This window comes from Coregonus lavaretus, assembly GCF_964263955.1.
Source record: "Coregonus lavaretus genome assembly, chromosome: 5".
NCBI lineage: Eukaryota > Metazoa > Chordata > Actinopteri > Salmoniformes > Salmonidae > Coregonus > Coregonus lavaretus.
Genome location: NC_139992.1, coordinates 36,081,657 through 36,151,384, shown reverse-complemented (window position 1 = coordinate 36,151,384; position 69,728 = coordinate 36,081,657). Strand labels below are relative to the sequence as shown.

At 46.4% G+C, this 69,728-nt stretch overlaps 5 protein-coding genes across 10 annotated transcripts in view; 4 read left to right on the top strand and 1 right to left on the bottom strand.

The window, feature by feature from the left end:
* The window catches only part of LOC311130149 (SLIT-ROBO Rho GTPase-activating protein 1-like), a gene marked incomplete at both ends in the record, with an annotated part of 32,449 nt that extends 7,935 nt beyond the window's left edge, over positions 1–24,514 (top strand). The window contains 21 exons of the mRNA XM_084162836.1: positions 666–720; positions 855–962; positions 3,895–3,957; positions 4,597–4,773; positions 4,963–5,091; positions 5,247–5,468; positions 5,613–5,714; positions 9,541–9,738; positions 12,663–12,747; positions 13,058–13,085; positions 13,222–13,255; positions 13,344–13,404; positions 19,557–19,634; positions 19,718–19,852; positions 20,656–20,761; positions 21,440–21,664; positions 21,872–21,945; positions 22,444–22,624; positions 23,014–23,127; positions 23,634–23,955; positions 24,092–24,514. Of these exons, the coding sequence (XP_084018962.1) occupies positions 666–720; positions 855–962; positions 3,895–3,957; positions 4,597–4,773; positions 4,963–5,091; positions 5,247–5,468; positions 5,613–5,714; positions 9,541–9,738; positions 12,663–12,747; positions 13,058–13,085; positions 13,222–13,255; positions 13,344–13,404; positions 19,557–19,634; positions 19,718–19,852; positions 20,656–20,761; positions 21,440–21,664; positions 21,872–21,945; positions 22,444–22,624; positions 23,014–23,127; positions 23,634–23,955; positions 24,092–24,514 (2,920 nt within the window). The remainder of the gene's footprint in view (positions 1–665; positions 721–854; positions 963–3,894; positions 3,958–4,596; positions 4,774–4,962; positions 5,092–5,246; positions 5,469–5,612; positions 5,715–9,540; positions 9,739–12,662; positions 12,748–13,057; positions 13,086–13,221; positions 13,256–13,343; positions 13,405–19,556; positions 19,635–19,717; positions 19,853–20,655; positions 20,762–21,439; positions 21,665–21,871; positions 21,946–22,443; positions 22,625–23,013; positions 23,128–23,633; positions 23,956–24,091) is intronic.
* A 1,991-nt stretch (positions 24,515–26,505) lies between these two features.
* Positions 26,506–34,006, bottom strand: LOC311129472 (KICSTOR subunit 2-like). The gene is made up of 4 exons (XM_084161763.1): positions 33,982–34,006; positions 33,510–33,763; positions 28,601–28,889; positions 26,506–27,871 (listed from the first exon to the last, which is right to left on the bottom strand). Exons 1-4 carry the CDS (start codon positions 33,996–33,998, stop codon positions 27,052–27,054), a joined length of 1,380 nt encoding a protein of 459 aa, XP_084017889.1. The 5' UTR covers positions 33,999–34,006; the 3' UTR covers positions 26,506–27,051.
* A 529-nt stretch (positions 34,007–34,535) lies between these two features.
* LOC311129173 (protein mono-ADP-ribosyltransferase PARP12-like) lies at positions 34,536–43,210 on the top strand. 2 transcript variants are annotated; one of them, XM_084161485.1, is made up of 8 exons: positions 34,536–34,906; positions 35,315–35,450; positions 36,595–36,859; positions 36,992–37,087; positions 37,190–37,316; positions 41,761–41,929; positions 42,294–42,414; positions 42,587–43,207. In XM_084161485.1, the coding sequence occupies exons 1-8, from the start codon at positions 34,560–34,562 to the stop codon at positions 42,685–42,687; spliced, it is 1,362 nt and encodes a 453-aa protein (XP_084017611.1). In that variant the 5' UTR covers positions 34,536–34,559; the 3' UTR covers positions 42,688–43,207. The 2 variants fall into 2 exon arrangements, with proteins under 2 accessions (XP_084017611.1, XP_084017612.1); XM_084161486.1 differs by having other exon boundaries at positions 34,561–34,906; positions 42,333–42,414; positions 42,587–43,210.
* Positions 43,211–44,805: 1,595 nt separating this feature from the next.
* LOC311129244 (UPF0606 protein KIAA1549-like) lies at positions 44,806–56,193 on the top strand (the record flags this gene model as incomplete). The annotated part of the gene is made up of 20 exons (XM_084161541.1): positions 44,806–44,905; positions 46,978–48,321; positions 48,576–48,661; positions 49,190–49,358; positions 50,235–50,365; positions 50,547–50,733; positions 51,025–51,084; positions 51,233–51,387; positions 51,525–51,702; positions 51,909–52,093; positions 52,300–52,505; positions 52,589–52,740; positions 53,571–53,767; positions 53,893–54,137; positions 54,443–54,590; positions 54,769–55,071; positions 55,219–55,271; positions 55,360–55,490; positions 55,631–55,785; positions 55,969–56,193. The coding sequence occupies 20 exons, from the start codon at positions 44,806–44,808 to the stop codon at positions 56,191–56,193; spliced, it is 4,410 nt and encodes a 1,469-aa protein (XP_084017667.1).
* Positions 56,194–59,504: 3,311 nt separating this feature from the next.
* svopl (SVOP-like) lies at positions 59,505–67,548 on the top strand. 5 transcript variants are annotated; one of them, XM_084161212.1, is made up of 17 exons: positions 59,505–59,566; positions 59,813–59,850; positions 60,764–60,932; positions 61,042–61,133; positions 61,263–61,361; positions 61,486–61,557; positions 61,675–61,799; positions 61,927–61,990; positions 62,072–62,197; positions 62,416–62,544; positions 62,628–62,701; positions 62,912–63,111; positions 66,557–66,668; positions 66,811–66,892; positions 67,012–67,101; positions 67,244–67,357; positions 67,469–67,548. In XM_084161212.1, exons 3-17 carry the CDS (start codon positions 60,776–60,778, stop codon positions 67,478–67,480), a joined length of 1,548 nt encoding a protein of 515 aa, XP_084017338.1. In that variant the 5' UTR covers positions 59,505–59,566; positions 59,813–59,850; positions 60,764–60,775; the 3' UTR covers positions 67,481–67,548. The 5 variants fall into 5 exon arrangements, with proteins under 5 accessions (XP_084017338.1, XP_084017339.1, XP_084017337.1 ...); XM_084161211.1 differs by having other exon boundaries at positions 59,512–59,566; positions 59,813–59,975; positions 60,771–60,932; XM_084161209.1 differs by having other exon boundaries at positions 59,518–59,566; positions 60,771–60,932.
* Positions 67,549–69,728: the final 2,180 nt, after the last annotated feature.

Below are 69,728 nucleotides of genomic sequence, written 5' to 3'. Positions count from 1 at the left end.
CCTGTATAAAAGACACCTGGGAGCCAGAAATCTTTCTGATTGAGAGGGGGTCAAAAACGTATTTCCCTCATTAAAATGCAAATCAATTTATAACATTTTTGACATGCGTTTTTTTGTTGTTATTCTGTCTCTCACTGTTCAAATAAACCTCCCATTAAAATTATAGACTGATAATTTCTTTGTCAGTGGGCAAACGTACAAAATCAGCAGGGGATCAAATACTTTTTTCCCTCACTGTAAACATTATTAAATTGGCTAGTGTTCCATTTCTTAAAGTGCCCAGTGATTTCTAGTCTATGTCTATAGGCGGCAGCCTCTAATGTGCTAGTGATAGCTGTTTAACAGTCTGATGGCCTTGAGATAGAAGCTGTTTTTCAGTCTCTCGGTCCCAGCTTTGATGCACCTGTACTGACCTCGCCTTCTGGATGATAGCGGGGTGAACAGGCAGTGGCTCGGGTGGTTGATGTCCTTGATTATCTTTTTGGCCTTCCTGTGACATCGGGTGCTGTAGGTGTCCTGGAGGGCGGGTAGTTTGCCCCAGGTAATGTATTGTGCAGACCGCACCACCCTCTGGAGAGCCTTGCGGTTGCGGGTGGTGCAGTTGCCATACCAGGAGGTTTGTGTTGATTTGAGTACAACCTCCCCGATCTTTCTCTCTCCTACAGAAAGGACCAGAACTTGCTGTCTCCAGTTAACTGCTGGTACCTGCTGCTGAACCAGGTAATGAATGTGTTTGTGTTTGTTTGCATGGGTGCTCAATCCTGAAGGCACATATTGCTGACATGTTGGTTCTCTTCATTAAATAGTTGACTGTGTTTAGGCAATGTAAACACATGATCTATCTCTCTCTTCAGGTGAGGAGAGAGAGTAAGGACCACGCCACCCTCAGTGACCTCTACCTGAACAACGTCATCACCCGCCTCACCCACATCAGCGACGACTCTGCCCGCCTGCTCAAAAGAGTGAGCCAATTACAGCCTCTTCTCATGCACGTGTCACATCATCAGGGGTCAGAGTTCAAAGATGATGTTCCCAAGGGAATAGAGGGTTTTATAGCTTTAACGACAATTCTGTTAGTATGAGAGGGAGCTAGAAGAGGACTAGAAGAGTTAACGTTTTCTAATGAAATGTAAAGGCTTATATTTCCCCCTGTGTATTTTCCGAGAAGCCTCTTGGTTTGAGAGGGAGCTATAAAAGGAGCCACAAAGAGTTAACCTGATGGGTTTTAATCAAAAGTACAGAAGCGGCACACATTTCCCCCTGTGTATGTTCAAAGAAGCCTGCCTCCGAGTACTGTAGAACAAGTTAAACACACACACACAAACCTCTTCCGAGTTTAGCTCATCATGTTCATTATTCATCTCTCTGTGGCTCCTGTTTTATTAATGAGAGCTAAAGTGCTGAGATACCTGCTAGCTAGTAGCTACATACAGTACACCTAGACATAGAGTCTTAGTAACTGTGTTATAACTGCTTATGAAGCCAGGGGCGCAACTTTGGTTTTAGAAGTGGTGGGGACAATTTATTTTTATATTTTTTTCCAGTCTGATAAACACTCCAAACAGCCTACCCGACCGCTCGGAGGCGTCCGCATGGTCCTAAAGCACATTGTTGCCTCGTTTTGTATTACATTACAATGATAAAACTGGGGGGGACAAAAAATAAAAATAAAAAACCCGTCCCCAGTGAAAGTTGCGCCCCTGTATTAAGCTCTAGCACACAGATGACACTTGTCAGTCACTGTGAGTGAGCCCAGGATGACACCGGCTGGTGACCATGACAACACTGCGTTTCTGACAGCCTGGTGTCCATGGTGACAGACTCAGCTGGTCCGCCTCACAGTGAGAAGGCTAGTGGAATGGGATTCATCAAGGCTAGTGGAATGGGATTAATCCATTCTGGGATTTCAGAGTCATTTGGCTTAATGCAATATTAATGCTGTACAGAATACTATAACTCAAACTCCCAAACTGGAAGGAGCTGTTTAATACATGAGAAGGACTCAGACACACACACACACACACACGAGCTACAGCCTGGCTCCTGCCACTATATTTTTTATTTATGGATTCATCTGTTCATGGATTGATTGCTTTATTCATATGCCTTCTTTATCTGATTATGAAACGTTTCTCATTTGCAGTGTATTTCTACAGTGGGGAGAACAAGTATTTGATACACTGCCGATTTTGCAGGTTTTCCTACTTACAAAGCATGAAGAGGTCTGTAATTTGTATCATAGGTACACTTCAACTGTGAGAGACGGAATCTAAAACAAAAATCCAGAAAATCACATTGTATGATTTTTAAGTAATTCATTTGCATTTTATTGCATGACATAAGTATTTGATACATCAGAAAAGCAGAACTTAATATTTGGTACAGAAACCTTTGTTTGCAATTACAGAGATCATACGTTTCCTGTAGGTCTTGACCAGGTTTGCACACACTGCAGCAGGGATTTTGGCCCACTCCTCCATACAGACCTTCTCCAGATCCTTCAGGTTTCGGGGCTGTCGCTGGGCAATATGGACTTTCAGCTCCCTCCAAAGATTTTCTATTGGGTTCAGGTCTGGAGACTGGCTAGGCCACTCCAGGACCTTGAGATGCTTCTTACGGAGCCACTCCTTAGTTGCCCTGGCTGTGTGTTCTGGTCGTTGTCATGCTGGAAGACCCAGCCTCGACACATCTTCAATGCTCTTACTGAAGGAAGGAGGTTGTTGGCCAAGATCTCGCGATACATGGCCCCATCCATCCTCCCCTCAATACGGTGCAGTCGTCCTGTCCCCTTTGCAGAAAAGCATCCCCAAAGAATGATGTTTCCACCTCCATGCTTCACGGTTGGGATGGTGTTCTTGGGGTTGTACTCACCTTCTTCTTCCTCCAAACACGGCGAGTGGAGTTTAGACCAAAAAGCTCTATTTTTGTCTCATCAGACCACATGACCTTCTCCCATTCCTCCTCTGGATCATCCAGATGGTCATTGGCAAACTTCAGACGGGCCTGGACATGCGCTGGCTTGAGCAGGGGGACCTTGCATGCGCTGCAGGATTTTAATCCATGACGGCGTAGTGTGTTACTAATGGTTTTCTTTGAGACTGTGGTCCCAGCTCTCTTCAGGTCATTGACCAGGTCCTGCCGTGTAGTTCTGGGCTGATCCCTCACCTTCCTCATGATCATTGATGCCCCACGAGGTGAGATCTTGCATGGAGCCCCAGACCGAGGGTGATTGACCGTCATCTTGAATTTCTTCCATTTTCTTATAATTGCGCCAACAGTTGTTGCCTTCTCACCAAGCTGCTTGCCTATTGTCCTGTAGCCCATCCCAACCTTGTGCAGGTCTACAATTTTATCCCTGATGTCCTTACACAGCTCTCTGGTCTTGGCCATTGTGGAGAGGTTGGAGTCTGTTTGATTGAGTGTGTGGACAGGTGTCTTTTATACAGGTAACAAGTTCAAACAGGTGCAGTTAATACAGGTAATGAGTGGAGAACAGGAGGGCTTCTTAAAGAAAAACTAACAGGTCTGTGAGAGCCGGAATTCTTACTGGTTGGTAGGTGATCAAATACTTATGTCATGCAATAAAACGCAAATGAATTACTTAAAAATCATACAATGTGATTTTCTGGATTTTTGTTTTAGATTCCATCTCTCACAGTTGAAGTGTACCTATGATAAAAATTACAGACCTCTACATGCATTGTAAGTAGGAAAACCTGCAAAATCGGCAGTGTTTCAAATACTTGTTCTCCCCACTGTATATCCTACAGAGTTCTCCTCCCTTCTCCACTCTGTGTTGATGAAATATCTCTCTCCTCCTCTCTCTCTTCCTCCATACCTCCTCTCGTCTATCCTCTCTGCTCTCCTCCTCCTCTCCCCTCCCTCCTCTCTCAGAGTAAAGAGATCACCTTTCAGCTGCAGGAGGACTTGATGAAACTCCTTAATGAACTCTACACCGTAAGTGACATCATCAATAACTGCCACACACAGTGTCCATTAAACATATAACTTTAGGGAGTTGCAAGCTTTTTTTACTGTCACTTTTCCTGTGCTTAAACAATACATCATCAACAACTGCCACACTTCATTTTAAACATTGCAACATGAACTTTGAGGAATGAGTCACTTTTTCTGTGCTTTACCAATACTTGTAATTTCAGCAAAATGCTCCAAAGGAAAGTTGCTGATTGGAGTGTTTAGTTAAGTGAAGGCTTGGCAGCCTTAAAAGCTTCTGGTGTAAATAAATAAACACATGAGCTAGCAAGAACTTAGAGAGGGGACAGGTCTGTTCCTACCCTCACAGGGGGAAGGGAGGTTTAGGGTGGGTGCAACTCTGCCAATTGTGGGCAACATTTATCAGGTGCATTTCTATAGGTGATTGTGGTATCAGCAGTAAGGTCATGTTCAGTAGGCACGAAACAGGAGAAAACACTTTCAAATGATTGAGGTACTACCTGAACTTGTCCAATGAGGAGCATTCTTTCTGCTCTCCATGTCAAAACATTTCCGTCCATTAGTGCCTTCTGAACACGACCCAGACGATTTGCCTGGGCAGAGTTGTTGACAGATGGATGCATTGTGGGCTGTGGTTGCTAGGTGATGAAGACATACCACATGTACCATGGGGAGACGCTGAACGCGGAGACCAAGCTGAGGGATGCCGAGCGTCAGGTGGGGCCTGGAGGGGGGGTGGAGCCGTTATTCGGCATGCGTATAGAGGAACGTCACCAGAGACGCAACGCCGCCCGCAAGATGGAGAAGATGAGGGAGAAGGTACGGAGACCCCTGAGGGACAGACCTCAGACATGCACCCTCTCCTTTCCTGCATTAATTTAGATTTTTTAAGAGTCTCTAAAAAGTCTCTAACTTTTCCTTTCTCCCCACCTTCCTTCTCTCTCGCTCTCTCTGCTCTCACTCTCCTCCCTCTGGTCTCTCTCTCTCTCTCTGTCGCTCTCTCTCCAGAGGAAGGCTAAGTACTCTGAGAACAAGCTGAAGTCTCTGAAGGCCAGGAACGAGTACCTGCTGACGATGGAGGCCACCAACTCCTCCGTGTTCAAATACTACATCCACGACCTGCCCGATATCATAGACGTGAGTACACACACACACACACACACACACACACTAACACAAACAAGCCTATTCAGTAGATTTCACTATTACCTAAGAAGTGTTGGCAAAAAGTGTTAGAAGCTGTGTGTCTTTCTTTCTCTAACACATTACCATCTCATCTCTCTCTCCCTCAGTGTTGTGACCTGGGGTACCACTCCAGTCTGAGTCGTGCGTTGAAGACCTACCTGTCTGCAGAGCTGAGTCTGGAGGCCTCCAGGCGGACAGGGTTGGAGGTACTGGAGGGGGCCGTGGAAGGCCTGGATCCTGCCCGAGACAGACAGCGCCTGCTGGGCCTCTACCCCACCGCCTTCTGCCCCCCACCATGCTTCAGCTTCCAGCCCCACATGGGGGACCCGGTGAGTGCGCAAAAGTGCAAAAACACACAAGCACGCATGCACACACACACACACTCTCACAGACAGATGTACACATACAGTACACACACACACACACCGGGTAGGCGCCCGGTCATGCTGTGTGTTGTTCCTGTTTCCTGTCAGGTGACCCAGATAGCCGCCCAGCCACAGGTGCAGGCAGAGCTCACATCTAGGCTGCAGCAGCTCCAGTCACGCCTCTCCACCCTGAAGATAGAGAACGAGGAGGTGAGACACACATTTATCACACAGTCATATGTACTTCAGTTTCCCAGTGTGCTTTGCTGTAGAGGTGAGACCAGACATACACTGCTCAAAAAAATAAAGGGAACACTTAAACAACACATCCTAGATCTGAATGAATGAAATAATCTTATTAAATACTTTTTTCTTTACATACAGTGGGGGAAAAAAAGTATTTAGTCAGCCACCAATTGTGCAAGTTCTCCCACTTAAAAAGATGAGAGAGGCCTGTAATTTTCATCATAGATACACGTCAACTATGACAGACAAATTGAGAAAAAAAAATCCAGAAAATAACATTGTAGGATTTTTTATGAATTTATTTGCAAATTATTGTGGAAAATAAGTATTTGGTCACCTACAAACAAGCAAGATTTCTGGCTCTCACAGACCTGTAACTTCTTCTTTAAGAGGCTCCTCTGTCCTCCACTCGTTACCTGTATTAAGGGCACCTGTTTGAACTTGTTATCAGTATAAAAGACACCTGTCCACAACCTCAAACAGTCACACTCCAAACTCCACTATGGCCAAGACCAAAGAGCTGTCAAAGGACACCAGAAACAAAATTGTAGACCTGCACCAGGCTGGGAAGACTGAATCTGCAATAGGTAAGCAGCTTGGTTTGAAGAAATCAACTGTGGGAGCAATTATTAGGAAATGGAAGACATACAAGACCACTGATAATCTCCCTCGATCTGGGGCTCCACGCAAGATCTCACCCCGTGGGGTCAAAATGATCACAAGAACGGTGAACAAAAATCCTAGAACCACACGGGGGACCTAGTGAATGACCTGCAGAGAGCTGGGACCAAAGTAACAAAGCCTACCATCAGTAACACACTACGCCGCCAGGGACTCAAATCCTGCAGTGCCAGACGTGTCCCCCTGCTTAAGCCAGTACATGTCCAGGCCCGTCTGAAGTTTGCTAGAGTGCATTTGGATGATCCAGAAGAGGATTGGGAGAATGTCATATGGTCAGATGAAACCAAAATAGAACTTTTTGGTAAAATCTCAACTCGTCGTGTTTGGAGGACAAAGAATGCTGAGTTGCATCCAAAGAACACCATACCTACTGTGAAGCATGGGGGTGGAAGCATCATGCTTTGGGGCTGTTTTTCTGCAAAGGGACCAGGACGACTGATCCGTGTAAAGGAAATAATGAATGGGCCATGTATCGTGAGATTTTGAGTGAAAACCTCCTTCCATCAGCAAGGGCATTGAAGATGAAACGTGGCTGGGTCTTTCAGCATGACAATGATCCCAAACACACCGCCCGGGCAGCGAAGGAGTGGCTTCGTAAGAAGCATTTCAAGGTCCTGGAGTGGCCTAGCCAGTCTCCAGATCTCAACCCCATAGAAAATCTTTGGAGGGAGTTGAAAGTCTGTGTTGCCCAGCGACAGCCCCAAAACATCACTGCTCTAGAGGAGATCTGCATGGAGGAATGGGCCAAAATACCAGCAACAGTGTGTGAAAACCTTGTGAAGACTTAGAGAAAACGTTTGACCTGTGTCATTGCCAACAAATGGTATATAACAAAGTATTGAGAAACTTTTGTTATTGAACAAATACTTATTTTCCACCATAATTTGCAAATAAATTCATTAAAAATCCTACAATGTTATTTTCTGGATTTTTTTTCCTCATTTTGTCTGTCATAGTTGACGTGTACCTATGATGAAAATTACAGGCCTCTCTCATCTTTTTAAGTGGGAGAACTTGCACAATTGGTGGCTGACTAAATACTTTTTTGCCCCATTGTAGTTGAATGTGCTGACAACAAAATCACACAAAAATTATCAATGGAAATCAAATTTATCAACCCATGGAGGTCTGGATTTGGAGTCACCCTCAAGATTAAAGTGGAAAATTACACTACAGGCTGATCCAACTTTGATGTAATGTCCTTAAAACAAGTCAAAATGAGGCTCAGTAGTGTGTGTGGCCTCCACGTGCCTGTATGACCTCCCTACAACGCCTGGGCATGCTCCTGATGAGGTGGCGGATGGTCTCCTGAGGGATCTCCTCCCAGACCTGGACTAAAGCATCCGCCAACTCCTGGACAGTCTGTGGTGCAACGTGGCGTTGGTGGATGGAGCGAGACATGATGTCCCAGATGTGCTCAATTGGATTCAGGTCTGGGGAACGAGCGGGCCAGTCCATAGCATCAATGCCTTCCTCTTGCAGGAACTGCTGACACACTCCAGCCACATGAGGTCTAGCATTGTCTTGCATTAGGAGGAACCCAGGGCCAACCGCACCAGCATATGGTCTCACAAGGGGTCTGAGGATCTCATCTCGGTACCTAATGGCAGTCAGGCTACCTCTGGCGAGCACATGGAGGGCTGTGCGGCCCCCCAAAGAAATGCCACCCCACACCATGACTGACCCACCGCCAAACCGGTCATGCTGGAGGATGTTGCAGGCAGCAGAACATTCTCCACGGCGTCTCCAGACTCTGTCACGTCTGTCACGTGCTCAGTGTGAACCTGCTTTCATCTGTGAAGAGCACAGGGCGCCAGTGGCGAATTTGCCAATCTTGGTGTTCTCTGGCAAATGCCAAACGTCCTGCACGGTGTTGGGCTGTAAGCACAACCCCCACCTGTGGACGTCGGGCCCTCATACCACCCTCATGGAGTCTGTTTCTGACCGTTTGCGCAGACACATGCACATTTGTGGCCTGCTGGAGGTCATTTTGCAGGGCTCTGGCAGTGCTCCTCCTGCTCCTCCTTGCACAAAGGCGGAGGTAGCGGTCCTGCTGCTGGGTTGTTGCCCTCCTACGGCCTCCTCAACGTCTCCTGATGTACTGGCCTGTCTCCTGGTAGCGCCTCCATGCTCTGGACACTACGCTGACAGACACAGCAAACCTTCTTGCCACAGCTCGCATTGATGTGCCATCCTGGGTGAGCTGCACTACCTGAGCCACTTGTGTGGGTTGTAGACTCCGTCTCATGCTACCACTAGAGTGAAAGCACCGCCAGCATTCAAAAGTGACCAAAACATCAGCCAGGAAGCATAGGAACTGAGAAGTGGTCTGTGGTCACCACCTGCAGAACCACTTCTTTTTTGGGGGTGTCTTGCTAATTGCCTATAATTTCCACCTGTTGTCTATTCCATTTGCACAACAGCATGTGAAATGTATTGTCAATCAGTGTTGCTTCCTAAGTGGACAGGTTGATTTCACAGAAGTGTGATTGACTTGGAGTTACATTGTGTTGTTTAAGTGTTCCCTTTATTTTTTTGAGCAGTGTATATAGTTTCCCAGTGTGCTTTGCTGTAGAGGTGAGACCAGACATATACAGTTTCCCAGTGTGCTGTGTTGTAGTTTGGTTGACTCTCAGACTACATGCTGTGGGAAGAAGGAGAGGGAGGTTGGGTTGGAGTGATTTTGTAACAGATAAATTGGTTGGGTTGGAGTGATTTTGTAACTACAAATAAACCGTTTTCGTGCCCTGAAGCTATAGCTGTTTCTGGGTATGTATAGTGTGTTTTTGGAGTGTGTATTACTGTTGAGCAGATTGTATATGGATTGCTCTGGAATGGGAGGGCAGCTGTTATCGCACCCTGAAGGGCACAGAAGTGCTGATGGAGACTGGAGTATTGAGCTGCATCTGCACGTCTCAGCACACACACACACACACACACATCGTAATTACCATACACAAATAAACACACACCACCTGCACCATACAGATTTAATATGCGCATACACACTCGCTCAAACCTCATATCTACAAATACATGAACACACACATACACTACACATAATCTGTGAGTGATTACTTTGGTCTAACTCTACTTCCCCTACCCCCAGGTGAAGAAGACATGGGGGGCCACTCTCACCACCCTTCAGGACATGACAGTGCTGGATGACTATGACGTTTCCCAGAGTTTCACCCACAGCCCCTCTTCAGAGTCAGTCAAGTCGAGCGTGTCGGACGGCTACCTAAACAAACCCAGCCTCGCCAAGCGCCGTGCCAACCAACAGGAGACTGAGCTCTTCTACTTTACAGTGAGACACACACACACTCAGGGCCGGCCCTGGACGTTCTGCCGCTCTAGGCAAGACAAAAAACTGGCGTCCCCCTGCTAAACTATGTACAGCAGGGGTCTGCAATAGGTTCAGCCTTGGGCCTCTTTTTTTCTCAGCTAGAAATCGGAGGAACAGAACATAATAGCAGCCCAATCCATGTGCCTATGCTACAAATAAAAACTAAAAACATCTGGTTAGTAGGCTATATAATCAGTACAATGTCAATAACAGCCTAATATTTTCAATCTGATTACACTGATAAAATCACCAATGTCTCTATTAAATTCGTTTTTTATATTTCTGTGTGCGTTGATTGGGGAAAAACATCTTGCAATCAAAAGGAAATGGGCTGAAAAAGTCTCAAAAGAAAGGTGGAGAATTAAATAGACGTTTCAGGAAAGAATGGGCAGAGAAATAGGCATTCTTACCATATTTCTCCAATGTCAAACCAGTGTCTTGTTTGCAACAGCTGTTTGCAAATAATAAAATCTTAGACATCCTTATGAATATAAGCATGGCACTTTCAAAAGTTACCTTTCCATCCAGACAGACGCTCTACCGAAGCAGAAAAATGTAAGCTTCAACTACTGGCTACTCCTCCATTGCATAACCCAACAACAGAAGTGCTTCCCTAAAAGCTGCCTGGGTTTAAACAAACGTCTTCTATTTTCAGAAAGTGAAAACCTCAATTAATAGGGACAGAATAGCAAAGTCAATTTGTTTGTCTCCTTGAATATTATAGGCTGCAGCTCAGCTTCAGAATGTCATAGAGAGGAATCAATATATCCCCATATGCATCGGAGTCACGTCTTTCGCATGAATTTTAAAGCTTGTTTCTACCATAAGGCTTCACAGAGTTAAGCATTGTTATAGAACGCTTTATATAATCTGGATACTTTTTATGTATTTATTTCCAAATATAAAGCTAACAATAGATATCCTTTTTGCCCTTTTCTTTAACAAAGGGTGTGGGATACCCTCACTCAATTAGAGCCCAAACACCCAAACACACCAAGCCCTTCCCAAACACGAGGTATTTAAGGAGTGCATGCGACTGTATTGGAGGATTTGGCTATACCGACATCTATGGATAGCATAATAGTGTTTGTCAAACAGTTAGGCCTACCATGTTTTTTAATAGGGAGAAATAGGCTCCAATTCTATATGCAATTCTATGATTAGGCCCATAACATTTTTTTGGTGCGCGCGTGCACATATAGGAGGTCCATTACCGGGCAAAAATGAATTTTACATTAACCCCTGCATCGGAGAGTTACAATGTTGCAATCACTATGCAGCCAGCTGCCTATAGTAGGAAACAGAGTTTCTTACTAATAATATGACACCTGTTATCACACATGGCACAAACCCACAATTGTTACAATAGAAATAACACTTTTATTTAACATATTTAACATATTATTTAATATTCCTGTAGAACTGTAAAAAGAGTGAGATAATTTGAGTTTTGGAAACAAGTGCTTTCATAAAGGCGGGACTCGTTTCGTTGGAGCAGTGTAAAATAAGCTTTCTGTCAATGACCCAGCCTTAACGAATTTTGTTTATTTACATATCAAATTTGATTGTCAAACATCAGTTTCAGCATTTCTTCATTTCGTGGCCCGCCTAGTGGCCTCTTTCCTCTGCTGTGGTGCTGCATTGCAGTCAGCGATGTTCTCTCGGTAGCTGTCAATGGTCCTGAAATCAAATAATCAGAGAGCGAGATTAGGATGTAGTCTATTTAAGTCTAATAATTACGGAGTAAACAGGCGATAGATAATTGAGTAATCTTACAAATTACTCTGTGATAGAATTAGTTTATGATCAAGGCTTACCTTTTCAAAGACAAGTTGACTCGCCTGGCCTTCCTGGCAGCAAAAGCATACACTGCTTCTTGGAGGTTGATTTTGTAACGCACAGGTTTCATAGCCCCCATCCGGCTCTGAGGGATTTCACTGTGAGTCCATCTTTTACATTCTCTTTCAGCAAGTCCCAGCGATGTGTAGATCCGGATAAAAATTTATAAATCTCTTGGATGGTGTTAAAAACTCAGCCGCCTCCAAGCAACAAGATGCTGCATCAGAGAGAACCAAGTTCAGCGAGTGTGCGCTGCATGGCCGAAAAAAGGCCCTTGGATTGATATCCTGCTGCAGCAGCAGCACAACTGTCATCCGGGACGTGGAGCGACGAATCTGAGTCCGGGTCCTAGATAGTAGGGTCCCTGCTGGCATTGTTTGGAGGTGTGGCTAGGCCTCGTGCGACCAAATGTTCTTGTCCACCCAGAAAGCTGTCATCATCGGTGGAAGTGGATGGCTCAGACTCCTCCGGTTCGCCCTCTTCGCTGCTAGAACCAGTGAACGGGGGTTCGTCCTTCTCGGCGAATGAACGGCCTGTCCTCGGAGGCATGTTGAATCTCTTTGGTTTAGAGATTGGGCCTCTTTTCTCGTTCGTTTTTAAAAAATATTCGCTTCCTGATAGTTTTTGTCTCTTAGACATGGTAGCAAATTTGGTTGCAAATCTTAACAGGCTAGGTTAGGCTACTGCCTTGATCACTAATCATCTTCCTCACACACAAACATTAAAAAACAATACAATAGTTTAATTGGCTGATTGATTTGTATTAATGTTTCACAATTGGATAATCCCGTAAAAACACACACATATCACCATAGCTACCAATGATAGTGGGAATGAACTTCGGGGAGAAGCGGGACTGGGGTGGGGGCGGGAACTGCAGCAACGGCTATGAGCTGGTGGCTGGGGCGACTGCCTAATCTTGCCTAATGGGAGGGCCGGCCCTGCACACACTCACAGACATACAGACATACACACAGGCTAGATGATATAGTTAGGTAGATGTACAGTTAATAAAAGCTGCATGTTCTTCTGTCTGTGGTCCACAGAAGTTCCGTGAGTATCTGGAGGGCAGTAATCTGATCTCCAAACTACAGGCCAAACACGACCTACTGAAGAAAGCCATGGCCGAGGGTAAGAGACCCCACATTCTATCTTGCTGTCTCATTCTTTCTTGCTGTCTACCCTCTCTCTCTTCGTTAGCCTGATCCACCATCTTGAATGCTGCGCTCTCGTTTTGTTTCACTTGAATCCGTGTAGTGGAACAGAATGTAAGCTTGCGATATCAGGATGGTCGAACAAGGCTTTCTTTTTGGAACTCTTATCTCTCTCACTGCCTCTCTTTTACGGCTTAGAAATATGCCTTATGTGCTAATGCCCTCCCCGTCTGCCAATAAAACGCCTGCCCTCTCTCTGTCTGCCTGTGTCTTTCATGTCTCTCCAGGGTATATAGCAGACACGCTGACTACCAGGTATAGCTCTTAAAACTATAAACATTTTATTGACTGAAGCACTGTTTTAGCTGTTTCTTTCTTTTAGATTGTCTCACCTCTTGTCTTTGAGCTCTGCAAAACAAAACAAAACTTGTCTCTGCTTCTCTCCTTCTAGCCGTGGACGAAAGAACTCCCATAGCAAACACCAGGTAATGTTTCCACTCTTCCTCCCGCTGCTTGTGTCTGTGTGTGGTTGGCCTCTGCTGGTTGCTTAATTGCATGGGATGTGTTTTTTAGGACTCGACTAAAGCCATTCCTCTGCTGGTGGAGAGCTGTATCCGCTACATCAACCTCCATGGTGAGTCCGACTGTTTATTTTATTTTATTTCACCTTTATTTAACCAGGTAAGCCAGTTGAGAACAAGTTCTCATTTACAACTGCGACCTGGCAAAGATAAAGCAAAGCAGTGCGGGGAAAAAAAACAACAACACAGAGTTACACATGGAATAAACAAAACGTACAGTCAATAACACAATAGAAAATCTATATACAGTGTGTGCAAATGTAGTAAGTTATGGAGGGAAGGCAATAAATAGGCCATAGTGCAAAATAATTACAATTATAATTTAGTATTAACATTGGAGTGATAGATGTGCAGAATATGATGTGCAAATATAGATACTGGGGTGCAAATGAGCAAAATAAATAACAATGTAAATAACAATATGGGGATGAGGTAGTTGGGTGGGCTAATTACAGATGGCTGTGTACAGGTGCAGTGATCGGTAAGCTTCTCTGACAACTGATGCTTAAAGATAGTGAGGGAGAGAAGTGTCTCCAGCTTCAGAGATTTTTGCAGTTCGTTCCAGTCATTTGCAGCAGAGAACTGGAAGGAATGGCAACCAAAGGAGGTGTTGGCTTTGGGGATGACCAGTAAGATATACCTGCTGGAACGCATACTACGGGTGGGTGTTGCTATGGTGACCAATGAGCTAAGATAAGGCGGGGATTTGCCTAGAAGGGATTTATAGATGACCTGGAGCTAGTGGGTTTGGCGACGAATATGTAGTGAGGGCCAGCCAACGAGAGCGTACAGGTCACAATGGTGGGTAGTATATGGGGCTTTGGTGACAAAACGGATGGCACTGTGATACACTACATCCAATTTGCTGAGTAGAGTGTTGGAAGCTATTTTGTAAATGACATCGCCGAAGTCAAGGATCAGTAGGATAGTCAGTTTTACGAGGGCATGTTTAGCAGAGTGAAGGAGGCTTTGTTGCGAAATAGGAAGCCGATTCTAGATTTAACTTTGGATTGGAGATGCTTAAATGTGAGTCTGGAAGGAGAGTTTACGGTATAACCAGACACCTAGGTATTTGTAGTTGTCCACATATTCTAAGTCAGACCCGCCGAGAATTAGTGATTCTAGTCGGGCAGGCGGGTACAAGCAGCGTTCGATTGAAGAGCATGCATTTAGTTTTACTAGCGTTTAAGAGCAGTTGGAGGCCACGGAAGGAGTGTTGTATGGCATTGAAGCTCGTTTGGAGGTTTGTTAACACAGTGTCCAATGAAGGGCCAGATGTATACAAAATGGTGTCGTCTGCGTAGAGGTGGATCTGAGAGTCACCAGCAGCAAGAGCGACATCATTGATATACACAGAGAATAGAGTCGGCCCGAGAATTGAACCCTGTGGCACCCCCATAGAGACTGCCAGAGGTCCAGACAACAGGCCCTCCGATTTGACACATTGAACTCTATCTGAGAAGTAGTTGGTGAACCAGGCGAGGCAGTCATTTGAGAAACCAAGGCTATTTAGTCTGCCAATAAGAATGCGGTGATTGAGAGAGTCAAAAGCCTTGGCCAGGTCAATGAAGACGGCTGCACAGTACTGTCTTTTATCGATTGCGGTTATTAAATCGTTTAGGACCTTGAGCGTGGCTGAAGTGCACCCATGACCAGCTCGGAAACCAGATTGCATAGCGGAGAAGGTACGGTGGGATTCTAAATGGTCGGTGATCTGTTTGTTAACTTGGCTTTCAAATACTTTCGAAGGGCAGGATGGATATAGGTCTGTAACAGTTTGGATCTAGAGTGTCACCCCCTTTGAAGAGGGGGATGACCGCGGCAGCTTTCCATTCTCTGGGGATCTCAGACGATACGAAAGAGAGGTTGAACAGGCTGGTGATAGGGGTTGCGACAATTTCGGCAGCTAATTTTAGAAAGAAAGGGTCCAGATTGTCTAGGCCAGCTGATTTGATGGGGTCCAGATTTTGCAGCTCTTTCAGAACATCAGCTATCTGAATTTGGGTGAAGGACAAGCGGGGGGGCATGGGCAAGTTGCAGCGGAGGGTGCAGAGCTGGTGGCCGGTGTAGGGGTAGCCAAGTGGAAAGCATGGCCAGCCATAGCAAAATGCTTGTTGAAATTTTCGATTATCGTAGATTTATCGGTAGTGACAGTGTTTCCTAGCCTCAGTGCAGTTGGCAGTTGGAAGGAGGTGCTCTTATTCTCCATGGACTTTACAGTGTCCCAAAACTTTTTGGAGTTAGTGCTACAGGATGCAAATTTCTGTTTGAAAAAGTTAGCCTTTGCTTTCCTAACTGATTGTGTATATTGGTTCCTGACTTCCCTGAAAAGTTGCATATCGTGGGGACTGTTCGATGCCAATGCCGTACGCCACAATGTTTTTGTGCTGGTCAAGGGCAGTCAAGTCTGGGGTGAACCAGGGGCTATATCTGTTCTTAGTTGTGCATTTTTTGAATGGGGCGTGCTTATTTAAGATGGAGAGGAAAGCACTTTTTAAAGAACAACCAAGCATCCGCTACTGACGGAATGAGGTCAATATCCATCCAGGATACACGGGCCAGGTCAATTAGAAAGGCCTGCTCGCTGAAGTGTTTTAGGGAGCGTTTGACAGTGATGAGGGGTGGTCGTTTGATCGCGGACCCATTACGGACGCAGGCAATGAGGCAGTGATCGCTGAGATCCTGGTTGAAGACAGCAGAGGTGTATTTAGAGGGTAAATTAATCAGGATGATATCTATGAGGGTGCCCATGTTAACGGATTTAGGGTTGTACCTGGTAGGTTCCTTGATAATTTGTGTGAGATTGAGGGCATCTAGTTTAGATTGTAGGATGGCTGGGGTGTTAAGCATATCCCAGTTTAGGTCACCAAGCAATACAAACTCTGAGGATAGATGGGGGGCAATCAATTCACATATGGTGTTCAGGGCACAGCTGGGGGCTGAGGGGGGTCTGTAGCAAGCAGCAACAGTGAGAGACTTATTTCTGGAAAGGTGGATTTTTAGAAGTAGAAGCTCAAACTGTTTGGACACAGACCTGGATAGTATGATAGACCTCTGCAGTAGATTGCAACTCCGCCCCCTTTGGCAGTTCTATCTAGACGGAAAATGTTATAGTTGGGAATGGAGATTTCAGAATCGCAGTGAATAAGTCAAACTTAGGGAGGAGGCTTCTGATGTTAACATGCAAGAAACCAAGGCTTTTGCGATTATAGAAGTCAACAAATGATAGCGCCTGGGGAGCAGGAGTGATACTGGGGGCTACAGGGCCTGGGTTAACCTCTACATCACCAGAGGAACAGAGGAGGAGTAGAATAAGGATATGGCTAAAGGCTTTAAGAACTGGTCTTCTAGTGCGTTGGGTACAGAGAAAAAAACGGGCAGATTTCCGGCCGTTGTAGAATAGATTCAGGGCATTATGTACAGACAAGGATATGGAAGGATATGAGTACAGTGGAGGTAAACCTAAGCGTTGGGTAAAGATGAAAGAGATAGCATCACTGGAGGTACCGATTGAGCCAGTCTCCGCGTGTGTGGGGGTGGGACAAAAGAGCTATCTGAGACAGGTTGAGCAGGACTGGGGGCTCTACATTGAAAAAGTACAGTTAGAACTAACCGAAACAGCAATAGGCAAGGCATATTGACATGGGAGAGAGGCATAAAGCAGTCACAGGTGTTATTCGAGAGAGCTAAGACAACAGCTGGTAATGGCGATGAAAGTTTGAGCTGAGACTAAACAGATAAACAGGATGGGGTACCGTATAAAGGAACATTCTAGCATATAGGAACAGTCCAGCAGGCATCAGCAGTGTAGCTGAGTGATCATAACGTTGGCTAATAGCAAGTAGCTAGTTAGCTGGCTAGTTTCAGCCAGAGGTTCTGGATAAAAATATATGAAGAAATAATAGAAACCGTTCCACACAGAGGTAGATAGCCGGGAGATGGGCCTGGCTCGAGACTAGCTCAAGGCTAACTGGAGTTAGCTTCAGGACAATGGTGATTAGCCAACAACGACAACAGCCATTTGGTTGCAGCTAGCTAGTTGCGATGATCCGGTGTTAAGGTCCAGTGATTCAGTGATTCCGGCAGAAAATCCGATATGCTCTGGCTCGATAGCGCGATGTGCAGACTGGCCGATAATTGTCCAGGCTAGAGCTGGCTGGTAGGTAGTGCAGGCCACGGTGAAGACCGCTAACGGTGGCTAATAGCAAGTAGCTAGTTACAGTGGGGGGGGGGGGGGGGGGGAGTATTTAGTCAGCCACCAATTGTGCAAGTTCTCCCACTTAAAAAGATGAGAGGCCTGTAATTTTCATCATAGGTACACGTCAACTATGACAGACAAAATGAGATTTTTTTTCTCCAGAAAATCACATTGTAGGATTTTTTATGAATTTATTTGCAAATTATGGTGGAAAGTAAGTATTTGGTCAATAACAAAAGTTTCTCAATACTTTGTTATATACCCTTTGTTGGCAATGACACAGGTCAAACGTTTCCTGTAAGTCTTCACAAGGTTTTCACACACTGTTGCTGGTATTTTGGACCATTCCTCCATGCAGATCTCCTCTAGAGCAGTGATGTTTTGGGGCTGTCGCTGGGCAACACGGACTTTCAACTCCCTCCAAAGATTTTCTATGGGGTTGAGATCTGGAGACTGGCTAGGCCACTCCAGGACCTTGAAATGCTTCTTACGAAGCCACTCCTTCGTTGGCGGGCGGTGTGTTTGGGATCATTGTCATGCTGAAAGACCCAGCCACGTTTCATCTTCAATGCCCTTGCTGATGGAAGGAGGTTTTCACTCAAAATCTCACGATACATGGCCCCATTCATTCTTTCCTTTACACGGATCAGTCGTCCTGGTCCCTTTGCAGAAAAACAGCCCCAAAGCATGATGTTTCCAACCCCATGCTTCACAGTAGGTATGGTGTTCTTTGGATGCAACTCAGCATTCTTTGTCCTCCAAACACGACGAGTTAAGTTTTTACCAAAAAGTTCTATTTTGGTTTCATCTGACCATATGACATTCTCCCAATCCTCTTCTGGATCATCCAAATGCACTCTAGCAAACTTCAGACGGGCCTGGACATGTACTGGCTTAAGCAGGGGGACACGTCTGGCACTGCAGGATTTGAGTCCCTGGCGGCGTAGTGTGTTACTGATGGTAGGCTTTGTTACTTTGGTCCCAGCTCTCTGCAGGTCATTCACTAGGTCCCCCCGTGTGGTTCTGGGATTTTTGCTCACCGTTCTTGTGATCATTTTGACCCCACGGGGTGAGATCTTGCGTGGAGCCCCAGATCGAGGGAGATTATCAGTGGTCTTGTATGTCTTCCATTTCCTAATAATTGCTCCCACAGTTGATTTCTTCAAACCAAGCTGCTTACCTATTGCAGATTCAGTCTTCCCAGCCTGGTGCAGGTCTACAATTTTGTTTCTGGTGTCCTTTGACAGCTCTTTGGTCTTGGCCATAGTGGAGTTTGGAGTGTGACTGTTTGAGGTTGTGGACAGGTGTCTTTTATACTGATAACAAGTTCAAACAGGTGCCATTAATACAGGTAACGAGTGGAGGACAGAGGAGCCTCTTAAAGAAGAAGTTACAGGTCTGTGAGAGCCAGAAATCTTGCTTGTTTGTAGGTGACCAAATACTTATTTTCCACCATAATTTGCAAATAAATTCATTAAAAATCCTACAATGTGATTTTCTGGAGAAAGAAAATCTCAATTTGTCTGTCATAGTTGACGTGTACCTATGATGAAAATTACAGGCCTCTCATCTTTTTAAGTGGGAGAACTTGCACAATTGGTGGCTGACTAAATACTTTTTTTCCCCACTGTAGCTGGCTAGTTTCAGCCAGAGGTTCTGGATTAAAATGTATGAAGAAATAATAGAATCCGTTCCACATTGGGTGAGGCAGGTTGCAAGAAAGTATATTTAGTTAAAGGATGGAAAGTGAGATTGAGAAATATATACGAAAAAGACAAAAGAAACAAAAAACTGGCTATTTACATGAGAACACTACAGAAAACACGACCACACTGCTATGCCATCTTGGACTGTTGAAAACAACATGGTGGATCCTCCACTTAGCCTATTTGGGGGCTAGGGGTTAGCAGCCAAATCCATACTGCTTACACCTATCAAGTCCTTTCACGTTCCTCTGTGTACTGACACATGATTAGACTCTCATAACCGCCTCTCCATCTCCTTCAGGTCTTCAGCACCAGGGCATATTCCGTGTGTCGGGGTCGCAGGTGGAGGTCAATGACATCAAGAACTCATTTGAGAGAGGTGAGAGGTCACTGTGAGGTCATCATACTTGTGCTTCCAGGTCAGGGGAGAGGAAACTGACCATGTCCGTCTCTGTTGCCAAGGTAACGACCCCCTGATTGACGAGGAGAATAACCATGACATCAACTCTGTGGCCGGTGTGCTGAAGCTCTACTTCCGGGGGCTGGAGAACCCCCTCTTTCCCAAGGAAAGGTTCAACGACCTCATTTCCTGTGTCTGTAAGTAGCACTTCCTTCCTCTATGGTGTGGGGAGGTGGCGGGACAGGAGGACAGGGATCACTGTTTTAAGGGGGGGGGGGGGGGGGGGGGGTTGTTTTTTGTGTGTATGCAATTAGTATGTGTGTTTGTAAAAATGATCAGCTGTGAAGGTTTTGTGATTTACCATGACTGCAGGTGACATTTGGACAGCTCTAACATGCAAAATGACCTTATCAGCAGTCGATATGGACCTTAATTCAAAACGTATTTAAAATGCAACAGATTCCAATTGTTATTCATGCTTCACATAAATGCACCGTTCGTTTTAGGTCTCCATAAATGATCAGCGCCTGTTTACATTTTAGTCATTTAGCAAACGCTCTTATCTAGAGCGACTTACAGTTAGTGAGTGCATACATTATTATTTATTTTTTCCCCATACTGGCCCCCCGTGGGAATCGAACCCACAACCCTGGCGTTGCAAGCGCCATGCTCTACCAACTGAGCTACACGACAACTGACATTCATTGACAAAAAGAGCAGTTTTGAAATGCAGTGATTAAAAAGTGCTATGAGTACTACATTCATGTCAAAATGGGTCCCTCTGTATCTCTCACTCTGTATCTTGCTTGCTCTCTTCCTCCCACACACAATCTCCCAGTCCTTTGTCTCCAACTCACTTAGTTTCTTTCTGAAACACACACAGAGAGCTAGCTGCCTCTCTCTGTTGGCTGCTTATATTCCAGGATGTGTCAGGATTACACCTCATGCTTTCTTGGGAATATTACTGACAGCTGGTGTGTGTGTGTGTGTGTTCCCACAGGTATAGAGAGCCTGTATGACAGAGCTCAGTGTATTCGTAAGATTCTGCTGGGTGTTCCACGGGCGACACTGGTCGTGATGAGATACCTGTTCGCCTTCCTCAACCAGTGAGTGTCTCTACGCTAACACAAAACCACACATGAACCACGTCTGGGCTAGTCTAGAACCCACAGAACCAGTACTGGGTAAATCTATAACCCATAGAACAACACAGAACCAGTTCTGGGTTAGTCTAGAACATATAGAACCAAGCAGAACCAGATCTGGGCTAGTCAAGAACACACAGAACCAGGTCTGGGCTAGTCTATAACATATAGAAACACAGAACCAGGTATGGACTAATATAGAACGACAAAGAACCAGTACTGGGTTAGTCTAGAACACACAGAACCAGTACTGGATTAGTCAAACACACAGAACCAGTCCCGGGTTAGTCTAGAACATATAGGTCCGCAGTAGTCTAGATCACACAGAACCACACACAACACGGTCTGTCTGTCTGTCTGTATTTGGCTGAACACGATGTCTCATCTCTGCAGCTCCAAATAGAGATGGAGGAGGAAGTGTGAACGGGAGGAAAGAGAGAGAAGTGTGAGGTGCAGGTGTGATCTACCACAGCAGAGTCTGAATGTTAGATTGCAGAATGTTAGATTGTAGTATTCAGTATGAGTATGAAGAACATTCAGTATACTTATATTTGTATCCTGGAGTTAGTGTTTTACTTCCTGCCTGGTCATGTGATGTTGCGTTTAAATAGTAACATTTGCCCTGTGCCCCATGCCCAGCTTATCCCAGTACAGCGATGAGAACATGATGGATGCTGGGAACCTGGCCATCGTCTTCGGCCCCACCCTGCTGCCCACGCCCGACGCCCTGGACCAGGTGGCCTGCCAGGCGCATGTTAATGAGGTCATCAAGACGGTCATCCTGCACCACGACAACATCTTCCCCGACCCCCCGGAGCTGCCTGGGCCAATCTATGAGAAGTGCATGACTGGAGACCAGTACTGGTTAGACAGATGGACTATACTGTATACTCCAGCCTTGCAACCATCTGTGCTTTTATCCTTCTGTTCATCCATTTTGTGAAATATCAAGAGGGCTCGGTTCTAGCAAGTCTGTCTAGTATTGCTGACTACTGCAGTTATGGTACTTACACTCCCTTTTTCTTTCTTTCCCTCCCCCCGCACCCAAACTCTCTTTCTCTCCCTCTCTAGCGAGAGTCCGTTCAGCGAGCCGGGTGGGGAGGCGGAGCCTGACGGCGGCACAGAGACCCAGACCAGTGAGGAGGGTACGCTCTGACCTCTGACCTCTACACAATCACCCAGTGGGCTTATCTCTCTCATTCACCAATGGATAGAGAGCTGTCTCCATGGCAACAGCTAGCATAGAGACCCCCCTCTCTCCCCTGTCGTTGTGTGCAGTGTGTGATTCCCATTGTAGGGGGGAGGGGGTGCGGTGGGGTGATGGCTAGCTAAGACTAATGCTCTGATTTCTCTTTCGCGTCCCCCTCGTTCCTCATTGGCTGAGCTCGGGGGGGGGGGGGGGGGGTCGAGCCGGGAAGATGAATGATTGACAGGTCCCCCTCGATCATACGATCTGGCTCTTCTCTCCTTTCTCTCTGTCCTCCCGCTTCCCGCCCCCTCTCTCTCTGTCTCTATAAATCTCTTCCTCCCTCCTCATCTTTCTTTCTCTCTCTTTCTCTATAAATCTCTTCCTGCCTCCTCATCTTTCTTTCTCTCTCTGTCTCTACCCCCCCCCCCCCCCACACCCCCTCTCTGTCTCTCAGAGGGGGAAGCAGTAGAGGCGGTGGCCAGGTATGACTATACGGGCCGGTCGGGGCGGGAGCTCTCCTTTAAGAAGGGCGTGACCCTGCAGCTGTTCCAGCGTGCGTCACATGACTGGTGGGAGGGGCGACTCAACGGCACCCATGGCCTGGTGCCTCACCAGTACATAACACTGAAGGACAGGCAAGTACACGGCTACAGCATAGCATACACACTAAGTAACACAAACCTGCCAAGAGAACGTCTGTAAAATATGCCTACAGTGGCATCCCGTTGTGGATTGTTATCAAATTAACTGTAGAATGAGAAATTGACGTGCTCAACTCCTTTTTCAGTATCAAAGGAACTGCCCATTTGATTCTTTAAACTGTTTTTGGGGGGATTGATTGATTGACTGACTAAATTGATTGATGACCTAAGTTATTAAATTGATTAGAGTGAACAATTACTGGCCACTGGTATTGATTGACTAATTGATCATTTGTCTGATTAGTTGGAGTGCCCTGATTGGTTGGGGAGCAGGTTCTGTTTAGTGCTGATTGGTTGGTAAGAGGTTCTGTGTGGTGTTTCAGGCCTGACTCTGCATCAACAGTGGACAGCGACAGTGGGAGCACTAGCAATGACGACAAGAGAGCCAGAAGGGAGCTGAGCTCTCCTGCTGACAGACAGCCAGAGACCTACAACAGGTCAGTAGTTAGATCGCCAGAGACCTACAACAGGTCAGTAGTTAGATCGCCTGAGACCTACAACAGGTCAGTAGTTAGATCGCCTGAGACCTACAACAGGTCAGTAGTTAGATCGCCTGAGACCTACAACAGGTCAGTAGTTAGATCGCCTGAGACCTACAACAGGTCAGTAGTTAGATCACCTGAGACCTACAACAGGTCAGTAGTTAGATCGCCTGAGACCTACAACAGGTCAGTAGTTAGATCGCCTGAGGCCTACAACAGGTCAGTAGTTAGATCGCCTGAGGCCTATAACAGGTCAGTAGTTATATCGCCTGAGACCTAAAACAGGTCAGTAGTTAGATCGCCTGAGACCTACAACAGGTCATAGTTAATAACACACAACAAACCACCACAGACCTATAACTTGCACAAAGCTAACAAGCTAAGCTAGCGGTTTGTGGAGTGTATTGATTTAGTCAAGCGCTAATCTTAGCCAACGGTCTATACTGTACGTCTCTCCACAGCAGCCACCGCAGGAAGCGGACTGACATTTTCCGCCGCCCCCTCGGTCTCTCTAAAGACCATGGTAACGGGGGTGTGTTGGAGAGGAACTCACCGCCCGTCTCTGGTCACTTCAGCCCGCGGGAGCTCCTTCTGGGGCGGGGCACTGGCTTAACCCCGCCTCTCGACAGCCCCGAGCGTCGTCGCCGTTCCACTGCCGTGGTAACGGTTACCGTGAGCCGCCAAGATACGCTGCGTCGGCCTGAAGACACACCTATCCGGCGCTCCAGCAGCGGGCAGCACGGCTTCAGCTCCAGAACCCTAGACCCAGACACACTGGCACAGGTACACACACACACACGCATACAGTAATTATACAAAAACAGACAGCTGCTGCACACATCAAACTACACTTCATCTTGTATTTTCTCTCTGCCACTCCCGCTTTCCTCCACCCTGCCTCTTCCCCCTCTCTCTGTAGGACATAGAGGAGAGTGTGAGTGTGGCTCTGGGGCAGCTGAGGCAGTTGGAGCGTGGGGGCTGCAGACCGGCTCCTGACGTGGTCCTGGACACACTGGAGCAGGTTAAGAACAGCCCAATCACAGCCTGCTCCTCCGAGTCGCCCAGCCCCCACAGCACCCCCTCCACCCCAGGGACTCCTGGTACCCCTAGTCCCCTCAGCCCTCTGAGCCCCCTCATTCCCCTCCCCGGCCCCCCTCCTGCACCCCTCCGATCCACCAACCCTTCCCCTGACACCCTGGGCTCCTTCAAGCCCATAGCGGGAGCTCCACTCCGTATGGGGGCTCCGCTTCGCCCCCCAGCCCTGAGGCCCAAACCCCTGGTGCCCCCCAAGAGCAACACCCCACCTCTGCCCCCACTGCTGGACAAGTCCTGCACCATGTGATGAGCCAAACCGGCCCAGAATAAAGAATAGGAGAACAGGGTACCTGCTTACTGTTTAGAAACCTGAACAAGGGTAGAAAGCAGTAGGACAGATCTGAAACTAAAAGGGTTTTATGTAGTAATACAAAATAATATATGATATGATCTATGATATGCCATGATATTTATGTGTGTTGTCAGGTTGGTGTGTACTCTCTTCTTGGTGTAAAGGAGTTTACTTTCTCCATGTATCGAAGCATTTATCAAAGGGTAGCTATGTAAAATGGGACTGCTGAATGGGAGAAGTACAAGAAAAAAAGTATAAGCTAAAGAAAGCAGAAACCCTATCCTGTAAAAGAGATGTAGTCACAGATGTGTGGGAAGTGTAGTTCTCCTCTAGTGAAATGTAGTTTCAGTGATGTGAACGTTGACCATGTAATGACGATAGGCTCCTCAGCTAATGAAGGTCTATCACCAAGAGGCTGCTTTATTCTTAGTGTATTTCGATTTGCTGCTGCATCTACGAGCGATTTCCATTGGCGAAGCGAAAGAAAGGGACAATGCAGAGTGAAGAGGTGCCTGATGGGTAAAGGGAGGCTCACACAGAGTGGAAACATAAGGGCGGATGTCTGTGATCTTTTTTTATTATTTTCTATTTCACTTGGTTCCGCTGCTAAGCTCACTAATGCCTCAACCGAAGCCTCTCGAGGCATTGGAGACAAAACTCACATTCTATTTAACCAATGTTCAGCTATTTAATGAATGTTCCAGTATTTAAACTACGACTGTTCAGCTCTCTATTGAATGTTCAGTGGGCACTAATGTCACATGGGTGGCGGTGGCGTTAACCCTCACTACTAGAAAACAGCCTTCTCTTGTGTTCAACCGATACACACACTCAGGCCAGGGGAAATAGTTGAGGTACAGTGGTCTAGTTTGTAGAGTACTGTACATTTCCATCAGCCTGGGTATGTGTGATTTCTTTCCCATTACACTGTTAGTCTGTGTGTGTGCGTTTCCTCTGCCTGCCTTAATTCTGATCCTTTGTAAGATGGTGGATAAAATGATGGATTATTCATGTCTGTCTTTAGTACCAGAACATGTGCAGGACAGGGGTGCGTGTGTGTTTGCGTGTGCTGGCACTTAGTGCGTGTGTGGGAATATGGTGTATCTGGTTGTGTTACACTGAAGTCACTAAATAACCTTAAATTCACTGTAAGCAAACAGGGTGGGGCTCTTGCGTGTAAATACCCAAAATACACTTGAACTTGAAATACACTTTACTGGGTCGGGAACTGGTGAGTGTATGTGGAGTACTGGGGATGTGTGTCTCTAAGAATTGGCTATGGGTGTGCATCAGTTTGTGTGTGTCAATGTGAAAGTGCCTTTTTTTACCTTTGTCTTTGTGGGGAGTTGTAATCCACTCACGCATGTCCTGAACGAAGAGCAGCAGCACTTAGAATGAAATAATCAAAGTGTTTAGTAGAAGACTGAATTATGAATCCTTGAGTTAAATCTATTGTGACATTGCACTTTGATGTATAGGGAAAATCGTGTACTTGGCATGTAGCATTATAACATGTGAACAGGTGCATTTTAAGGGACGTTGGTTTCTCTCTGAATGTGTCTGATAATTAAAGGAAATGGTTTTGTCTGTTAGTGTTGCTGTATCCGAAACTCCTGAGCTTCCTAAAGACGAGCTCTTATAGCCAAATGGATAGTATTGATGTGTTGTATTTATATGATAAATAAAAAGGGAATAAATTAACAAGTACGGTTTTGGTTAGTCAAGCCTTCATTATTGCCTTGTTTATCACCTGCTGAGTGTGGATGTGCTACAGTTGGCTGTCTGAACACTCACTGTCTCAGTCTTAAGCAGCTTCCGAAACATGTGAAAGCACCTCTCTCTCACACACACACACGTCATGATGCTTTTCTACATATTACGCTTTTTTCTACAGTCATCTCAAAACTTTAATATTCCCAAATACCAGCAAAATAAGTACACCTAAATAAAGGATGACATACAGTAAATCCAAATTAAACACTTCTGTTAAAACGGTATACAAACATCAATGTTAACAAAAGTATACATAAATTAAACAAAATGTTTTTCAGTACATAGCACCATTATATCCCTGACAGGGGTAGGAAGTTGGCTATCCTGTGATGGAATAGAATCAAGTCAAAGAAACCGGTAAAATGTCTCAATAGAGCAGTTCACTGTGAGAAGGCCACACTGCGTCTAATATAGTCAGTGACGCATCTTTGGTCTGGAACTGATTTGTCAAAACAAACTAAAGGATTCAAAGCATGACGCTCAACAGAACAAACAGTTGGACCATGGGTTGAAGGCATTCTCTGCAACAATGTCACACAAGAAGCTTTCCTAATGATTAGACAACTTCTGTCTGTATCGGCCTGTCTGTCTATGGAACTGGAACAATGCCTCGTCTCTCTGTGTGTCCCCATAAGGGGCAGAGAGGTTGTGTGTGTATCGTTATAAGAGCTCTGTTTATGGTGGTGTGCGTAGTATATAAAGCAGGTCATATCTCTCTCTCAACCCTTGGAGCCAGGTTTGAGGGTGCTGAATGGTTTGGAGTTCCTCAGCGAGCCAGAGATCTCCTGCAGGAAGGCGGTGATGTGCGAGTCCTTCTCGGACTTCCTGCCGTCGAAGATGACCACCAGGGTGAAGTGTGATTCCGGTCGGGTCAGGTAGTAAGTGCTCTGGACTTTGTCGTCGTAGAAGTGCACCACCTTGTCCAGCGTGTTGAGCTCCGCCTCGCGGTCGCCCATCATCATGATGACGTTGGGCCAGTGCGTGAGCGGCCGTTCACCCCCGGGAAGGGACACCACAGCAGGGAACTGCTCCACCCCCTTGGGCACCTCGCGGTACGAGTGCGGGTGGTGGTAGCCGTGGCCCTGGAAGCTGTCCAAGCCGCGGTTGTCGAACACCAGGGACACGTTGTTGGCATCGTGTTTGCGGATAAACGAACAGATCTTGCCGTGGTAATCGGGCACCGTGCGTGCCGTCAGGGCCTTCATGTCTGCGGACGCAGTCTGACGGCTCAGCGCCTCATGGAAGTAGAAGCTGAATTTAGCCAGGAGCGCCCCCTGGAGGCGCTGCAGCCACAAGTACAGGTGGGGCGGCTGCACTGCCTTCTGGGACTGGCCTCCGAACAGGTGCTTGCGGGTCTCCCTCTGGCGTTGGAAGAGCTGTCCCCAGGCGGTGAGCTTAGAGCTAGCCCCATGCAGGCTGAGCAGGGCGGGCAGGAAGTGCCACTCTGACACCTGGGCCTGGCAGCGCAGCAGCTGTGTCACCACATCCACCTCTGTCTGGAAGCTCCCCTCCAAGCGGCCCAGGATGGGGTGGTGGAACCTGGGGAGGGAGGAGATGGAGGGGTCATTGGAAAGCAAGCTATTGCTAACATAAGGTAGAAATGTTGGTGGTGTCAGATGGCAGCCTTAAAACTGATCACACTCCACTACGAATCAACCGTGTTCACTATTCATTAAGACCAATTATCCTAATGATAAATAGCCTCCTCATTAGTACTAATGCTGATTAATATACTGTAAGAGATGGTTTGTGGCCGTGGAACAGTATTGGATGTCTCTGGTCTTCTGTGCTGCTAAGGGTGTGTGCACTATGCACATTTGTGTGGGCGACTGGGTGTGGAGGTTCTGGCCCTGATTAGCAGTTAATATCCTGTGTATTCTCATTCTCAGTGCTGATTACTTTCCCTGGCTGTGTCGACTGCTGTGCGAGAGAGTCACCTTCACCCCTGACTGCACAACCACCCCGTGTGTGCCAGATTGTGACTCGCTGCAGTGTGAACTACGACTCAGCCGCACAGTGGACTTTTCTGTGTTGGGCTTGCTTTGGTTCCGGCTGAGCTAAATTTGCTATCTGCTGATTTCAGCAAAAAGCTCCCCTCCCCTCCCTCCCCTGTCGTGCTCGCTCGCTCGCCCGCCCGCCCGCCCACCCAACCCCAACCTCATACTCTTGCTCTTTCTTTTTTCTGCAATTTCTCTGCCACTCACACACTATTACAGTCTGCACAGAAAGCACAGCTGAGCTTTTACACATGACACGTCCCACACACACCTGGAGCTGTATTTCTGCAGCACTGCGTCGAGGGTGGTGACCAGCTCCTCTGAGTTGATGTTCTTCTGGCTGCCCAGCGCGTGCATCTTCTCGTACAGGTCAGCCATCTCCATACGGGCCTGGGTAAAGTGGCACAGCTGCTCCGACAGGTGAGACAGCAGGTCCTCCAGGTAGGGTGCGGAACCTGGCTGGGCGTGGCGCCCCATGGTCACCACCTTCCTCAGCGCGTTGAACAGGGAGGTGTAGATGGTGCGGATGGAGTCCTTGCGGCTGAAGAACGACTGGCCGCCTGCAAGAGTGGGTTATGATGCTGAATACCACACACACACTGCAGTAGCAACATATTGGAGTAACGTAGAGAAAACAGTCCATGTTGGAAATTGTTGTTTGGGGAGCTATAACCTAACGTAGCTGATGTAAAAAGACACCAGAGCGGAGTCCCAACAAACATTTTTCAGGGGAAATGGAAGTTAAGTTAAATACTGTATCCGTGAAAAACGGAAACATCCGCTTTCAGCCGACCCCTCAGAGAGTGAGGTAGACGTGATGTGCTGTGCTGTCTTCTTCGGTGGGGTTTATCGGCGGTTGGCATCCAACGTTATGGTGCATTACTGCCACCTACTGAACTGGAGTGTGGGCCAGAGACATGGAGAAACTAAATCCTAACTGCCAGCATCGTTGCTCTTAAAAAAGTTTAAAATATGAGACTATATATACTCTAAACTAATTTCCTGTATACCCTTCTCCCTCATACTAGATCTCATCCTCTCTCTTTCCCTCTGATTCTGCCCACACTGTAGCAATACATGCTCAACGGTCTGTTTCCTGGAAATAATCACACATTTAAAGTCTTATTCAACCGGCTGTGTCCCACCCTTAATCTTGTAAAAATAACCTCCTCTCTTCTGTCCCTTCCTGCCGTCCTCCCCAACTTTCCTCTGTACTTGAAATAAATTCCTGCCCTTGGTACAGTGGCTTGCGAAAGTATTCACCCCCCTTGGCATTTTTCCTATTTTGTTGCCTTACAACCTGGAATTAAAATGGATTTTTTGGGGGTTTGTATCATTTGATTTACACAACATGCTTACCACTTTGAAGATGCAAAATATGTTTTGGGGTGAAACAAACAGAAAACTGGAGCGTGCATAACTATTCACCCCCCCAAAATCAATACTTTGTCGAGCCATCTTTTGCAGCAATTACAGCTGCAAGTCTCTTGGGGTATGTCTCTATAAGCTTGGCACATCTAGCCATTGGGATTTTTGCCCATTCTTCAAGGAAAAACTGCTCCAGCTCCTTCAAGTTGGATGGGTTCCGCTGGTGTACAGCAATCTTTAAGTCATACCACAGATTCTCATTTGGATTGAGGTCTGGACTTTAAAATGTCTTGGAATGGCCTAGTCAATGTTTCCCTTTAAACCACTCAAGTGTTGCTATAGCAGTATGCTTAGGGTCATTGTCCTGCTGGAAGGTGAACCTCCGTCCCAGTCTCAAATCTCTGGAAGACTGAAACAGGTTTCCTCAAGAATTTCCCTGTATTTAGCGCCATCCATCATTCCTTCAATTCTGACCAGTTTCCCAGTCCCTGCCGATGAAAAACATCCCCACAGCATGATGCTGCCACCACCATGCTTCACTGTGGGGATGGTGTTCTCGGGGTGATGAGAGGTGTTGGGTTTGCGCCAGACATAGCATTTTCCTTGATGGCCAAAAAGCTCAATTTTAGTCTCATCTGTCCAGAGTACCTTCTTCCATATGTTTGGGGAGTCTCCCACATGCCTTTTGGCGAACACCAAACATGTTTGCTTATTTTTTTCTTTAAGCAATGGCTTTTTTCTGGCCACTCTTCCATAAAGCCCAGCTCTGTGGAGTGTACGGCTTAAAGTGGTCCTATGGACAGATACTCCAATCTCCGCTGTGGAGCTTTGCAGCTCCTTCAGGGTTATCTTTGGTCTCTCTGTTGCCTCTCTGATTAATGCCCTCCTTGCCTGGTCCGTGAGTTTTGGTGGGCGGCCATCTCTTGGCAGGTTTTTAAATAATGGATTTAATGGTGCTCCGTGGGATGGTCAAAGTTTCTGATATTTTTTTATAACCCAACCCTAATCTGTACTTCTCCACAACTTTGTCCCTGACCTGTTTGGTGAGCTCCTTGGTCTTCATGGTGCAGCTTGCTTGGTGGTGCCCCTTGCTTAGTGGTGTTGCAGACTCTGGGGCCTTTCAGAACAGGTGTATATATACTGAGATCATGTGACAGATCATGTGACACTTAGATTGACACACGTGGACTTTATTTAACTAATTATGTGACTTCTGAAGGTAATTGGTTGCACCAGATCTTATTTAGGGGCTTCATAGCAAAGGGGTTGAATACATATGCACACACCACTTTTCCATTATTTATGTTTTAGAATTTTTTAGAATCACTGTCCATATCAGGCTTTTTACCTCTGCCTTGCTCATTGAAACTACAACATCAACATCCCCTCTACTAAGTGCTTGTTTAGCCAGTACATCAACTGCCTCGTTCCCCTCCACCCCCACATGGGCTGGGACCCAAGTAAATCTTATCTGTATAACCATCTGTCTAATCCAGCCAGTGGTTTGTAGTACCTCATAAAGCAGGTATTGTCTGCTACGCGAGCTAAAGGGCTGAAGACTCATCAACACATTTTACATTTTAGTCATTTAGCAGACGCTCTTATCCAGAGCGACTTACAGTTAGTGAGTGCATACATTTTCATACTGGCCCCCCGTGGGAAACGAACCCACCACCCTGGCGTTGCAAGCGCCATGCTCTACCAACTGAGCTACAGGACACTGCACATGAATCCGAGCAAATAACTACTCTGGCTGGCTTGACTTCCTCCACCCACTTTAAGGCCAACAGTATGGCCATCAGCTCCGCCAATATATACAGCCAGATGATCTGTAATGCGTTTCCTAACTTCCACCACACATTCCTGCATTACAAATGCTGACCCAGTGCGTCCTGTCCTTGGATCTTTTGAACCATCTGTGTAAATGGCCACAAAATCCTGATACACAGTATTCAGACGTCTATTAAACAAATCAGATGGATCAACACCCTCCCTATCTTTCTGTAGTCTCTCCAACACTTCTAGATCAACTAGGCGGGGGTAGCCATGGTGGATTTACAGGAATAGCTACCACTGGACTAAACTCCCTTCCATACAGTCCCATCTCCTTCGCCTGGGTATTACCCACCCACAGCTTGTGTTGTCCTCACTCATGTTCCCAGCATGCCTGTAAAATCCCTTTCGCAGGATGAGACACCCCATGTCCCTGTAGGTTGACCCAATAATTAATTGCCAGCTGCTGTCTCCTAATCTGCAATGGCATATCCCCCATCTCCACCTGTAATGCAGCCACTGGGGAGGTCCGAAACGCCCCACTACATATTCTGAGTCCTTGCCCCTGTATTTACATTTACATTTTACATTTTAGTCATTTAGCAGACGCTCTTATCCAGAGCGACTTACAGGAGCAGTTAGGGTTAAGTGCCTTGCTCAAGGGCACATCGACAGATTTTTCACCTAGTCGGCTCGGGGATTAGAACCAGCGACCTTTTGGTTACTGGCACAACGCTCTTAACCACTAAGCTACCTGCCGCCTTCACACAGGCAGAGTCTCAATTGCATTTCCTTGATTTCTCGCATTCTCTCTCCTCGCCGCCTCATCAAAACCCAATGGATGAAAAGGTCAAAGGTCCCTCCCCTATAACTTCTTATCCAACAGGTTTTGAGAAGGAGGCGAGGAGAGAGGACGCGAGGAACCAAGGAAATCCAACTGAAACTCTGGCCACAGTCACTGACTAGTCCACTTCCACCTTCTCCAGAACCACGTTGTGTGGAGCTCCATCCAGGTAGTAGACCATCCTCTCCCCAGCCTGGCCCTCTGAAACTCCCTCGCTCTGCTGGTCGTCCTCCCCTCCCTGGTGCTGGGTGTACATGGTCCCCTCCACCTGGAGGGTGTTGTCATCCAGCTCTGTATGACATCTAGCCTTTCCAATGAGGTCCGGCCTGCCGACCCATACGCTATACTGCCATAGTCTATTACAGATCGGATCAATGCAACATACATGGTCCTCAATGAGGAATGCCCAGTCCCCCACTCCTTCCCAGTCAGACAGTGCATCACATTTAGCACCTTCTTACACTTTCCCACCACTCTCACAATGTGTTCTGCCCAGGTCAGCCTAGTGTCAAAGTACACCCCAAGGAACTGGAAGGACCCCACCCTCTCCAAGTTTCTTCCATATGACCTCAAGCATACCTCATCTCCCACCTTCCTCCTGGTAAAGAACACTGTCTGAGTTCTCTAAAGAGAACCTGAATCCCCACATTAATGCCCACTGCTCTACATCATCAATTGCTTCCTGTACCTTCCTGACTATGTATGGCACATTTCTTCCCCTCTTCCATAAGGCCCCATCATCTGAAAATAACAACCTCCCAATATCTGGCCATACCTGAGAGTAAACCTCATTGATCATTGAGAACAACAGAGGTCTAATCACGCCCCCAGCGGTGTACCGTTATCCACCCTCACCTGGATAGACCTTCCAAACAGGAAATCCTGTATCCAGTTGTACGTTCTTCCTCCTACCCCCATAATATCAACGTGATGTGCTGCTGAATACATAAGTCATAAAAATGTGGCCTTTTATCGCCACCTGCTGTTAGAAACCTACACTTCAACTTTCTATTATGGAACTTGACTTACTCGTCAGGATAATAACATGTGGTATAGTTCATGGTGATACTAGTCCCACTTGTGATAGGTTACATTAATTGCACTGAGGGGTGGCATTTTGCCACACCAATGAGTTTTGCAGTGCAACAAAATGGGCATTTTCTGTCAGTGCGTGTTTACATGGGGTGCTTCTTACCCAGTTTTTGTCCCAGGAACGTCATGTTGTGATAGGCCTTCTCCGCTGCGGCAAGGTGTGCGAAGGCGACGAGGAGAGCGGCCCAGATGGCTCCTGCGCTCTTGCTGTTGTCCTTCTCTTTCTCCACATAGTCCTTCGCCCGGTCAAACGAGAACATTCCGAGCTGCGTGAAGAAACTCTCCAGAATCGCCCGTTCACGTGGCACCGGCCGCAGTTCCTCCTCGCACGGAGCCTCCATCGTGCTTTTAGGATAGCTAATACAGCAAGTTAACTTGTGACTAGAATAGTTATTGCTGTACTAAACTGGTCGCATACTAGCTAGATACTACTGATATCATGCTAGCTAACCATCTAGGATAGCTTTTTTAGCAACACCACTCTCGGCCCAAACTGAATTTCTGTCAGAATGTGTTAATCTAGCACTGGCATAGAACAAACTGAAGTTATAAAACATTATGCGTTCAACACTCACTATTCCGTAGACGCCATCTTGGTTTCAATGCGCATCACAGCACTACGGCAAATTAGAAGTGACTGGCGGGACCGTGGGAAGCGTTGCAATCTTAACCTCTAGCGCCTTCTTCTGGCTTGGAGTGGTTCAAAAAATACAGGTAGATACAGAAACACACTTGAATGGAAATATGAAAATAAATTGTTTCATTCCATAATTTTAGGGTCTTCCCAAGGGTACTGGAAAGCACTATCCACTTTTTTCATCTCTCATGCTGTTAATCAGTCACATATGGATTAAATAATCAGTGACCACAGACCCAGAGGGAGATGGGAAAAATACACCACATTGACCAATAATGTTTATCAATAGTATAATATAGGGGGCAAAACGGATTAATGTGTGCCATATTGGTAACAGATTATTGAAAATTGAATGCTTGATATTTACAATCAGAACACTTCCCACTTTTATCCACAAGGGGGCGACATTAGCCATTGCATTTCTGTGATGCTCTGAACTGAACTCGATCGCCCCTGCGTGGAGAAAAGTAGAACTACTAGCACTGCCAATCTGTTTCTGGTTAGCTGCTTCCGCAAATGAGAGAGGCACCAACAATGTCTAGTTACTCCAGAGTAATTAATCATGCCACCAGTATATTATGCAGCAACAAAGGTTCCTTGGCCCTCCAGCAATTGCACAGGAAAGTATTCCAGCGTGTTGAAATAACCGAGGACGACTTTTGGTACATCGTAAAGAAGTGTTCTCGGTTTGTTGTGGTGCGGAACCGAGAGAGGACGGACGAATGGGGAACGCACTGTGTGATTGTCGCCAAAACGTCGCTGCGACTATGCAAAAATTACACAAAGCAAGATTGCAGAGATTGCCAGGAGCTTCACCTTTGCAAATATTTTCTTTATGGAAACTGTAGATTTGGGAAAGGCAGGTAAGAGAAACCTCGACCGTGGTGAGTAGTTTTTGCTTGGTTGAGGAGGGGAGTGGCTAGCTATCAGCAGAAATAGATGAGATAGCTGCCACGCCCCCTTTTATTCTGTATTGATCAATCTGGACAAATAACAACTGCATCCTCTAGTCTAGTCCACCAATGCGTGTAAAGCTGTGGTAGCACATTTATTTTTATCATCAGGTATATTATCAATACAAAATATTGCAGTATGATGCAGAATTGTCTATATTTCCTTCAATTCCTTGATTTGGAACAAGGCATATCTTGATCATGACTTTTCAGTAGCCTACACAAAAACAAAATGATGCTTGACGTCTTTATGGTACACTCCTGTCTGTTTACCTACTCTACTCCGGTCTGTCTGTGTGTGCTGTTCTCCATCTGTAGGAAGCAGTGTAAGTTCTCCCATGACGTGCGTTCGGAGCATAACTACCCGCTCCTGAGGGAGTGCACTCTGCATGAGCTGCACGAGGATGACCTGTTCCTGTTACTGCTGCAGAATGATCCCACCCTGCTGCCGGAGGTAACACACATACACACATAGAGAAAATACTGCACGGGCCACTCCACTGCTGACTAGAGTCCCACTACACACCTGGAAGGAGCCTTAACAGGGCCTGGCGGTCTCCATTAAGAAATGAGTCCAGTTCCAATCCATAGCACCTCTCCCTAAGCCCCTGTAGACGTTCATATACCTTTTCTCCCTTAGATGAATACAGTCGTAATGCAATGCTTTGTCTCATGCTCTCTTTGTATGTGAACTTGTCTCTCTTGCTCCATGAAGTCTTGCTCCCTTAAGTAAAATGTGGGACGTTTCTGCATTACAGGTTTCTGCCCTCAGGGAGGGTAGCAGTGTTCTGAGTGCTCTTTGTGTACGAGGTAATGGGTAGAAGGGGTAGACCACCTCTATCTTTCTCTCTCTCGCTCTCTTTTTCTCTCACTCATTCTATCTCCCCAAAGAGGGAAGGACAGGAGTAGCTTACATCCTGGCATTCCAGAGAAGGGAATTCTGGACGAGTTTATAGGCAGGTTCAGTGCCAGTGAGAAGTGAATCCTGCACACTGATTGGATGATACCTCTCCGAACCAGATGCACCCGTAATCTGATTGGACAACTATACGGAGGCCTCGGAGCCACAAACAAGTTTCTCAAAAAGAAAAATGAAAAAACTCAGTTTTACGAGAGTAATGTTGGCTCATCCAGTCTAAACAAATATCACAGTAAATCGATGACATTTTTTAAAAGACAAAACAAAAAACTTAAAAACACTACAAATACCACCACGTCCAGCCTAAAGCCCAATGTGGGTGAAGAGGGATCCGAGAGTTCACCTTCTGAGATGAAGACAAGCCACCTTGGACCTGTGGGACTTCCTGTGTGTAAAAAAAAGAGCAAATAAAGAATGTTATATTTTTTTAAAGAATACAAAAAAAAGGAAATATAAAAAAACGTATGCTGTTGATGTGGGTTTGTCCCCAGGAAGTATTCGTTACCCAGAGAGGTAAAGTAGAACTTCTTGGTGTGCGAGGTTAGAATATTTTTTTTTATGATGACCATGTAAGCCTTCTAAAGGCAACTGCTTGGCCCAGCCCCTTTGGCTGGCTATGTATGACTGCATTGCCACGATGATTGTCTCTGACATTGTTGCCGTATGTTCCTGACGTCAGGTGTGCTCTCACTACAACAAGGGCTCCGGGCCCCACGGTGCGTGTACCTTCAGGGACGGCTGCACCAAGGTGCACATGTGCATGCACTTTGTGCAGGACGACTGCATGTTCGGGCCTAAGTGCAAGAGGCAGCACGTTATCGACCAGCATGGCCGCCGCATGCTGGAGGAGAGGGGCCTCAGCGGTGACATCATCAACGACCTGCCCTTCGTCTACCAGAACCTCCACCGCCTCAACACACCCACTACACCCTACGCTGCTAAAGGTATGGAATCCCTCACATGGAGGGTGTGTGTGTGTGTTCTTTTGGCTTGATCTGCTGTATTTGTGTAGCTGAGCTGTTCTCTTGGCCTGATCTGCAGCGTGTGTATAATCCCTTTGTATATGTGTGTATCAGAGCGTGTAGGTGAGCTGGTCTCCAAGCCTGTGATCCAGAAAGAGGGGAGGAAGGAGATTTGTCTGCATTTCATACGCAGGAACTGTAGATTCCAGGGTGAGCTCTCTTCTATTTGCCTGTTGGGATATTTTCTATGCTTTTGGTATGTTTGGTTGTGGTTCTCTCATGCTTGTTTGTGTAATGCTTTTGTGTGCCCAGACCAGTGTATCCGTGTGCATTTTAACCTGCCCTATAAGTGGGAGGTGTTTGATGGGAACAGCTGGAAAGACCTGCGTCGCACTGAGGACATCGAGAGAGCCTTCTGTGACCCCCGGAACACACACAGGTCAGGGTTCACTACTGCCCACTAAAGTTGAAAGTGGACTCTTATGCACCTTTCAAACCAAGACGTCGTTCTGCCAACTTTAGCAACTTTAACTTTATTTCCGCGAACCGACCTAGTCGGGATTGCAGTAAAGTTATGCCTACGGCTTAATATGAAATGTAGCCATAATGCTGAGGTGGCATTGGCAGGCACTATGCTCTTAAAGGAAAATTCCACCCAAAATACTGGCTGTATTTTTGTATTTTGAAAGTTATATATCTTGAAAACTTGATTTCTGACATGCAAAACATTTTGGGACTATATCAACAATGGACTAATGAAACAAATACCCCAAAACAATTTTTGGGGTGGAGTTTTCCTTTAAGCTCTTGATGGTTGCTAGGCAGCGCCCTTACTACTATCCTCCTGGCAGTTCTAAACTTTGGGAGGCATGTCACTTCACCCATCTCTTCACATAGCCTACCACAATAACTGTTTTCTTAACCATAACTGGATAGATCCACAAATCATTACTTTGGGAATAAATATCACTGCAGGATGAACATATTGGAATAGAGTAGGCTAATGCAATTGAAGGCATCAAATTGTTGCTTACTGAAACTCCGAAAGTCATCAAATTGTTATAATACATTTGAAGCATAGCCTACCCGTGTGTGGTCAACTATTTCAGCACCGTTTCGCGCTGCTTTGAGACAAGCGTGGGGACTCTTGATAAATCAATCAATGTCAGATTTTTATTTTCACTGAATCTCCGTTTGGATATTGGTTAGGCTACAATTAGGTTGTGTAAATGTTAGCTAAGTTGAGGTGAGTGCTGCTCATGATCAACTTGTCTAGTTGGCTCATTTATTTGAACTGATCAGAACATTTTGCCAGCATGTTATGTAGCTTAACAAGTGGATTATTTTGCTTTTCACTAGCAGTCAATTAGTAGCCTAGACCTACCTGAACAAAAGATTGTGACTTGTCTTAATCAATGTGATTTTCTTTCACTGAATCTTCGTCTGTAGGCTATATTTGGTTAATTCTCTGGCTGGGCAAATAAGTAGAGGGGGTATGGCTAATCTATTCGTTTGCTCATCTATCACTGATAGAAACATTTAGCATGCAATAATGTAGCCTAAATCAAGTGTAGGCCTAACTCCAAAAGCCTGCAGAACTTGTGAAATATGAACACGAGACGTGCTTTTGAAAATATGGATTGCTATTATTTTCTGTCGGTATCATGATAAAGATACTCTCAATGTAAGACCCTGCGCCTTCTCCCTAACAAAGCGGAGTGAGGGTAGGAAAGAGCTGAAACGTGGATAAAAAAAAGCATGGGCTTGCCTTGGGCTCTGTTTCAAAATACAGCTTTTTTATATGACAGCAGTTCCACACGTTGCCATGACGCAAGGTGTGGGGGGGAAATATTATTTGTATTTTATACGTTTGTCTCCTACTATAAAATACACTGAACAAAAATGTGACCGACCACCTCGATTCGGTATTATGTAGCAACATTTAAAATTGTGTTTTATACATTGGATAAAAGTAGAGACTCAGTGCTACAAAATTGTATATCGTACACTGCAGTTGAGGAACAATGGGAAAGTAATTCTGCTTTGAAAGTTGATAAACTTGTAACCTCACTTTTGAGAAAATCTACACCTATTCAGCATTGTTCACACCCTCTTAAGCCATAGCCCCACCCATGAAATACAATTAATAGATGGCGGTAATCACTCCCAGACACACCTGGCTAACTTGATGGGTCATGTAATCTGGTGAAGTGGAGTCTTTTGTTTAGATATGTAGCAAAAAATGAACCATAATCCCAACCCATACTACTAGCAATACAAACTGATTGTCATAGCTAGCCACCATGCATGAATCTGCAGGTAGCTAAAGCTAACCAACTAGGTTCAATGTTAGCTAGCTAGGCTATAACTAGCAATGCAAATGGTTTTCTGAGATACTAATAATACACTGCTCAAAAAAATAAAGGGAACACTAAAATAACACATCCTAGATCTGAATGAATGAAATAATCTTATTAAATACTTTTTTCTTTACATAGTTGAATGTGCTGACAACAAAATCACACAAAAATTATCAATGGAAATCAAATGTATCAACCCATGGAGGTCTGGATTTGGAATCACCCTCAAAATTAAAGTGGAAAACCACACTACAGGCTGATCCAACTTTAATGTAATGTCCTTAAAACAAGTCAAAATGAGGCTCAGTAGTGTGTGTGGCCTCCACGTGCCTGTATGACCTCCCTACAACGCCTGGGCATGCTCCTGATGAGGTGGCGGATGGTCTCCTGAGGGATCTCCTCCCAGACCTGGACTAAAGCATCCGCCAACTCCTGGACAGTCTGTGGTGCAACGTGGCGTTGGTGGATGGAGCGAGACATGATGTCCCAGATGTGCTCAATTGGATTCAGGTCTGGGGAACGGGCGGGCCAGTCCATAGCATCAATGCCTTCCTCTTGCAGGAACTGCTGACACACTCCAGCCACATGAGGTCTAGCATTGTCTTGCATTAGGAGGAACCCAGGGCCAACCGCACCTGCATATGGTCTCACAAGGGGTCTGAGGATCTCATCTCGGTACCTAATGGCAGTCAGGCTACCTCTGGCGAGCACATGGAGGGCTGTGCGGCCCCCCAAAGAAATGCCACCCCACACCATGACTGACCCACCGCCAAACCGGTCATGCTGGAGGATGTTGCAGGCAGCAGAACGTTCTCCACGGCGTCTCCAGACTCTGTCACGTCTGTCACGTGCTCAGTGTGAACCTGCTTTCATCTGTGAAGAGCACAGGGCGCCAGTGGCGAATTTGCCAATCTTGGTGTTCTCTGGCAAATGCCAAACGTCCTGCACGGTGTTGGGCTGTAAGCACAACCCCCACCTGTGGAGGTCGGGCCCTCATACCACCCTCATGGAGTCTGTTTCTGACCGTTTGAGCAGACACATGCACATTTGTGGCCTGCTGGAGGTCATTTTGCAGGGCTCTGGCAGTGCTCCTCCTGCTCCTCCTTGCACAAAGGCGGAGGTAGCAGTCCTGCTGCTGGGTTGTTGCCCTCCTACGGCCTCCTCCACGTCTCCTGATGTACTGGCCTGTCTCCTGGTAGCGCCTCCATGCTCTGGACACTACGCTGACAGACACAGCAAACCTTCTTGCCACAGCTCGCATTGATGTGCCATCCTGGATGAGCTGCACTACCTGAGCCACTTGTGTGGGTTGTAGACTCCGTCTCATGCTACCACTAGAGTGAAAGCACCGCCAGCATTCAAAAGTGACCAAAACATCAGCCAGGAAGCATAGGAACTGAGATGTGGTCACCAGTCCTTTATTGGGGGTGTCTTGCTAATTGCCTATAATTTCCACCTGTTGTCTATTCTATTTGCACAACAGCATGTGAAATGTATTGTCAATCAGTGTTGCTTCCTAAGTGGACAGTTTGATTTCACAGAAGTGTGATTGACTTGGAGTTACATTGTGTTGTTTAAGTGTTCCCTTTATTTTGTTGAGCAGTGTATTACTACACAGATCATACACGTAACATTAGCTAGCTAGCGAGCCAGCAAGCTAACGTTCCCTAGCTAGCTAACAGTACGCTTTAACTTGCAATGAAATTATTTTCTGGCTAAATTAGAAACGTACAGTATAATATCTGAAAATGATGTTAGACTCTTACCCGTATACATGGATGAACGTTTCACGGCAGTCTGGAACCCCTTTAACTCTCTGTTTTCTGTACAACATGTTTGGCCCCCGTTGTGTCAAGTCACTCCGGTTCACACTGACCGTGTGCAGAAAGTAGTCCATCACAACTTTTCCCCACTGATTTTGTCACTAGCGCCTGCTAAATTCAGGGCAGCAATGTTTTCGAGAGCAACACTTTTGCAGTTCTCCATTGCTAACGTTATATCTTTCAAAAAAGCAGCGGTAACAAGGATTATTTACACATACTGAGCAGCTCACATTATAGACAGAAGCATGCGAAATCGAAAACCGTGATTATTAAAACAATAATCGAACCGAAACCGAACTTACCTCAAAAAGCACTAATCGCTCAGCACTAGTAGTAGCCTAAACCTATCGATGTGAGATTTAGCTGGGTGAATGGAATATGAGTGACAGTCATCCAAGATGCTGTAATAGAAATAAAGCCATGCTCATAAAATAAGAAATTGTCCTCCCTAATTTTGTGGACCGCCACTGACATCCACCCACATCGGCCCACATGTACTCTCACTCTTAAACTTGCCGGCATGTTCACGGGAGATATAAAAGGCTTATCCCAAGCAAGAATGTGATACAAATTGGACTGTATGAATTGGGTTCTAAAAAACATTTTCAGATTTTTTTTTACAGGAACATACTGTAAAGTCTGACTGTAAAATTAAAATAATGCATGAACGTCTCTCTCTCTCTCTCTCTCTCGCTCTCAGTCCGGGCTCTCGGCCAGTAGACTTCCTAACGATGACGCGGGAGTCGGACCCCGTGCGGCGCCTCTCCACGGTTTCCTCGGTAACAAAGCCGGCTCACTACATTCTGACCACTGAGTGGCTGTGGTACTACAAGGGCGACCACAAGAACTGGATTGAGTTTGGAAGACCCGTGAGTCTGGAGGGAGAAGGGGAGGCATTGAGCTTTGCAGTTGTTGTTTTGTGGTTGAGATATGGTTGTGAGGATTCAGTGATGTTAAGTTGTAGTGGTGCTGTTGTGGTTGAGTTGTATTGATAAGGGCCGGGATTCAATCCCAGGCACTCTATAGAGCAGCACATTACCCTTGAGTTTTAATTTAGCATTTAGCATGAGAGCCGACATGCGCAGCGTTTACCGGGAATGCTATCTCTGCGAACGTCGGGGAAATTACCATTAAAAGGCGCATTGTCGGCTGTCCAGTGTGCTGCTCTATAAAACGCCTTGGATTGAATCCCGGCCTAAGTATGTGGTGGGGTTGCGGTTGTGTTGTGGTCAGGACGATAAACAGCGAATTACATCCCTCTCTTCCCGGGAGCTGGAGGAAGCGTACCTGGCAGACAGATCTGCGGAGGTCACCATTATGAAAGGTCACCGTAACTACTACCTCAGTTTTCAAGGTAAGAAATAAACTAAACCTGATCAATATGTTTATATCAAAACATACAGTGACCAGGATGAGGAGTCATTAGTCTTTGAACTCTCCTCCATCTCTTTTTTGTACCCTTCCTTTCTAATCTCCTCTGCCCCTCCCCTCATCAACGTGTCCTCCACTTTCAAACCTTCCTGCAGACATGTACCAGCGGAACCCCAAACACAACACCAAGAGGAGGGTGCGTCGCCGACCACGCTTCATCTCCATCATGGAAGTGGAGAACAAGACTGCACCGTAGAGAGAGAGAAGGGAGCGAGTAAATAAAGAGGAGGAATAAATGGGCAGATCTGTTCCTCTGAATTAATGTAGTACCTTTACTCTGGATCTGGTGAGGGGGGATAAATTGGACTGGCTGACAGTCACCCCAATAGAACACGGTATGTAAATCACCTAATACCACAGGGATGACTACCTGGTACAGCCACGAAGAGCCAGCAACAGGATATCACAGGGTGTTGCTAATTTCAAATTATGTTACTGATATAATATGCATTTTGTTTGCAAAAAGTTTTTTTTTTTTGTTCATTGGAAAACCCGGTGCCCTCAACTGAAGTCTGTTTTTACGTTTCCTTTATCAAGTAATCAATACCTAGTTACAACTTGTCTTTTATGTACAAACTGTCTGACTGTATATTTTAACATTTAGAATATCTATCACGTTATGAGTTAATCGCAGTCTGTAGTATATAACGCAATTTCCTAGCATGCATCTCTATATTTATGTGAAGATGTGTTAATAAAACTATAGACTGGTCTGGCATGTTTATTTGTGGAATAGTTTTTCTACATGTCTATTTTATGTTATTCAAGACCATACTCAAGACTATCACTTGCATGTCTCCCCATGTTTATCATAATTAGTTACACAGAAACCTTATTATGAACATCATTTGGCCCTAATATTCTAAATGAAAGCCATATAGATCCATGATTCACAAGGGCCTATGCCTTGCATCAAACAGGACAAGTTAACCGGTATTTTGAGTGGCATTCTCCCAGCCAATGACCAGGTATCAGGTTGGCACGCGTTTGAGGAATGCCAGGGGTTTTGCAGAGAACGCTCTGCTGCAAAACCTTCCAAGCGATGCGCGGCTCCCAAGAATAAACCCAATTATGGCGTGCTTATGATTTGTGTGTAGAATCAAATGTCATTTTCGGGTATTATGGACTGTAAATTACAGGCGCTATGATAAATGCCTACCTGATGCGGACAGTATGATACTGAGACGTGTCCAGAATCTCAGGTTTTCCAATGATGGGCGCTCGAGCGTGTGACGTTTCACCGCGAGATGATCACGAATGCATGAACACCGCGCGGCTGACGTCCAAGTGGTCGGCCGCGAACAGATTCAGTAATTATTGGGGACATTGGGAGTTATTTTTCTAACGGAAAATACTGGTTGTCAGCTTCTGCATTTTGCAACATAGTAATTTTGTTGGTTCTCTCTCCTTGCTGTGGAGCGCGCGGCCGCATGGGCCTGGGAGAGGCGTGACGCGCGTGTACCGCATCTCCTGGATGGCAGGTAGGCTCCATCACATCGCTGTGAAAAAATAGGCTATGGAAAGAAAGCAATGCGGCGAGTGCTATAAGCTAACTGTTTGTGTGTTTGAGAGATTTTGATTAGGCTTTTTCCTGATTAGGCTTTTTAGTTTAATATTATCAGCCGATTGTCAGCATTCAGTCTTAAAAAGGCTTCCAAATTTGAGCTATTAACAGCTCGTGCTTGCCGCCCTTTTTATCACTAAAATAATGTATCAATTTGTCTATTGCTGCGGAAGTGTAGGCATACTGTGGGAAAATGTAAGAATGTCTGCTAGACGAGGTAGCCTAATGATGAAGATAGGATAATAAGCTGGGAGTTGTGTCATGAGTCTCATGACCGACATTATAGGTTAATTAGACTAAAATAATTAAATCCGTTGTAGCCTATCGTTTCATGGGCTATTTTAAATAGGCCTAATAAAAAACCCAAAATGAATGAACCGCACCGTGGACGTCGGATGTGTGAGATGCATGATGTTTGTTGGCAGACGTGGCCTAGTATAAGCTTCCCAATAATGGGGTCAGCCAGCTATCAAATGTGACAGGACACTGGTAAGGCAGCCTGTCTACTGCTTTAGTAGGCTAGTTAAAAATAGGCATTAACCCATTAAATATTTTTATACTATATAGATATTCTTATTATTAGGCCTTTATCTCAATAGATTTGTATTATTAGATATTTGCATACAGGGCCTCCTGGTCGCCAGAAAGCATGCAGTGATGATGCTATAGAGGAGAGATGGCATCGCACGTGTGTGATGTGACTCCTCGCTTGCCATGGAGAGTATGATCCGGACAAGCGCGGGTTCGAGGATGTGCCCCCGAGCCTCTCAGGGCCTGCGCACTAATTGCGCGCACCTGCTGGTAGCTGCCTTGCTCGTGTCCATGACGATGTCAAGCTCACCTGTTGCAGGTATGTGACATTTAATTTTCTTACTCTCATAGGCATGGATGGCTGGTGGCTTTGACCCTGAATGATAAGAATTACTGTTCACACCTGGTTTCATCAAGGTACACTAAGAGACAGGGCCAGTATTTGACTTTTCTTGGACTTTTCTTGCACTTTTCTTAGACCTTTCCAGTATTTGACTTGCCCTTGACTTTTGGAGCTGTCGTTGGTGCTGAATGCCCCAACTTCCATATAAAAACCCCATCTCCTCGCCTCATGTCTTTCCATCCTTTTACCTCTCTCATGTGGTCTATCTGTCCATTCATCCTCCTCCATCTCTCAGTAACTCGGTTATGTCGTCAGGGACAGATGGACAGTGGATGCCTACACACACAGTCATCCCTCACTCAGGCCCACTCACTGGCCTTAAGGCATCACACACACTGATACAATCACAGACACACACGGCGCGTACAAGCACCCACTCAGTCAGATATATCCTGACTTAAAATAAAGAAATCTGTGGGCGGTGTGTGTGTGACGGGGCAGACAGACTGCTCCCTGGTGGTGAAGGATGTTTAGCACTGCTGATTGGATCATTGTCATCAAAGCCATGTGGATCGACCGAAGGGTGCTGCATGCTATTCTTAGAAACACAAGTCTTTACTCTGATCTATCTTCATTCCTGCAGTCTCACTCTCTTTCTTTCTCTTCTCTCTCGATTACTCTTCCCCTCTCTAATTCTGTTTCTCTGTATTCTTTCTGCTCTCTTGCTCCCTCCTTCACTATCTTCCTCTCTGTATCAATGTAATATGTGTGCGTGTGCGCATGCGTGGGTGGGTGGGTGCATGTGATTTGATCCTGCTATTGGCTGGGATGCCTTTGAGCTGTGTGCCGTGTCTGCAGCATACCAATGAGCTCGCCGCCACACAGCATGTGCGCCTAGTCGAGGCTAGGAGGAGGAGGCAGGGTGCTCGCTGTAATGTAACTTACTGTACGTGTGTGTGTGTGTGTGTGTGTGTGAGAGAGGGGATGGATGGATGAGGCGCAAGGAGAGTGTTCATTTACTCTGTTTGAGTCAAGGTAACCATCCTAGAGAGACCTGGTTATGGTTATCATATAGCTGTACTATAGTGCTTTGTGATACAGTATATTGTGCTTAAAATCATGATAAATTAACAGTGTTTCTCTATGCCTGTGTGTGTGTAAGACTCTTCAGTGTCCTGTTGAGTGAGGATTGTGTGTGCAGGGCCGACACTACAAATAAGCGACAGTCGGGGTCTCAACTTACTGTTGAGAGTTAGAATAATAAAGGTGCCATTTCGAAATGTGGTATTGCATCAGCAGTTTTCCTGTTATGTCAGTCGCTAAAAGTAACACAATTAGCCCATGTCAGCTAACATTTTATAAATTGCTAGGTAAGTTAGTTAGCCAGCTGTCTAAACCTTGTAGTAACGCAGGGCACGTGCCCAGGGGCCCTGACCTATAGGTGGCCCCCATTGATATTGTTAGTCATTCTCACCCAGATATTGTATTGCCATGGTATAAGTCATGGCAGAATGTGTAGAATTGCTGGGAATTGGATTTAAAACTGCCAAAAAAAATTGCGAAATGTGTATAAATTGCAGGAAATGTTATTTAAAACTGCAACATTTCTCTCTGCCTCATGACAAAATGTGTAAAATTGCAGGATTTCTGTTTGTTTTTTTCCCGCCAAGAGGGGAAGCCACATGCTTTGCCGTGAGATGGAGGTCACGCAACCAAACCTCGCTTAGGGCCCCTAAAAGACTAGTGTCGGCTCTCTCTGTGTGTGTGAGATCAGTGCTGGGCTCTATCCTCTGCTCGTTGTATTCTCTAGATGGAGCTCAGCTTTAACTAGGTCTCTCAGCCACCAGCAGGGATTCTGCTCAGCCTCCTGTGTTCGTACATTAATTTTAACCATGTACACGGCCCAGCGAAAGACAAGCTTCCTGTCCAGGGGGCGTACTTGTACATCAAGCTGCCTCACACTACAGAAACAGGAGAGGCTCCTGCATTATGGGCCATTCTGGCCCGGACAGTCACACGTGTTGTGAATGCATTTTATCTCTCCACAGGCGGTGTGGACTCCAACGGAACGACAGCAGCACGGTCCTCATCACGGTCGCCATCGTCATCATCACCCTCTTCCAGATGGCCAGGCGCCAGCCCACCCAAAGACACTGGTCACCCTGGTAACACTGACGCTGCCTCAGTGGACGATGAAGCTCAGGGCATACACCTCCTCCTGAGACCCCCGGACCTGCTGTCCCCCAGCCACCCCCCTCCTTTGCCCCCCCACAGCCAGCCCACCCTCACCCCTCCCCCTCCCTGGGAGCACGCCCCCTCCCTAGAGGAGGCCTGGGGGTCCGGAGACTACCTGGAGACGCTCTCCTTCCTCCCAGACGGGGAGGAACTGGCCCTGGCCACACCCTTACCCAGCCACACCTACGACCCTGACAACGGGGCCTCCTACGACACCTCCTTCCCCTCCCGCCCAACCCTCCCCCTGTCCTCCAATAACCTCCTCCCCTCTACGTCCCTCACCTCCTCCTTCTGGGAGGGCCTCCCCTTCACCCACTCTGCCCAGCCTGAGGGATACCCTCCCTGGGAGGAAGAAGACTATGACCTAGGGGACATGTTTCGTCTGGAGCCCACGGAGCTGCTGCTGCCGGATATGAACAGTCTGGAGTACTACACCAATCTGCTGGCCAGAGAGAGAGACGAGGAGAGGAACAGGGAACGGGAGAGAGAACGGGAGAGAGAACGGGAGAGAGAACGGGAGAGAGAACTGGAGAGAGAACGGGAGAGAGAACTGGAGAGAGAAAGGGAGAGAGATAGAGAAATTGTCATCCCACCCCCAAAGACCACCCCCAAACTCAGCATCACACCCACCGCTACCACAAAAACACCCACCCACACACACACTCATCCCCCATCCCCTTCCCCCTCCCCTAGCACAGGGCCCCCTCCAGCCCGGGACCACAAGCACCCCCTTGTCCCCTCAGCAGGTCCCACCCCTCCCCTGACCCTCTCACCCACTCTGTGGGATGGTCAGGGTACCCCCACCCCTGGAGTTAGACCCACCTCCAGAGCACCCCCTCAGCCTCCTGTTCCGCGGCCCAGAGTCCCCCCAGCTTCCCCGGGCAGACACCCTCCACTGCCCCCCTCTAACACCACCAGCCTGGCTCGCCCCCCCATGCTGCGACCTCCAGGGAGGGACCCCATAAAACCACCACCACCACCACCTGTGACCGAGGTCCCCAGCAACCGACCGACGACCACTACCAAGGCAACCACTGTTACCACGACAACCCCTGGCACCCTGGCGAGCATCACCCAGATTCCCCCAGCCCAGGCCCCTCAGGGACGCCAGTACCTGTGTAACGTCACCAAGCCTGACATGTACCTGGTCAGAGTGGGTAAGGCAACACCAGTAGAACTCATAGTAGACTAGAGATGGAGGCACATATGAGAGGCAATTGTATGGCAATACTGTAGATGAGGATGCATTGCACTGTGCTGTACTGTTCTGGCCTGTCAATGTGTTGTGCTGGGATCTCATGGTCACCTTTTTAAAGGGAGCACATAAACATAGTTTAGGAGTGTGTTTTCAGGGAATGCGTTGTCAATGGTTGAATGCAGGTTGTTTGAGGTTAACCCTGTCTCTTCCTAGTCCTGCCTAAGTCTGGCTCCACTGTGGGCTTTGGCCAGGTCAGGGACATCTTGAAGAGGGAGTTCAACCGCTCAGTGGAGCTGCAGGTAGGCTATCTATCAATACTCACTGGGGAAGCTTTGGGGAAAGAGCATGTTTGGAGCAATGAGTTGCATTGCAGGAATGTGCAAGTTTGCCCTTCACAAATGTCTTGAAAGCCAATCATGCATGCCTTCCCTATCCCCCTCTCTCTCTCTCTCCCCCTCTGCTCTCTTCTCCCTCCCAACCCCCTCTCTCTCTCTCTCGCTCTCTCGCGCTCTGCTCTCTTCTCCCTCCCAACCTCTCTCTCTCCCTCTCTCTCTCTCTCGCTCTCTCGCGCTCTACTCTCTTCTCCCTCCCAACCTCTCTCTCTCTCTCTCTCTCTCGCTCTGCTCTCTTCTCCCTCCCAACTCTCTCTCTCTCTCTCTCTCTCTCGCTCTGCTCTCTTCTCCCTCCCAACTCTCTCTTTCTCTCTCTCTCTCTCTCTCGCTCTGCTCTCTTCTCCCTCCCAACCCTCTCTCTCTCTCTTTCTCTCTCTGCTCTCTTCTCCCTCCCAACACTCTCTCTCTCTCTCTCCCTCTCCCTTCCTCCGCCAGTTCCTGAGAACTCCGTCTAGCTTTGCGTTCCGTGCTGTGGCGGGACCTCTGATCTTCACCGCCATGTCTGTCATCAACGCTCTGCGCCAATCAACACGAAGCTCCTCCTCCTTCCCCACTGTCTCACCCCTCTATGGCGTACCTGATCACAAGTACCAGATACACTCTGGTAGGAACCTGTCTCGCTCTCTCTCCCTGTGTGTGTGGTGTGCAGTTCGCAAACAAGTTTTTCTTTTTGAACTACTCTTTTTACTTACTTGTTTTTCGGAGAAACTCGTTCATTTTAGTCATTCATTTGCCCTGCTGGTCGCAATGAGTCCTATAGCAGGATTAATACACTGTCCTCCGGCTCAGAGGCTCCAGAGACGTGGCCCGACCAACAACTGTCTGTCATATATGCGCACATGGAAATAGATCATGTTCAGCATAGAGAAGAAAAATGCATGTTTAGAACTGATCATTGATCATGAATTAATTGATTATTGAACGTTGTGATGACACAGCTTTGTAGAACCAAAACATACACAGCCTCTGCTCAACAAACTCGAGAACGAATCGTTTGGGGGGCTGCAGTTCGAAAGATATTGTGCTTATCATCCTCATGGCAGTCAAGCAATGCCTTCCGCCAAGAGTCGTTCACAATCTAGTCTGGTTGCAGCCACAACTAGACCTTGTTTCAATTTATCAAGAAATAATCATATTTGTATGCCTAGCAAATGTACATTGTTTAAATCAAACTTTTACAAGTCTGTCACAAATGGCAGCTCCAATAAGCCCCCTGTGGTGAACGACGTGAACGAGAGGCTTGTAGAATCATGACTCGAGTTTTCAGTTCATCGTACGCCAGTATGGGGGTCCTTCCTGTGTGCTCTGGGCATTACGGACTCAAATGAACTAAATGAGTCAAAATATTTGTTATTTTGACTGAACGAGTCGAAAAGATCTGAGTCGAACTTCCCATCGTGTGTTGTGTTTGTTTTAGTGCTGTATTGGACAACGTGTGTGTACTGTCAGTGTGATGATCTATAATGTGTGTGTTTTTCAGTGCTGCAGTTTGTGCCCAGTCACGTGGATGTGCGTGTGTGTAACTTCAGTGAGCGAGTGGAGAGAGGACTGCTGATGGCCTTCACGGAGACACGCAGACGCGCACATGAAGTTGGCAACGTTACTGTACAGGTAGCCGTGAAAGTGTGCGTACTTGCCATTCTCTTGGGTAGGTTCAGCGGAGCTGAGGAAAGGGATTCAGATCAATCCAAAAATGAGTCAATCTGTAACACGTGTGTGTGTTTACGTGTATATGTGTGCGTGTGGTGTGTGTGTGTATATGTGTGCATGTGGTGTGTGTGTTTACCTCAAGCTTCTGAACATCACCATGGGTCAGGCCAAGCCACAGGGTGACCAGAAGGTTCCGGTGGACATCACGTTTGCGGTGCATGATGGGCGGGGCTACCTGTTGGGGTCAGAAGTCAGCGGTCACCTGAGACTCCTCAGCACGGTGGAGTTCAGCTTCTACCTGGGCTTCCCCGCGCTGCAGATCGCTGAACGTAAGTCACACACACCACACACACACACATCTCATCTACCCCTCACTGACACCCCACACACACCCCATCTATACACCAGCTACTATCCCACACACACACGCCAGCACACACACACGCACGTGCACACACACTCTTATACACTCTCACACCTGGGTGCCGTTTATAGCATCCTAACCATAATTATACATATACTGTACTCACACACATACCTATTCTAAATGAGTTACTTGCCCCACAGACATCAGTGTGTAACCTGACCTAATCTTATCTAACCTGTGTTTGTCTCCCCAGCCTTCCACTACCCCGAGCTGAACGTTTCTCACCATCTACGCTCTTCCTGGGTCCGCACAGGTACCAATTTGAGCTTCGGGATTTTCAGACTTAGGCTCAATATTGAGAGAATGACCGTGCTAGAGCAGCATGCACGTGTTTATGTGTGGCAGTCATGATTGGCGTATATAAGCAGTGCATTAGTGTTGCATGTGTGTGTGTATTGCAGTGTTACTGGGTGTCCAGGAGCAGACGGTGACTGAGCGGAGCTTCAAGGCTCGTCTGGAGCGCCGTCTGGCCCTGCTGCTGGAGGAGGGGCTAGGGGAGGGGACTAAACGACCCCGCTGGAAGAGATCCACCGCCGTGGGTAACAACAGCTTACAGGTACACACACACTTACACACTCTCACACACACTATGGGTGCTGTTTGTAGTGTCCTAACCACATATACATGCTGTACTCACTAACTCACACACTACACACACACACACTCGCTCTGACTCCATGGTGTTGTCTCCAGGTGGTGCGTGTGTCGAGACTGGCAGGTTCAGGGCGTTCTCTGGAAGTGGTGTATTTCGTGGAGGGACCAGGGGGAGAGAGAGTTCCTGCTGATACCACCGCTGCCACCCTCAACCGCCTGGAGCTGCAACGGGCTGCCATCGTACTGGGGCACCGCGTCCAGAGACCCCTTGCCCAACGTGAGTGTGTGTGTGTGTGTGTGTGCCTACGTTTGTGTTCGAGCACCAGCACGTGGTGTATGTGGGATTTCGATAAGTAGTACTTTTGTTTTCAGTGATTCGCAATGTAAGCCCATGTAGGTTGGCTGCACTCATTTCCTAATGTACCGTAGTATATTGCTTAAATAAAAGTGTAAGCTGATTGTATATGTATTTGTCTTCTGTAGCTGTGGAGACCCTGACAGTGCCCCCGTCTGAGACTCAGAGCAGCAGTGTCTGGCTGATTGTGGGGGTGGTGGTGCCTGTCCTGCTGGCTATCTTCATCATCATCATCCTCTACTGGAAACTGTGCGGCTCGGAGAAGCTGGAGTTCCAGCCTGATGCCATCAACACCATCCAACAGAGACAGAAGGTCAGGGGTGAAGGGTTAGGGGTAGAGGGCCGACCTCGATGGTTGACTGTGGATTTGTTATCTGACTGGAATTGCATCATAATAAGAAAGGCTGTAGTCATGCAGACATACAGGTCCTGTTGTGCCTGGATCTCTCTCCTTGTTCCACCCATCACCATCTTTCTCATTCTCTCTCTCTCTTTTTCTCCCCCCCCCTCTCTCTCCAGCTGCAGGCTCCCAGTGTGAAGGGGTTTGACTTTGCCAAACTCCACCTGGGGCAGCACAGTAAGGATGACATCATGGTGATCCAGGAACCTGGTACCCTCCCTGTGCCCATCAAAGAGGCCTCCCCCTCTGAGGGAGGGGATCTCAACACTCCCAAATCCAAGGGCTCCTCCACCAAGGCTGCCCGCGCTAACCGCCGTAGGGGGAGGTTGGTAACACATGCACTTACAAGGATACATACACACTCATCCACAAACCCACACTAACCTCTGTTTTTCTCTGATTGGCCAGACTATCCCCGTCAGATGGTGACTCGTTAGGTAGCGACCAATCGAGTGGCAGAGAGTCTGCAGAGGAGACCACCAGACATGTGGCCACGCCCCACGAGGGGAAACCGCACCGAAACAAAACGCCCAAGAATGGCAAGAGACACGCCCCTTTCTGTTTACCTGAGGCCTTATTCATAACATTCTGATAGAAATGTACCGTGATAGAACAGACTTGATTCTTTGTCATGTAGATTATAATGAGGAATCGGGTCATCTCTACACTCTCTATACTATTCGATCTACAACGCCCATGCTGAAACACAGAGGAGAATAAGTGGTGGAGGGAGAGGTTGTGTGGATGAGCGAGAGAGTGTGTATATGTGTGTGTGTGTGTGTCTCCTAGAGAGAGCTATGCGCTGAATCAGCAGGAGAACAACTGATTAAAGGAGTTGCATCAAAGAGAATAACAGAGGGAGAGCGAGAAAGAGAGGGCGAGAGAAACCACAGGAGAGAAAGAGGTAGTGAGAGGGGGCAGGGAAAGAATGCAGGATGGAGAGAGAGTGGAGGAGGAGTGGAGAAAAAGCTTGCAATGTGAATTGAATTGCTCTCTGATCACCAAGTGATAATGCTTCTCGCCCCCTCCCCTCTGTCTCCCTCTCTCTGTCTCCCTCTTTCTGTCTCCCTCTTTCTGTCTCCCTCTTTCTGTCTCCCTCCCCTCTCTCTCCCTCCCCTCTCTCTCTCCCTCTCCTCTGTCTCCCTCTCCTCTGTCTCCCTCTCCTCTGTCTCCCTCTCCTCTGTCTCCCTCCTCTGTCTCCCTCTCTGTCCTTTCTTTTTGTTCTGGACTGAATCATAGGGAGGAATAAGATGGGTAAGTCCTCCCTTCATGTTGAGTGGTTCAGTAAAGCTGCAGCTTGCCAGAAAGAACACAGTTTAGTGCTACAGTTTTACTACAGTTCACCTCTCTTTCTCCCTCTCTCTCCTCCCTTTCCTGTCCCTCTCCCCAGTCCCTCCCACGGGCAGCGGTCCAGATGAGCTGCTCTCCTCTTCCTCCATCTTTGACCACGTGGACCGTCTGTCCCGAGGCTCGTCTGACGGCAGGGGTCACCAGGCCAACAAGGTCCAGTTGATCGCCATGCAACCCCGGCCCAGCCCACCACAACATTCACACAGCCCCACCATCACAGAGAGGGTCAGCGCAGAGGTGAGAATGCACACTCTTAAACACACGTCTAACGCACACAGGCGACACACACACACTCTCTCACACACACACACACACACACCTTAAAACTCCTTAACATCTTGGTGGTGTGTGTGTTTATCTAGGTGGCTCTGAGACATAAGTCGGAGATCGAGCACCACAGGAACAAGCTACGTCAGCGGGCTAAGAGGCGGGGCCAGTGTGAGTTCCCCTCTATGGATGACATCCTGGATGCCTTCGGACAGGCGCAGGAGGAGGCAGGGCAGGGAGGTTGTCCCCAGCGCCTCTACAGCTCAGCCCATGACCACATGGACAGCATCCTGCACCCCGACCACCCCTCGCCCCCCACCCCAGGGGAATCCAGGAAGAGGTGCGATGGTCATACATACTCCGACTCTTAGTCTTACCTCATGGTTAAGATCAACTTGTTTCATAAATACCTCCTACAAGCATCAGGTGTTTTTCATTCTTTGTATCAAGATTCTCCTTTTCATTCTTCTGCATAGAACTCTAGATCGAAGATATTTGCATCCCTTGTACACGGTTTCACTGTAGATCCCAATGAATAGTCACGCTGAATATGTGTCTGTGACTGAATTAGATGGGTGTGTGTGACTCCGTTGTATGAATGTGTCTGTGACTAATCTGTGCTGATGTGTTTCCCTGCCCTGCCAGGGGGAGGTGCTCTCCTCGGGGCCGGCGGAGGCAGCAGGGAAACGGCAGTCTGCCAGACACAGACAGACTGACGGACAGAGACCGCCTGCTCACAGACCACAGCGCCACCTACAGGAAATACCCTGGACTCAACAATGTGGCCTACATGGTGAGACACACATACTATGCGCATTCTGTGTGTGTGTGCAGGTGTGCATAGTATGTGTGTGTGTGTGTGTGTGTGTGTGTGTGCAGGTGCGCATAGTATGTGTGTCTCACCATGTAGGCCACACACGCACCATATACACACTCACTCACACTTTTTCCTCCTCTTCTCTCTCCTCCAGTCGGACCCGGACCTACCTCCAGACCACAGCAGCCCCTCCCCTAACGACGAGGTGTTTGACCACGCCCCTCCCCTGCCCCCCTACGTGCCGCCCCAGCCGTCCATCGAGGAGGCGCGGCAGCAGATGCACTCCCTATTGGACGATGCCTTCGCCCTGGTGTCGCCCTCCTCCCAGGGCAGCGTCAGTGTCGGGGTAACGCAGGTCAGCCCCGCCCTGCAAAGCCCCACTCCCTCCCCACAGACACGCCCATCACGCCAGTGGGGCTCCTACCCCGCAGCCCCCACACACAGCCCCTTCTCTGCGGTAAGAGTGTGTGTGTGTACTCCCAGGGTCTCTTCTATGAAGTACGAATCATACGGTCTCTCTCTCCCTCTTTACTTCTCTGCATCCACGTTTTCCTCTTTATATCTCACCTTCCCTCTCTCTTTCTATGTTCTCTCCCCTCTACAGAGGTATGCAGAGTTAGGGATGTCTCCCTCGTCAGTACAAGCCCTGTTGCAGAGGTGAGTCAGATGCGACTATACTACCCAAGCTGAAGTACATTCAGTGAATGTCAGCATTTCTAAAGTCTGGTGTATGTGTGTGTTTTAGGCAGGGCCTGGGTTCGGGGGCCTATGTTACTGCAGAGGAGCAGCAGCTGCAGGAGTCTGTCTACGCCAACAGAGGTCAGTTTGAAGAGCCTCCCTCCTCCTCCAGACCTCGGCCTGTTGGGGGGAGCACAGGTAAAGGCGCTGTGTGTGTGTGTGTGTGTGTGATTCAATGTGTGTGTGTGTGTGTTAATTGGGATTGATGTGTGTATGGTAAGTGTATAATGTGTGTATCTAATGATTACTTACACATGGTGTGTTGTTTGTGTTCTCAGGTGCTCAGCTGCATCACCTGACACAGGTGGGCTTGTCGAGCCGGATCAGTGCGTACCCCGGGGTGGGCCGCAGCGTCTCTGGGCCAACAGGCTCCAGCTGGAACCAGCAGCCTTTAGACCAGGACCTCTCCAGACCTGGAGCCAGCAGGGAGAGTGTGAGTCAGACCACATGATGACCAACAGGGACAGCATGAGACTGTATTGGGCGGGCCACAGTGGATGGAGAGAAACATTTGTTTTCCAGAGGAGTAATCTAGTTTCCAGAGGAGTAATTTGATCTCTCTCTCTTTTTCTTGCCTTCTCTCTCGCTCTTACCCTGTCTCTATCTCTCTCTCTAGGTGCTGTCGTTCCCTGAGTTCTCCTCCGCTGTGTTTCAAATGCCCAGCTCCTCTCTTGGAGACCATTCTGTCCCTCCGATGCTCCTGGCCCCTCCCACTCCAGAGTTCCCCCTAGACGAGTCCTCCCCCTCAGCCCAGAGCTCCGCCTCCCTCATCAAGGCCATCAGGGAGGAGCTACGACGGCTCGCCCAGAAACAGGTTGCTGTGGCCGGCAGCTACTCCTAAACCAGTGTGAGCCCCTACCCCATAACTGGTCAAAACTACTGACTCTAAACTGGTCCGAACCAGTTTGAAAAACTCATCCTAAACAAGTATGGACCGACCGTAACCACTACCCCAAACTAGTGTGAAATAGTCAGAACCACTTTCCCTAAACTGGTCTAAAGAGGCTTACACTGCTATTCATAAGCTGGTCTGAACAAGACTGAACCAGTCTGCAACAGATACGATTTCCTTACAACAATAACATCACGGTTCTTTACAGGGTTCTTCTCTCTGTAAAGGTTCCTCGTTCTACAGCACAGTGTTTCCACTGGACAGGAGGATCGAGTTTGTTTTCTTCAGAGTTCCATAGAAGTGCTTCCGTGAGAGGGGCCGTCTCTGCCCTTCCTGACCTCCTGTATGTGGTGCTAAACGTCAGCCTAATGTCTCCTGTCATTAAGTTAACCACGCATTGCCTTCAACACACATTCATCATCAGCCATGTTGGTGAGATCTTCTCCATTCATCAGCCATATTGGTGAGGTCTTGCACTGTAGAGAGACTTGGAGTATAGTATACTTTGGGCATGGGGGACTTGAATATATAGATGAAAAAATATATAGATGGGAATATTATATGTAAAGAGATGTAAAAATCCTAAATGAGCACAATATTAATTTATAAGAGTTAGCAATGGAGTATTGAAATTGTATTTATTTTTTATTGCTCTGAAAGTATACTTTAAATCCTTCATTCCCCCCCCAAAAAAAAAAGACCAATACTGTTTGGATGTTCTATGGCTGTATTCTCCCTGTGTTTGCGCTCACTGTTGCTGTGGAGCTGATCATAATGTTGTTTATCGCAGTGGAGACGTCGCTTAGCATAGTTGCTCGCTGCTCATGTGTTCACGTGTTGATGGTACAAAAAGGAAAAAAAAGACATGGATTATGCTTTGCCGATATATAGCGCTTTTCGGTAGGTGGTTAAAGACTTGACATGGGGCTAACCTATCCAATCCACCAATGTGACCTTCTGCGGCAGAACTCTCACAGAAGAACAAAGGCATTTCTAGGGTGACAATTGACTGTGTCAAATTGTGATAGTGTTTCTCTTGGTGGGAAGAGCTGGAAAACCACTCATGCTTGACAACCACAGAAAATAGGCTACCTGTGAAATGTAATATTGAAATAGGAATGATTGTATACAATGGTATGAACATCGACAAACATGTTGTGTTGCAAAGGTGATATGGGGTGGTTTATAGCAAGTGAAAAACACCTACATGTCCAATTTCCCTCCAAATAGCTTCCTTTCCTCATCTCCTTTCCTTGGTCAACTCTTATCCAAATGGATGTAAAGGTGAACCTCTGGAAGGAGGAAACCAAGCCATTTACGACAAATGGACATACTATACTGTAGTAGTTGGTGGGTTTGGTGGTGGTTATGAAGTGCTCTTTGTCTCTATCTGCTGGTAATATGGCTGCATGGCTGACTTCCATCTCTGCTTCAGGCTGTTTTCTCTGTGGTCTTATTGTATTGGGTTTGGTCAATGGTCAGTAATGTGTGGGTTTATGCAGGCGAGAGAAGGTTTGCCCATCCAGCTCTGTGCTCTAGCTATCTACAGCATGTTGACTAAGTTTGAGGCTTTGGCTAGCTAGCTATTAGTGACGTGACAGTTATTGTTGTCTTCTCTCAGGCATGCTGCTAAAATAAGTTTTAAAATGTTTTTAAACAAAAGTTAAACTGAAGAGTTGTAACACACAAGTAAAGAGTGAGTAGTGTTATACAGTGCCATCCGAACCTGATCCATCCAAGCACATAATACATCATGATAATCAAGCAGTAGATAATATACACTATGTAAGTGGCATTCTGTTATACTCTTGTTTTGCCTTTCTAATAATATTTTTGAACCTAAATGAAAATTGATATGACAAATACAGTATATAAAATAAAATAAATGTAAGTGTAAAATATGTCAAACAATTTTATCTGTGATTTCTCAATAATATGGACAACCTTCCAACAGAAGGACTAACACATCTTCCCTGTGGACCAATCCTGATTCAGAACTCTTCATCTGCTGGGCCTTATAACCTTCCTGATTGGACCTAGCACCTGTCAATAAGGCTGTGGGACTGTACACAGAGTGGCGTCACTGAGATGTGTGTGTGCGGACGACAAAACAACCACATGGTGCTACTAAGTAACTTACAGGAACATATCCCTCACTCCCTCTGTACAGGGGGTTGGAGTGTGTTGATGTCTCCTCAGTCTAATAGCATCTCACACACAGCCTATACACATATGGGGACCACAGACACACACTGCCAACATGGAAAACACACACACTCAGATGTTGATTGATATTCCTGTCTAAAAAGATAGGATTCTCTTCTCAATTCAAATTCTGGACTTTGAGTAGCTGCAGCATCTCCTGAATGTTTCAGAGGTCTGTGTTTTATAGATCTGTAATTCTCAGTGTGTGTCTCCAGTGTCTGAGCAGGTGTGTTGTTGGCCCTAACGCCCTGAGATCATACCCCTATACTCTGTCTCTCTGTCCCCAGAGGGTATGTGTTTTGTTTACTCTTGATATCTTTGACGGCGTAGTAGACGCTCAGGTGTGTTAAATGTTAGACAAGGGTGGGGTTCCTGCCCGACTAGATGCACAGACGTTGCATTGCGTCAACCAATGGTTGCGTGCCACGTCATCGACTGCTCAGTCGGTCATCAAATTTCTATATCACATGTTGTGGTTAACTGATATGTTAAACACCTATCTAGCTGTTGTGAGGTCTGGCATGTGTCTGCAAGGTTGTTGGGCAGGAACACCACAGCTCTCTCTCACCCTCCCACTCTTCATACCCCTCACTCTCGCCCCTCCTTCCCCTTCTCTCTCTCTATCCCTCTCTTTCTCCTCTCTCCTACCTCTGAGCTGCATCCCTGTGGTGTTTAGAGTCTGAATGATGTGTAAATCAAACATTAAAGAAATGATGTGTTTAAACTCAGCCTTTGCTTCGTTTTTTTTCTCCAAAAGTTTAAAAATCATTGTATTTTAGTTGCTGCTACCTTTTTTTTGTGAGGATTGGCTAAGGTGTACAGGTGAGTGCAGCTGTGGAACATAAGTCCCCCTGTTTAGTTTTGCATCTCCTTCCCCATTCTGATAACTGATACCTAACCCTTCAGTTCCTTCCTCTTCCAACAAACACACACACAGAGAAACCTGAGGAGAAACAACAGGATAAACCTGATTTGAATAATGTCTCAAAACTCAACCCAACCTCTTCCCTCTAGCCAACAAAAGACAACATGTAGATTCGCTTTCAATCTCTCTCACTCACTCACACACACCGGCAGATATCCTTCCACCCAATCTCTACCTCCTCAACAATACCAGGTTGGCTCAAATATATTTATGTCCAAGGCAAGTAGTAATTCTCATTGGGTAGTCCTGTTTGAATATAATATCTCGTGGACAGAAAAGGAAGTGACAAACTTTCGCGATAATTTTACTAATTGGTAGCCGAGATTAGTTTAAATAGGGTTGTTTATTTCCTTTCACAATATTTGAATCCTAATTAGCATATGTAGGCTACATACGTTGTTAGGCGGGACCTAAAAACGTGTCGTCTGACCTTTTTAGGGGTGTTGTCATCAACTTCCTGATTCACCTGTCCGAAGGTGAGCAGAACTGGCCGAGTTTCTAAGTTGAAATTGATTCTCAAGGTGGCCAATATATGAAAAGTTATTCTTCATGACAAAGATAGCCTTCTTCAAAAAAGTAGCGAATTCATCACAAAAAGCAGGTAACAGTGATTCCCGGCAGTGCTGTGATTTACCGCATAGTTTACTTTGTACATTATTATTGATGTGTAGGGATGCGGCACAGTAAATCTATGCGCTCCTCAATGTATGATAAAAACGTTTTGATTTTGTTTAGCATTTAAAACTTTGCCGAATATTTGTAGTTGTGGGTTTATTTTAACGTTTCTAAACGTTACAACAGAGTGTCAGAATTGTAGTTAACATGGAGTCAGCTGTTGTCCATATGTTCAGCTGAGAATCCAAGAGAGGGAAGTTGTAAACCCACTTGTGCCCCTTGGGTTCTTGAGAGCTAGTTGACAGGTAGGCTTAATGTTGTTGGTGATGTTACAGTATGGGCAGGTGACAATGTTATATGTCGTGGTAGGTTTCTATTAAATGTTAAAGGGCCAATTTGCGATTTCTACTTCTATTTTTGCACTTTTAAACTCATTGATTCTTAAAGAATATAACTTAGACATGCTTCATGAGCTTAGTTCAACTGACCCCCCCAGAACTCAAAATAAGCTTGTTTAACTCCATTGTTTGTAAACAATGTAATTGTAAACAAACTGTATAGCCTCAAAACATGATTACAATTATAATTTTGATCTCATGAGTGGTCAGTCCTTGCATCCATAGCGCTGTCTATGAATTTAAGTGGTTACATTTCTCCAGCCCCATCCTGCAACTGTTTACCAAAACAGTGGTGGGGTGCCCACTTTGTTGATTGTTGAGCTAATGTTACAGTATTGGCATAAGATATTATATTAATAGTATGGTAATGGTGTAGACTGCAGTGTCTATGAGCAGTGTAGGGAGACCGAGGAGGTCCTCCATGAAGACTCAGCTGGTTAGTGCCATCCAGCTAGAGGAAGTGGAGATGGAGGAGGTCAATAACCATCACCAAGAGGTCAACAGCCCTTACCACGAGGTCAACAACCCTCACCAAGAGGTCAAAGGTGAGCTCCGCTCATAAACCACCCAGTGGATAGAGTGTTTGGTCATGGGAAGGGATAATGTGGGGGTGAAGTGTGTATGTGGGATTTGAACTTTGACCTTATGTTTCAGAGCCACAGACGTACAGTGTGGAGGAGGCGGTGGAGACCATCGGCTTTGGTCGCTTCCATGTTATGTTGTTCATCATCATGGGCAGTGCCAGCGTGAGTGTGTGTGTGTGTCTCTGTCTGTCTGTCTAGCTGTCTGTCTTTGTCTGTCCGTATGTAAGTGAAAGAGCTCTTGCTAAAGGATGTGCATAAGCATATAAGCATGCATGTATGTATGTATTGTAGATAGCGGAGGCGATGGAGATCATGTTGCTAGCCGTGGTGTCTCCTGAGATCCGCTGTGAGTGGCATCTGGACAACTGGGAGGTGGCTCTGGTCTCCACGGTGAGGAAATACACCAATCAGCATGCAGCTAGGTTTAAATATGTGTGTGATACTAGTGGTAGTACATATTACACATGTATATGATACAACTTTCTGTCTGTCTGTCTGTCTCTGTCTGTCTCAGATGGTGTTTGCGGGGTTCATGGTGTGTGGAGTGCTGAGTGGATACATGGCCGATAGATATGGACGCTGGAAGGTCTGCCCCTTTACAGATTTATGTGATAAAAATAAAAATGAAATCTTCTGGAACTGTTTAACAGTCTGTGTCAGAATGAGAGTGTAGATGTGTCTGACGGTCTATCAATCTATCTAGGTGGTGTTTGGGGGTTCTGTGTGGGCAGCGTACTTCTCCCTGCTCACCTCCTTCTCTCCGTCCTACGGATGGTTCATCTTCCTTCGCCTGATGGTGGGTTGTGGTGTCGCCGGGTGCTCCCAAGGGTAAGACACACACACACACACACAGACACACAGACAGAGAGAGAGGAACAAACACAGACACACACACACACAGACAGTTCCCTGTTCTGAGACCCACTGTTAGTGATATTACTCTCCTTTCTCCTAGGTTTGTCCTAAAGACTGAGTTTATCCCTGCTAGTTACAGATCCTACCTGCTACCTCTCGCCTCAGTAAGTCACCATAGCCTCACATAGCCATCATCATCATCATCATCACAGTTGTTTCAGCTTTAGTTTTGTCTACCCTTTTAGATCTTCTGGATGGTAGGCTCCATGCTCATCATCATGCTGGGTATGACTGTGGTTCCAACGCTGGGCTGGCGTTGGATGATCCGCCTGTCTGTCATCCCCAGTGTCCTCCTCCTCCTTCTCTTCCAGGTAGGAGTCCCGCCTCCTCTGAGTCTCAGCAGCATCTCTCTTTGACACGCCCCTCACTCTCTGACCCTCTCCTTCCCTACTCCTTCTCTATCCCCTCCACCTCCCCTTCTCTCCCCATGACTCCCCAACTTAAGAATGGGCCATCTGAAAGTGTTGAGACTACCTTCTCTGACACTCTCTTCCTGGTTAACTTTCCTGGCGTTCCCATGTGTCTATAGCTTATCCCGGAGTCGGCTCGCTACAACGTGTCAGCAGGGAACGTGCAGGCTGCCGTGGAAACACTCCAGCGTATCGCCAGGATGAACAGGGCCTCCATGCCACCAGGGAGGCTCGTGGAACCTTTGGTGGTGAGTAGTGTGTTTGTGTGTGTGTGTGTGTGTGTGTGTGTGTGTGTCTGTCTATTGATGTTTCTGTGGTGTATGTGTTTCAGAAAGAGAGGGGCAGTTGGCGCCTCCTGGTCAGTCCAGCATTCAGGAGGACCTCCCTACTACTGTGGTACTCATGGTAATGCCCCATACACTCTTCCTCCTCCTACTCTTCCAACCTAAGAGCACTTCCCTGTTTGTATTTGAGTATGTGAGGACGGCGTGGTGTGGAAGGGTGTATGACATTTTATTTTTCAACATCTATATGTGTGCTGTAGGTTTGTCCTTTTCTTACTGTGTGTGTGTGTGGTTGTTTATTCATTTCTGTGTGTCTATGTATGTACTGTAGGTTTGTGGCGTCCTTCTCCTACTACGGCTCTGTGTTGAGCAGTTCTGAGCTGCTGGAGAAGAACCTGCTGTGTGTGACGGACGCTGACGCGGAGCACCAGCAGAAACACAGCCACCCAGAGGACGGGATGTGCTACTGCATCCCCTTCGGCTTTAACGACTACCAGACCCTCCTCATCAGCTGTCTGGGGGAGGTCGCCCGTGAGTGAGGGGGTGGAGGGGGGAACTATGGGTGCGTGCATGTGTAACAGATGTCCAGTGAAGACCAAGAAGATTGGTCTCGGCACCAGTGTAACAGATCGTACTTCGTAACTCTCTTGCGTTGTGTTTTTCAAGAAAATACTCCAGGTTGATTGGTGTTTGTTCTAACAATAGACGTAAGGAAGAACATTAGATGTGCAGGACAACAGTATGTTGTTGGCTGTCGATTTGTGATTTGTCTATTATTATTAGCATGGAAATAACCGTGAATTAGCAGGGAGATAATGCAACCATTACAATTAGAGCATGGCTGACTAAAAGTATTTAGTCAGCCACCAATTGTGCAAGTTCTCCCACTTAAAAAGATGAGAGAGGCCTGTAATTTTCATCATAGGTACACGTCAACTATGACAGACAAATTGAGGAAAAAAATTCTAGAAAACCACATTTTAGGATTTTTAATGAATTTATTTGCAAATTATGGTGGAAAATAAGTATTTGGTCACCTACAAACAAGCAAGATTTCTGGCTCTCACAGACCTGTAACTTCTTCTTTAAGAGGCTCCTCTGTCCTCCACTCGTTACCTGTATTAATGGCACCTGTTTGAACATGTTATCAGTATAAAAGACACCTGTCCACAACCTCAAACAGTCACACTCCAAACTCCACTATGGCCAAGACCAAAGAGCTGTCAAAGGACACCAGGAACAAAATTGTAGACCTGCACCAGGCTGGGAAGACTGAATCTGCAATAGGTAAGCAGCTTGGTTTGAAGAAATCAACTGTGGGAGCAATTATTAGGAAATGGAAGACATACAAGACCACTGATAATCTCCCTCGATCTGGGGCTCCACGCAAGATCTCACCCCGTGGGGTAAAGATGATCACAAGAACGGTGAGTAAAAATCCCAGAACCACACGGGGGAACCTAGTGAATGACCTGCAGAGAGCTGGGACCAAAGTAACAAAGCCTACCATCAGTAACACACTATGCCGCCAGGGACTCAAATCCTGCAGTGCCAGACGTGTCCCCCTGCTTAAGCCAGTACATGTCCAGGCCCGTCTGAAGTTTGCTAGAGTGCATTTGGATGATCCAGAAGAGGATTGGGAGAATGTCATATGGTCAGATGAAACCAAAATAGAACTTTTTGGTAAAAACTCAACTCGTCGTGTTTGGAGGACAAATAATGCTGAGTTGCATCCAAAGAACACCATACCTACTGTGAAGTATGGGGGTGGAAACATCATGCTTTGGGGCTGTTTTTCTGCAAAGGGACCAGGACGACTGATCCGTGTAAAGGAAAGAATGAATGGGGCCATGTATCGTGAGATTTTGAGTGAAAACCTCCTTCCATCAGCAAGGGCATTGAAGATGAAACGTGGCTGGGTCTTTCAGCATGACAATGATCCCAAACACACCGCCCGGGCAACGAAGGAGTGGCTTCGTAAGAAGCATTTCAAGGTCCTGGAGTGGTCTAGCCAGTCTCCAGATCTCAACCCCATAGAAAATCTTTGGAGGGAGTTGAAAGTCCGTGTTGCCCAGCGACAGCCCCAAAACATCACTGCTCTAGAGGAGATCTGCATGGAGGAATGGGCCAAAATACCAGCAACAGTGTGTGAAAACCTTGTGAAGACTTACAGAAAACGTTTGACCTGTGTCATTGCCAACAAAGGGTATATAACAAAGTATTGAGAAACTTTTGTTATTGACCAAATACTTATTTTCCACCATCATTTGCAAATAAATTCATTAAAAATCCTACAATGTGATTTTCTGGATTTTTTTCTTCTCATTTTGTCTGTCATAGTTGACGTGTACCTATGATGAAAATTACAGGCCTCTCTCATCTTTTTAAGTGGGAGAACTTGCACAATTGGTGGCTGACTAAATACTTTTTTCCCCCACTGTGTATATACTGTATATATATATATATATATATATATATATATATATATATACACACATACAGTTGAAGTCGGAAGTTTACATACACCTTAGCCAAATACATTTAAACTCTGTTTTTCACAATTCCTGACATTTTAATCCTAGTAAAGATTCCCTGTCTTAGGTCAGTTAGGTTCACCACTTCATTTTAAGAATGTGAAATGTCAGAATAATAGCAGAGAGAATTATTTATTTCAGCTTTTATTTATTTCATCACATTCCCAGTGGGTCAGAAGTTTACATACACTCAATTAGTATTTGGTAGCATTGCCTTTACATTGTTTAACTTGGGTCAAAGGTTTCGGGTAGTCTTCCACAAGCTTCCCACAATATGTTGGGTGAATTTTGGCCCATTCTTCCTGACAGAGCTGGTGTAACTGAGTCAAGTTTGTAGGCCTCCTTGCTCGCACACTCTTTTTCAGGGCTTTGTGATGGCCACTCCAATAACTTGACTTTGTTGTCCTTAAGCCATTTTGCCACAACTTTGGAAGTATGCTTGGGGTCATTGTCCATTTGGAAGACCCATTTGCGACCAAGCTTTAACTTCCTGACTGATGTCTTGAGATGTTGCTTCAATATATCCACATAATTTTCCTTCCTCATGATGCCATCTATTTTGTGAAGTGCACCAGTCCCTCCTGCAGCAAAGCACCCCCAGAGCATGATGCTGACACCCCCGTGCTTCACGGTTGGGATGGTGTTCTTCGGCTTGCAAGCACCCCCTTTTTCCTCTAAACATAACGATGGTCATTATGGCCAAACAGTTCTATTTTTTTTTCATCAGACCAGAGGACATTTCTCCAAAAAGTACGATCTTTGTCCCCATGTGCAGTGGTTGAAAAACGAGTTTTAATGACTCCAACCAAAGTGTATGTAAACTTCCGACTTCAACTGTATATATATTATATATATATATATATATCTCACATACACATCAGGACATGTACATAGTGTACTCGTACACATTGTAAATAAAAAATGGAATATAGTATTTCAGAACATGACCTACCACTTGCATGTGGTGGTCCTCTGTAGCTCAGCTGGTAGAGCACGGCGCTTGTAATGCCAGGGTAGTGGGTTCGATCCCTGGGACCACCCATACACAAAAATGTATGCACGCATGACTGTAAGTCGCTTTGGATAAAAGCGTCTGCTAAGTGGCATATTATTATTATTATTATTATTATTATTATTAATATGTTAATATCAGACTGGTAGGAATTTACGTTCGCAATCTCTGCTAGTGTAACCAATGGCATAACACCTTATTGATATGTAAATTCAACCCACCAGTAGAAATACATATTTCTGCAGTGTCAAGTGGAAACCCTGTTACACATGCATGTGTGCGTGTGTGTACAGTGGGGGTCAGATTCAATCTTTTGTTTCGCTATCTGAATAATGGTACTGTTCGTGTACACGTCTGATTCGTTCTTGCGCTCTCTCTCTGTCTCTCTCTCTCTGTCTCTTTCTCTCTCTGTCTCTCCATCTGTCTCCAGTCATCCCTCTGAATATATGCCTGTTGAACGTGTTTGGGAGGAAGTGGAGCATGGTTCTGCTGGAGCTCATGGCAGCCCTGTTCTTCATGCTGGTCAACGTCTGCTCTACTATGTATGCACTGTAAACACACTCGGGGGGGGGGGGAGTTATTTGACTGTTTTATTTAGTCACCAATTAAAAATACAGTATCAATACTTTTGTTCATGAGATTCTCTCTCTGTCACTCTCTCGCTCGCTCTCTCTCTCTCTCCAGGTTTGGTTTTACCATTCTGCTGTTCTTGATCAGGTCTCTGGTCTCCATGAATTTCAATGTGGTTTATATTTATACTGCAGAGGTATATGGACACAACTTTACATTCCATCCATAGATATACTGTTAGTGTATAACAATGTATTGTACAGATCTCTCTCAGGTGTATACTGTGTGTGTCTGATGGCTCCTTCTGTCTCTCAGGTGTACCCGACTGCAGTGCGTTCTCTTGGGTTAGGTTTCTGCACTTCTTTTAGCCGCATCGGAGGCATGATCGCCCCCTTCATAGCACAGGTCTGTGGCTGTGTGTTGTTCATGTTGGCTGATGTTTGTGTGTGTGTGTGTGTGTGTGTGTGTGTATTAATATTTGAATGTGTGTTACAGGTGTTTTTCTTAAATGTGTGTGTCTATTAATGTTTGACTGTGTGTGTTGTAGGTGTTGATGTCACATTCAGTGATTTTAGCAATGCTGCCATTTTCTGTGGCCTGTGTGCTTTGTGCGGTTGGAGCCTTTCTATTGCCTATCGAGACAAAGGGACGAGCACTACTGGTACGACACTGTCTGCGATATTGTGTGAAATTAAGATAATACTGTATATGTGAAATACAAATCTTTGGTTTTATTACTGTATTTCATTGGATTAACTTTTTCTCTTCACAGCAAAATTCCTGACTGTTTACATGTGATTCTCAACACATTCATGTAATTTAATATTTACACATTAAACGTTCTATACTTTGACAACTGTCTTTGTGTTTTAAATCATCTAGATATTTAGATTTCAGAAAGTGTGTACAATTGAGTGAAAATAACTAGTCAGGCTGGGGAATTCAGTCTCACTTCCCATCACTAGATGGTGACATTACCCTGTAGGGATATGGAGCTGTCATCTATATATAAAACAAAATCCTAATCCAATGGGGTTATGTGAAATCTTAAACAAACAGAGGGAGACTTGGTTGGGTTTCATTGGAAAGGATGAGAAGCCCCGTCATGGAGAGGTTAATGTTAAAATTAGACTGTAACACCACACACACCATGGGGCAGCTTAGTGGGGTGTGTGCGTGCGCGCGTGTGTGTGGTGGGGCGTGGGCGTTATACTGAAGTAGTTACTGGGAATACAGTATGGATCAGTGAAGGTGATAAGGTATTCGCTGCAGCGTAAGCCATGGGTTCAGGTGTTAGCCACAGTATTTAGCTATAGATTAAGCCCTGTGTGACTTTTTCACCCACCCTCTCATAAGGCTTGGGTCTTTTTGAGTTAGTAGAGAGAGCAGAGCAGATCTCCATATGACCATAAATTGAGAATTGTGGGTAGGCCTATAAACGTGTATTTGCGCTGTCATGTGTAGGCCTATACCTGGCATGTGCAGGTACCTCCACACAGACAGAATGTATAACCCAACCCTTCTCTCTGACAGCACTGAAGGTTTTGGGTCTTAGCCATTTGCACAAATAGGCCTCTGTCTGTGTGTTATGTTCACACATACACACTCTGTTTTTGTGTGCCAATGAGTGGGATCTCTCTCCCTCTGCGCCACGTTCTTACAGAATGATCTCTCTCTTCAGATCCCTCTCCTCTTTAAGCTTGTTAGATCCCAGTCTGTTTCCCATGAGATTAGGTGTGTGTGTGCGGGCGTGCCCGTGTGAGTGTGCGTACTGTAGCCTATGTGAACATGCTGTGTGGGAGGAGTCTATACTTGGCTGTTCCCTGACCATGGACGAGAAAAGTGTCTGGGTGTGAGAGAGCGAGAAAGACAGACTTGGAGAGTTGGCATCACCATAATGCACAGCACACTATAAGGAAGGGAGGGGGACAGACGGAGACAATGGGGGCTGCAGTATAGGCTACTGCAGTGCAGGTTTGTGGGGTGTTGTTTCTGCGGCTGAAGAGAGATTTACATTAGGATTCTGAGAGACACCTGGCAACCCGTGGCTGAGCTGGGGAGTGACGATGTCTGTACAGGCCAGACGACAACACAGCATACAGTAAGTCCTACACAGCAGTTTGTGTATGTTCTTCTGTCAATGTGTGTTTGTATGTGTACTTTAATGTGTTATCTAGAAAGTTTGTGTGGACTGTGTGCGGACGCAATGGACAGACAATACTGAAAGAATGAAAGCTTTTTGATGTTCTAGGTGATTCTGTAGAGTATCCTAGGCACTTAGACTGGATAGTACAGTGGGGAAAAAAATTATTTAGTCAGCCACCAATTGTGCAAGTTCTCCCACTTAAAAAGATGAGAGAGGCCTGTAATTTTCATCATAGGTACACGTCAACTATGACAGACAAATTGAGAAAAAAAAATCCAGAAAATCACATTGTAGGATTTTTAATGAATTTATTTGCAAATTATGGTGGAAAATAAGTATTTGGTCACCTACAAACAAGCAAGATTTCTGGCTCTCACAGACCTGTAACTTCTTCTTTAAGAGGCTCCTCTGTCCCCCACTCGTTACCTGTATTAATGGCACCTGTTTGAACTTGTTATCAGTATAAAAGACACCTGTCCACAACCTCAAACAGTCACACTCCAAACTCCACTATGGCCAAGACCAAAGAGCTGTCAAAGGACACCAGAAACAAAATTGTAAACCTGCACCAGGCTGGGAAGACTGAATCTGCAATAGGTAAGCAGCTTGGTTTGAAGAAATCAACTGTGGGAGCAATTATTAGGAAATGGAAGACATACAAGACCACTGATAATCTCCCTCGATCTGGGGCTCCACGCAAGATCTCACCCCATGGGGTCAAAATGATCACAAGAACGGTGAGCAAAAATCCCAGAACCACACGGGGGGACCTAGTGAATGACCTGCAGAGAGCTGGGACCAAAGTAACAAAGCCTACCATCAGTAACACACTACGCCGCCAGGGACTCAAATCCTGCAGTGCAAGACGTGTCCCCCTGCTTAAGCC

Coding starts and splice junctions, on each gene's coding strand:
- svopl (XM_084161211.1), top strand. CDS start 59,924: ATGACAAAGATAGCCTTCTTCAAAAAAGTAGCGAATTCATCACAAAAA. Junction 62,545..62,627: donor GGCTCGTGGAACCTTTGGTG/GTGAGTAGTGTG, acceptor TATGTGTTTCAG/AAAGAGAGGGGCAGTTGGCG. Junction 63,112..66,556: donor CTGTCTGGGGGAGGTCGCCC/GTGAGTGAGGGG, acceptor ATCTGTCTCCAG/TCATCCCTCTGAATATATGC.
- LOC311129472 (XM_084161763.1), bottom strand. Junction 28,890..33,509: donor GTTCCTGGGACAAAAACTGG/GTAAGAAGCACC, acceptor CCACTCTTGCAG/GCGGCCAGTCGTTCTTCAGC. Junction 27,872..28,600: donor CTGCAGAAATACAGCTCCAG/GTGTGTGTGGGA, acceptor CTCCCTCCCCAG/GTTCCACCACCCCATCCTGG.
- LOC311129173 (XM_084161485.1), top strand. CDS start 34,560: ATGAGAGAGGCACCAACAATGTCTAGTTACTCCAGAGTAATTAATCAT. Junction 41,930..42,293: donor GGATTGAGTTTGGAAGACCC/GTGAGTCTGGAG, acceptor TGTTGTGGTCAG/GACGATAAACAGCGAATTAC. Junction 42,415..42,586: donor CTACTACCTCAGTTTTCAAG/GTAAGAAATAAA, acceptor ACCTTCCTGCAG/ACATGTACCAGCGGAACCCC.